We start from the raw sequence: 60,754 nt of genomic DNA on the forward strand, positions 1-60,754 counted from the left end.
AAGAGGCAACAGATCAATGCATCTCTCACACATTGGTATTTCTCTCCCTCTCTTTCTCCCTCCCTTCCCCTGTCTCTAAATAAATAAATAAATAAATAAACAAACAAACTAAAAAAAAAAAAAGACCACTTTGAGAAGCAACATCACTCTGAATAAAAGCCAGAGTTTTCCCAATAGTTCTACTCAGTCTGGCCTCATCTTCTGCCTCTGTTTCTCCTCACATAACCTGGCTCCAGCTACACTGTCCTCCCTGCTGTTTCACAAATACTCCAGGTACCCAAACATATCACTTCAGAACCTTTGTACTTCCTGTTCCCTCTGCTTCTCCCATATATCCACATGGCTTATTCCTTCACCTCCTTGAAATCTTTGCTCAAATATTACTTTCTTGCCTGGTGGCGCAGGGTGGCTCAGCTGGTTAGGGCACCGTCCTGATATGCCAAGGTTGTGGGTTTGACCCCCAGTCAGGGCACATGTAGGAATCAACTAATGATGCATAAATATGTGGAACAGTACATCGATGTCTTTCTCTCTCTGTCTCTCCTTCTCTCTCTCCAAAATCAATACATTAAAAAAATTAAAAAAAAAAATTACTTTCTCAGTGAAGTCTCCCTGACTACCCTATTTAAGATTGCAATTATTTAAGAATGCAGTCTAGGGGAAGGGGGGGAGGGGAAAAACGAAGTGGGTAAAGGGGGTCAAATACATGGTGACAGAAGGAGACTACACTTTGGATAGTGAGCACAAAATGGTGTGTTACAAAGTCGTATACCTGAAACTTGTATAATGTTATTAACCAATGAACTGCAGTCCACCACAGCACTTCCTGTCCCCCTTCCTCACTTCTCCATGGGTACCTACCGCCTTCAACATATTTGTTTATTTTTATTGTTTGTCTTCCCCAGTTAGACTGTCCCTGAGGACAAGAGTATACACTTGTTTGGTTCACTGGGCTTTAAAGTACATCTGGCATATAGTTAGTATTCAATAAATATTTGTTGAATGAATATAAGAATAAAGAAATTAATTCCCCCTATCAGGCAGTGAGACCATTAGGACTGCAGGGTTCCAACTTTCTTTCCAAGGAGAGAAGCAGCTGCAATAAAGGGTAGTCATGAAGCCAAAGTTTGCGCTGGCCAGTGTGACTCAGCTGGCTAGAGCATGGACCAGTAAACTGAAGGGGAGCAGGTTGATGCCCTGTCAGGGCATGTGCCTAGGTTGCAGGTTCAGTCCCATCTGGGGTACATGCCAGAGGCAAATGAATTGATGCCTTTCTCTTTGATATCGATGTTTCTCTTCCTGTCTCTCTCCCTTCCCCTCTCTCTAAAATCAATAAGCGTGTCCTTGGGTGAGGATAAAAAGCTAATTAATTAATTAAAAATTAAGTCAAAGTCCCCTCCAGCATCTCCCCCTACCTGCATGGGTCAGGGAGAGCACAATGAGAAGTGAAAACTCCCAGCCACAGAAGGGAAGTAGGTCGAGGGGAGAGAAGGAAAGGTGTTTTGATCAATGCTGGGGCAGAAGGGATGGAACTCTGGGCAGGGTGTTTGCACGAAAGGGTCTCAGTGACAGGGACACACTGTCCTTACCTTCCCTAGCAGTGACTAGTCAAATAGAGCAGCAAGGGAGATGAAGGTTTGCCTACAGAGGGCGTTGATCAGGGCTCTGTTGAACCCACAATGACCAGCACCCTTACCACCTACATAAACATGCACTAACCTAATGTTGACCTCGCCCCCAGAACTTTTTTTTAATCCTAACCCAATGACATTTTTAAAGATTTTATTTATTTACTTTTAGAGAGAGGGGAAGGGAGGGAAAAGGAGAAGGGGAGAAACACCAATGTGCAAGAGATATATCAAGTGGTTGCCCCCTCAAACACTCCTAACCCAACTGGCCCACAACCCAGGCATTTGCCCTGGCCAGGAATTGAACGGGTGACCTTTTGGTTCACAGGCCTGTGCTCAATCCACTGAGCCACACCAGCCAGGGCTGCTTATTGATTTTAGAGAGATGAGAAGGGAGGAAGAAAGGGAAAGAACATGGATATAAGAGATGCATTGATTGGTTGCCTCCTGCCTGCGCCCCAACTGGGAACCAAACCCGCAACCCAGGCATGTGCCCTGACCAGGAATCAAACCCATGACCTTTCAGTTTACAAGACAACATTCCAACCAACTGAGCTATACTAGCCAGGGCCACCCTGGCTCTCATGTCCATAAATGTAGTCTCTCTCAGCACCACTTTCAGTTCCTCCAAAGAATCTACTTCAATTCTCAAATTCCTGAGCTCTGCAGATTTTATAAAGAATTAAAGGGAGTAAGATGTACATCCTAAAGGGAGTACATTGTACATCCTAAAGCAAATAAACTAAAATGCCTTTATTAGACATTTCCCTATTTCCAAGTGCCTTTCTGGAGCTGCCGAACCAGGAATGAAGTTTCGCTCCTTTCCAGACCCTACACCCATTTGCCACCCTTTTGGACTTTAGATTCTTCTCCTAAGCACAGAAAAATCCAGTCAGCCCTTCCTCAGCCCCCTATCCCAAACTGTGTGCCCAGACTCATGAAACCTGAGGACATGCAAGGCCTAGTGTTACCTGAATCTCTGGACCTGTTCAAAGACCACTTGTTCCTGAGAATAAATACCCCTGGGGTTCGTCCTTCCCCCACACCTCCAGTAGCTCATCAAGAAATTTCTTTCATGCACACATAGGGCTTTCCTTAAAAGGAACCTGAGAGAATGTTATTTTCTCATCTCCATCTACACTTAGCTCCCCCTTCTGCCAGTGTCAGCAGAAGCTGATGGGGAAGTGATGCCTGGAGGTAGAGGAGGAGGGAATGAGGGGAAAGGGGAAGTTTGTGAGGGAGGCCTCCCAGGAGGCTGTGGGAGAGCAGAACCAGCAGGCAGAGAAACAGCAAGCTTGTCTGTCTCCACCAGCATCTGCTGAGCCATGAGCCAAACCAGGGATTTACAGGGTAGGAAAGGTGGGATAGGCAGAAGCCTCAAACATGAGCAAGGAGGCAACAGCATGGGCCAGGGGCTAGGAGGGCAGTTAGCTGGCCTAGGGAGGCAAAACTGCGATAGCCCTGGGCTGGTCTGGGGGTGAGGGTACATTAACCTTTGTGCCCCCTCAGGAGGAAAAACCTTTGGGCTGCTGAAGGCCAGGCAGGAAGAGAGCCTGAATGAAATCAACAAGGTGAAAGGAAGAACTAAGAGGGCAGGGCCTGGGGGAAGAGGCCCTGGGCTGGAATGCCTACCGTGTCTCTGGTTTTTTCCACAGCAATTCCTGGATGATCCTAAGTACAGCAGTGATGAGGATCTGCCCTCCAAACTGGAAGCCTTCAAGAGTGAGGGGAAAACTATAGGGGTGGATGGGAGGTGAGGGGGTAGGGTTTTCCCAAGAACAGAGGGTAGGGAGCAGAGACACAGTCTACTTTTGTGGTGGGATGAAGGAAGGCTGCTTCTATTGTTCCTCTGGTTGCAGTTCTCTTCCCTGGCCAGCCCCTCTCAGCAGCCCCTCTAAGTTCAGGATACCTTAACTGGGCCCTTCAACTCCTCAACCTCTACTTCCTCTGCCCACCCCACTTCCTCCTTCCATACCTTCTCCCCCACCTAGCATTAGGTAGTAACCTCTTTCTTAGTCCTCTGTCTTGCCCCTGCCCTTCCAGCGAGATCTTACCCTCTGCTTTTTCCCCTCACCCAGAGAAATACATGGAGTTTGACCTGAATGGAAACGGAGATATTGGTGAGAAAAGGGTGATTTGGGGACATGTGCAGACCTAGGAAGAGAGAGGTCTCTGCTATAGTGTTCTAGTACTGATGGTTTGGGAAAGGGCCCAGCCTCCAGGATAAGAGAAAGGGAATGGGAATGTGGAGGTACAAGGGAGACTTCCTATCTTGTCACCCGCATTCTTTCTCTCCAGATATCATGTCTCTGAAGCGAATGCTTGAGAAACTTGGGGTACCCAAGACCCATCTGGAACTAAAGAAATTAATCAAGGAGGTTTCCAGCGGCTCTGGAGAGACTTTCAACTACTCTGACTTTCTCAGGATGATGTTGGGCAAGAGATCTGCCATCCTAAAAATGTGAGGGAATTGCTGTGGGGGGGAAGGCAGAGCAAGCGTAGGCCCTCCGCATCCAGTTCCAACCTCTCCTATACTTACCTGTTTTGTCCCCACCACTACCCCCATCCCCAGGCTCACCTTCTACATATTACTCAGCATCTGTTTCTTCCATCCTTTGAGAAACCCTTCCAAGGTCCTATCCCCATCCACAGTTTGGTCCCTACAGCCCCCTGCATTCCTACTCCTGCTCTACACACCCGCCTCCTCCTTCCACCCTTGAAACCCCCATCTTCTTCTGGACTTTCATAGCAGCATAAGATTTATTCTCTTGAGAGGACTGTTCCCTGATCTTTGTGTCTCTTCCCATTTTGACCAGGATCCTGATGTATGAGGAGAAAGCAAGGGAGCAGGAGAAACCAACGGGTCCTCCAGCCAAGAAAGCCATCTCTGAGTTGCCCTGATTTGTGGTGGGATTGAAGGTGCTTCTAATAACCCAACACACAAAAAAAAAGACAAAATTGTGAGCCAAAGTCAAAATAAATTCTCCTTCTGCAGATCAAGTCAGCTTTGTCAGTGTTTGGAGGGATTTCCCCCCGCCCCCTGGGTTTGGAAAGGAGTGAAGCATCTTTGAGGGAAGGGGAGCAAGGATTTGCCAAGATAAGCAATGTCTGCTACAGGAGAGAATTTTGTATGCCAAGGGGGATTCCATATGTATAAGGTAACCTTTTTTTTATTGATGTTTGAATGCAGTTGTCTCCATTTTTCCACCACAACTTTCCCCCACACTACCCACCCCCATCTCCCACCCTCAGTCTTGCCCCACTTTGGCTTTGTCCATGGGTCCTTTATACATGTTCATTTATGACCCTTTCCCTTCTTTCCCACGTTATTCCCCTCCACACCCTTGTATAAGGTAACCTTGACCTCAAGGAAGTTAGAGGGGATGACAAGACATGTACTCAAAAAAGAAAAAAAAAAAGGAAGGAAAGAAAAAAGAAAAATCACCTAGGCCCATGGTGAAGACAAAGGATTACTTTGAACCAACATTCTCCATCACTATAAGCTTTGTGACCTTAACAAATTCCTCAAGCTCTCCGAGTCTTTCCCCTGAAAATAAGGATAATATGATCCATCCTGTAATGCCTGACATATCACAAACCCTCAATAATGCTTAAAATTGAATGGATGGATTGATGAATAAATGGATAGATGTATGGATGAAAGAACTGGTGTAACTGGATGGAGTAAAGGATTCACAACACTATAGAGCCTGACAATTTAAGTGTTAAGTGAGTCTTCGAGGTCTTTTTGGGGACAAGCTACAAAACAGCTATCTAATGAAGGGGGAAGGGGCTTGGATTAGGAGGATACTGAGGGCAAATGTTAGGGATACAGGATCCCTGGATGGCAAAAAGGGTTAAATAGCCAACCACAGGGAAGGCAGATGCCAAAGAACTCAGTGAGACTATTCTTGGACCTTTCCTCAAAGGAAAGTAGCAACCCCCAGTCACTGGCCACTATTTCAGATTTCCTGCCACCCTGGAAAGAGAGAATCCAATTGGCCCAAATTGTTTCATGTACTGAGGACAGAATGGGCTACTGAGATCACCCATGTTGGCCCCTCCCAGTAGTGAAGCCAGACTGGCATTCCAAAGAATGCTGCAGTGGCTGTATAGCACTTCAGATAAGGATAAAAATATTGAATTGAATAAAATACCTGAATATAACAAAATTAATAGCTAACCTCTATTGAGCACCTGCTATATATTGGATACCATTCCAAATGCTTTCTGTATTAATTCATTTAATCTTCACAACAACTCTGGTAACACCAAGAAGGAAAGAGAAGATCTGGGTATCTTTTTATAAACGTGGATTTGTTTGTTTTTTAAAGATTTTATTTATTTATTTTTAGAGAGAGGGGAAGGGAAGGAGAAACAAGGGACCTGGCCTGCAACATAGGCATATGTGCCCTGACCAGGAATAGAACCATCAACCCTTCGGTTTGCAGGCTGGTGCTCAATCCACTGAGCCACACCAGCCAGGGCAAGATAAATTGGGTTACATTCACATAATGGATTATTATTATACAACAATAAGAATAAACAAACTATAACTATATGCAACAATGAAGATGAAACTCATTAATATGTTGAACAGAATACAGACATAAAAGAGCCCTTACTGTACAATCCATTTGTATTAAGTACAAAAACAGGTAAAACTAATATATGTTGTTAGAAGTCAGGATAGTAGTTAGCTTTGGGGAAGGCTCAGAAGAGGCCAATTGGGCAGAGGGAAAAGGAGCAGAAGGGCCCCAAGTGGAAATATGCCTGATGTAGGTAAAGAGAGTAATAAAATCAGAGATATAAAAAGGGGCCAACTTATCTAGGATCTCATAATTCACTGTAAAAACTTAGGCTTCTTTCTGAGAGAAACAGAGAGGTATTGCAGGGCTTTAAGCAAAGAAGTCCTTTGAGGCCTCCTTTGGGGAAAAAAAAAGGCTGCAATGTAGAGAATACATAGACCGTAGAAACAGGTGTAAACTCAGGAAGACTAGTTAGGAAGTTGTTGCTGTAACCCCGGTGAGAGTTGAGGTCGGTTCAGATCAAGATGAAAGAAGTGGAAGTGAAGAGGCTGGGGAGTGAGATAAAAAGAGTGATGAGGATTCCAAGGTTTTTTACTTTACTGTAATTTTTAAGTTGCCTTTTGCTGAGATGGTGAAGGATGTGCATAGAGCAGGTTTTGAGGGGCTGTAGATCAAGTGCTAAGTTTTGGACATACTGAGTTTGAAATGATGTATTAGATACTTAAGAGGAAATGTCAAATACATAGCTATGTATACAAGCCTGGAACTGGAAAGTGAGGTCTCTGATGTATTTCATTTGGGAGTCATCAGCACGTAAGTGCGATTTCATACCATGAGACTGTAAAGAATGCAAATTACCAACAATATCAGATACACAAATATCTTCTTTTTTTAAAAAAGATATTATTTATTTATTTTTAGAGAGGGAAGGGAAGGAGAAAGAGAGAGAAACATCAATGTGCAGCTGCTGGGGGTTGTGGCCTGCAACCCAGGCATATACCCTGGCTGGGAATCGAACCTGCGACACTTTGGTTCTCAGCCTGCGCTCAATCCACTGAGCTACGCCAGCCAGGGCTCGGATACACAAATATCTTCTTGAAAATTACAGGTTATAAAGTTAAGTATCCGTCTTGTCATTGGTTGCCAATATTTTGATGAGTAGGTCATTCCTAGCCTAACTTTGTACAAATAATTTGTATATACTATGCAAATAAATAGAACTGCCTTAAGATTGCCTGAGCGGCGAGACGCCAATAATACACTCCCCTGGACCCTTCCATTGGCCTGTCTATTCACCTTATTTGCATTACGTGATTTAATAAATGAAGGCCCCGCCCCTCTGGTGCTTTCACTATCGCGAAAGGATGCTTGAGTTGACTCTTCCATGGTTACATGTGCTCCGCCCCCGGCAACTAATCCCTTCCGCCCCGTCCTCTCGCTCCACTCCGCCGCTGAAAGCACCACCAGCGCAGCATCGTTTCTTTTCATTCTCGGCGTCCATACGCCTCTCCGTTCCCATCTTTCCACGGACGCACGACGCACGCCCCGCCTCTTTCTCCCCGCATGTAAATAGTGAGCCCCAAATGCCGGGCCGACTGGCGCCACATTCCCTCCCCATCTACACGTCTCAACGGCCGACGCAAGAGGCCCGCCCCTTCAGCCAATCAGCGTCCTAGAACCTGTAAGTCCCTCCTCTTTATGCATATTTGCTTTTTTTTTTTAAATAAGAACAGCCCTGGAAGTAAAGTGGGATAGGAGAGCGCTCCGCCCTATATGCAAATAATGAGGCGTGTCTAGACGCGGAGGGAGGCGGGAGGTGGTGGGTACTCCCGGGGGTGGTGGTTGCCCGGATGGGCCGTTAGTCGGAGCCCTGCCGCGGAGGAACGAGGGACACCGGCGCAGCTGAACCCGGCGCCATCTGCCGCCATCCGCCCCCGCCCCACCGCCATCCCACCCCGGGGAGCCCCTGGGCCGGGTCCCGGACCCCCGCACACCCGGCCAGGTGAGTCTGGATGAGCCGCGGGCTTACGCCCTTCTCCAGCTGGGGAGCGGTGGTGGCGGCAGCAGTAGCGGCGGCGGCGGTGGCGCGCCGGGAAGGGAGGGAGGCGGGAGAGGAGGACAAGCTGCCATTAGCCGCCGCCATTTTGTCCTCGTACCGCCGGGGCCTGCCTTGCCCCTCCCCCTCCGATACCACCTACATTGGACGAGCACCTTCAGTTCCTCTCTCAGAGTCCGTAGCCTGCCCCTACCCACCCACCTTCATGATCTAATGGGGCGACCCTGTGTCCTGGACCGGTTACTCCCCACCCTCCGCTGTGCTGCTGACATCTCACCCCTCTCCGTGGGCCACCGTCGCCGCCGCCACCGCTCGGGGGTGGGCCGCGCCCGACGGTCCTCTTAGAAAGTCTCCTTCCCACTCCCATCACCTAGCTCAAGGGCCCCCTTCTTAACGCCCCTTTTTTCGTCGAGTCACTCCCACTCTGGAACCTTGCTTTTATAGCGCATATTTGTTGTCTACGTTCCTCCATCTTCCCTCTCGTTTCATTTTTCCTAGTCCTTATCTCTTTTACTATCCCAACGCCCCTTTTCTGGATCTCTTGACACTATCCCTTTAACTTTGCGCTGCATCCTTTTCCTAATTTCTGCTTACGTATGCTATATCTCACCTACTTTTGTCTTAAGTCTTTCATTAGTCTTTTCCCGACTTTTCTATTCTCTTTTCTTTTATATATGTATTTTCAAAGATTGTCCACCTTAACTAAAAAGTAAACCCCATCCTCTCATCTAACCCCTCTTAAAGTATTCTCCAATTTTAGTTTTCATCCTGATGCTGTCTGAATTTCCCACCACCATCTTCCATCTCTTTCCTTTACACTATACCCCCTTATAAATGAATGCCTGGTCACTCCCAAAACGACAGACCATGCAGAGTTTGGCCTACTTGGGGAGCAGGGGGTATTAGGAGAAGAAATGACTGCTGTTGGAATTTCTTACTGAGGGTAAGAAAATGAAGTTGGCTTTGACCTTGGCCTCATGGTTACAGGGTACTCTTGAAGTGGCTCCAATAATGCTTTGTTTTCCTCATATCTGCATAGCGTAAGCCAGAACTTGCCAGCTTGGCACCTGCTGACAAGATTTTTTTCCCCAAGAGCTGGGATTGGGACAAGAATAGGAAAAGATGGGGTGTCCTAAATACTTGGGGTTCTGTACCTTGGGAGTATGCAGAACCCCATTCCCATGAGGAATTCTCTGACACTAACCCCTAGTCTGGCTGAGCAAGCTCATAAAAATCCTTAAACTCCCGGCATACCTTCCTGCAGACCTCCTCCAGATGGGAGTGAGGTGCTGGGAATGGAACCTGGGGCACAGATAGTGTCTAGTAAGTCAGGAACCTAAAACTCTGTTCCTTGCATGATAGAGCTGTATGCTTCTTTCCAGTTTCTCCAGGGCTTGGACTTGCCCTGTTTTATTGTGGGTCTCTGAAGTGATTTTGAAGAGATGATTAGTTGTGGGGATAATGAAGAGGTTACTACCCTTTATCAATTGGTACAGAGGAGAGAATATTTATAGTATTTATATTAGGATGCTAGACTTTTTTAATCCTTGGCAGGATTTTCTTGCCAAGAGGTGTTTGGGCTCTGCGGGAGCTGAGTAGATAGATCATGGTTGCTTAAAGGGACTGGGGAGTTTTGAATAGGCTTGAGGAAAAGATACCAGAGGGCCATATATCTGGGCTCCTAATGAGAATGAAAGGGATTGTCAAGCTTCTGTTGGAGTCTGTAAAGAGCAGAAACTGAAACACTTGGTGTTTGGCCCACAGGCTCCGGCACGTTTTGGGGGAGGTGCCTGCAGGACCCAACATACTCAATGAGCTTCCAGCGCAATGTCCGATCGCTCGGGGCCGACTGCCAAGGCGAAGGATGGAAAGAAGTATTCCTCGCTCAACCTGTTTGATACGTATAAGGGCAAATCCTTAGAGATCCAGAAACCCGCTGGTGAGGGTCCTGCAAAGATGCTCCTAATTATTGGATGCTGAGCATGAATGGGGCCTATGTTTTAGAGTTCTTTGAAGGGAAATGGCTACAATACAGTTTACCAAAAAAGAAAAAAGTAACACTAGAGGCTCCCCAACTTTATCTTGGGTCCTGTAGGGGACATTGGGCTTCGGGTAAACACCAGTTACTCTCCTACAAAGGTGTGTCTATGGTTCCCTGTCTTTGGACATAAGAATTGGAGGTAAAGAAATGTGGACTTGGACAAGTCTGGGGCCAGCTTGCTCCCTGCAGGCTCAAGACCAACCATCTCGCATAGAAGCCTTGGATATGATGTTTCTCAGCCTTCCCAGTAGGATTTTGGAGATTGATAAGGCCAGAGGAAGGGATGTTTCTAAGAGAAGTTGGGCAGAAAGACACTGAGGATTTCCCATGTGAGGCATTTTTTACCCTCTTTCTACCTTTTCTCCAGTTGCCCCTCGCCATGGCCTGCAGAGTCTTGGGAAAGTTGCTATTGCCCGGCGTATGCCACCCCCAGCCAACCTTCCAAGCCTGAAAGCTGAGAACAAAGGCAATGACCCCAACGTCTCACTAGTGCCAAAAGACGGAACAGGATGGGCAAGCAAACAGGAGCAGTCCGACCCCAAGAGGTAGCAAGAGACTTGGGGGACCTAGAGTGATGAGTATTTTTACTTTGAACTTCAGGATAAATTGGGCTTGGTCTAGCCCAGCCACATAGCCAAAGTCAAAGAGGGAAGCCCCTTTCCTGCCTATTCCAGATTCCTGTTAGATGACTAAGGAATGGCACCTTTAGGTTTTTGTCAGACAGGAGCAGCATGAAGAAATATGACAGCTTATGCAGGGTGATGTGGTTATGGTATTTTTTAAAATTATTTATTTTTAGGAGAGGGGAAGGGAAGGAGAAAGAGGGAGAGACGTCAGTGTGTGGTTGCCTCTTGTGCTCCCCCTACTGGGGACCTAGCCTGCAACCCAGGCATGTGCCCTGACTGGGAATTGAACTGGCGACCCTTTGGTTTGCTGCCCGTGCTCAGTCCACTGAGCTGTACTAGCCAGGGCTATGGTATCTTGTCCTAACATTTGTAACTAGTAGCAAATAGTCCTGAGTTCAGTTCCTATCTTCCTGTGGAGAGGAAGATAGGAACTGTGGAGTGGAGAAGTAGGGGAGGCATTTCAGGCTCTGGATAACCTTCCCATTTTTCTATCCCCTCAGTTCCGATGCCTCAACTGCTCAGCCGCCGGAATCGCAGCCACTGCCGGTTTCACAGACGCCTGCCTCGAACCAGCCGAAACGACCCCCAGCAGCCCCCGAGGTATCTGAAAAACTGGACGTTATTGAAGAGATGGGGACAAGGATGGCTTATAGCTCCCCACTTATATCACCATTTATTGTATCTGCTTCCCCAGAACACTCCTTCGGTTCCAAGCGGGGTAAAGTCCTGGGCACAAACCAGCGCCACCCATGGAGCACATGGAGATGGTGAGAGCAGGGCTATTTGGAGAGGTCGCTCTGGGCACCGTGGTAGGCAGGAGCCTTGCACTGTGCCTTTCGTGAAACATCAGTCCTCTGGCTAAATTTTGGGGTCCGTATTTAGTTTCATGGGCACTTGAGCAAGTTTGTCTCAGTTTTATATGAGGGTGAGGAGGGTGTGCCAGAACTGCATTTCTTGGGGAATGAGCACTTAATGAGAAGGGAGTGGGTTTGAAGGCAGGAACCTGATGATCTGATACCTGTCAGAACCTTCTCTTTTCATGGTGCATCCTTAGTGTATGTACTTCTGTTTCCTGTTCTGTTCCCCAACCCCAACAGGTGGAAAGGCATCAAGCCTACTGTCGCGATTCTCTCGAGAGGAATTTCCGACCCTGCAGGCAGCTGGCGACCAGGACAAGGCTGCCAAGGAAAGGGAGTCTGCCGAACAGTCGTCTGGGCCCGGACCAAGCCTCCGCCCCCAAAGTGAGTGGCGACCATTTGGGAGGGAGGCTGTTGTTGGGTAGGTAAGGGGTTACCTACTGGCTGGGACATTACCTTATTCTGTCCCAGAGCTAAGTGCTCCCCATTATTGTCAGCTGTTTACTCTGTGCCTTTTCCAAAACAGATTCTACAACTTGGAGGGACGGAGGTGGGCGTGGCCCTGATGAACTGGAGGGCCCAGACTCCAAACATCATCATGGCCATGATCCCCGGGGGGGACTGCAGCCTTCCGGCCCGCCCCAGTTCCCTCCCTACCGAGGAATGATGCCGCCCTTCGTGAGTGTGGATATCTTATTTTGGAGTGGTTGCACTGGAAGCTAGAGAGTTAGAAATTAGGACTTTGTCTTTGGAAGGGATAGCTGGAAAGCAGGGACCTAAGACATAAAGAGCAGGGAGAACAATAGGTTTAGGGAGCTGGCAGGCTCTTTGACCACCCTTCTGAGCAGCTGCTATTGGGCCTTTTCGCAGATGTATCCCCCATATCTACCGTTCCCTCCACCCTATGGACCCCAGGGACCTTACCGATACCCTACTCCTGATGGGCCCGGGTGAGTAATGCCAGGTCTGGTTTTATGCTTGGGGATGGGGGAATCCTACTGGTGGAGGAATAGTATTCTAGCCAGGAGGCTCAGTGTTGTATGTGGTTATACTCCACACCATCTTTTACCTTCTCTCACATTTGCTTTTTTATACACAGCCGTTTTCCCCGTGTGGTAGGCCCCCGGGGCTCAGGGCCACCAATGCGCCTTATAGAGCCTGTGGGTCGGCCTTCCATTCTTAAAGAGGATAATCTGAAAGAGTTTGACCAGTTGGATCAGGAGAATGATGATGGTTGGGCAGGTAAGTGAGTATTAAGGATGAAGCATTTTGGTCTTAAAAGGTAAAATCTGATAAGGAAAAAAAAATGGGGTGTTGTAGGGGAGAAATGCAGATACATGGATGAAAGTCAATTCCTGGTAATGAATGAGAAGACTGAGAATGGCAAGACTCCAGTGGTTCCAGACTTCAGAGGATGGGGTTGGCGTTGGTAGTGCATTTCACAGCATGATTCCAGATTACTTCTTGTATCCTAAAAGGTACCTGAGATTTGAAAGCAGAATGATTGGTTACTACCTTTCATGTTTCCCCTCAGGGGCCCATGAGGAGGTCGACTACACTGAAAAGCTCAAGTTCAGTGATGAGGAAGACGGGCGAGACTCTGAAGAGGAGGGAACTGAGGGCCAGTGAGTTAGGGCCCTCTGGGGAGAGGAGGGGTCTCAGTTTCTGTCATGGCGGTATACTCTTAAGGAACTGGGTTACAGCTGATTTTAATTCCACTGTTGGTCTGCTTACAGCAAGGAGTCCCAGTCAACTGCTGGTGAGGAACGGCCCCCTGAAACAGATGGCAAAAAGGGCACCTACGCCAGCAGTGAACCTCCCCCTCCTAAGACGGCCTGGGCAGAGACCTCTCGGCCTCCAGAAACAGAGTCGGGGCCTCCTGCCCCAAAGCCTCCCCCACTCCCACCTCACAGAGGCCCCGCTGGGAACTGGGGGCCTCCTGGGGACCACCCAGTGAGTATCTACAATGAGGGGTTGAGGGGGGTCAGTTGTGGCTAATAGGGACAGCTGTGTGATTGAAGGAACAGCAATAGAGGAAGCTAGAGGGAGGGTCAAAAATGGGCTGTAGAAAGTTAGAGCTTGGGAGAATCAGACAAGGTTTGGAACATCCTTATTGTTAGGGGAGTCTGGATGAAATTAATATGCTAGAGAGTAAGAACAAGGTGGCCTTGATGTTGGATCTCTGGAAGGAGAAAAGAAATGAAAAGACTAGGATAATGAGTTTGTCCCTATTCAGAGAGGCCATCAACCCAAGTCCTGATCCTTGCACCCACAGGTAGAGACAGTTGATCATTCTATGAAAGAGATAAGAAACATAATGACTCACATCTCTGGCCCTGCTGGGTCTACCCATTGACAGGATCGTGTGGGCCCGCCCTGCAAGCCCCCAGCACCTGAAGATGAGGATGAGGCATGGCGGCAGCGGCGAAAGCAGTCTTCATCTGAGATTTCCCTGGCTGTGGAGCGGGCCCGGCGACGACGAGAAGAGGAGGAGCGCCGCATGCAGGAGGAGCGTCGGGCAGCCTGTGCAGAGAAGCTTAAGCGTCTTGATGAGAAATTTGGGGCACCTGACAAGCGGCTCAAAGCAGAGCCTGCTGCCCCCCCTGCTGCCCTCCCTGCTGCCCTTCCTGCCCCAGTGCCACCACCTGCTATACCCAAAGAACTCCCCACACCTCTAGCTCCTTCACCAGCACCAGCCCCAATACCAGAAAAAGAACCAGAAGAGTCAGCACAGGCTCCTCCTGCCCAGTCCACCCCCACTCCAGGTGTGGTTCCGTCCCCTGTCCTGGTGAGTGGTGGTGGCAGTACCAGTAACACCAGCAGTGGCAGCTTCGAAACCAGCCCAGGTATGGAGCCAGGAATAGGTGCTACCAAGTAGCAAATTTCTTCTCTGCTTGGGTGAAGGCTGTGTGTGTAGGAAGGATAGGAGGAAGTGAAATGGAAGGCAGTTGTTTGGACTTGTTGGACTGTCAGTGTGAGGAGGAGGAGGTTTTGCTACCTGAATTTCTTAATATGTAGTGATCTAAAAGCACTTTCTATATCCTTGCGTGGAGGAAGACTCAAAAGTGTTATTTTGTGGGCTTCATGGAAAGTTAATTCCACCACCATTGGCTCTTATGAGGCCAGGAAGTGTTTCATGTGTTCTAAGTGGGAAAGACTTAGCTTAGAGAGGGAACTAGAGATGAGAACTGAAATTGTGAAGGTATTCATGGAATGTCCGTGGTGGGCTAGGCTGCTCTGAGTGTTGTCATTTTCCATGCAGTGGAACCCCAGCTGCCCTCAAAAGAGGGTCCTGAACCACCAGAAGAGGTTCCTTCTCCTGCCATACCTCCAGCCCCAAAGGTGGAACCCAAGGGTGACGGGGCTGGTCCCACCCGGCAGGCCTCCAGCCAGGGCTTGGGCTACCCAAAATATCAAAAGTTGTTGCCACCTCGTTTCCAGCGGCAGCAGGTGAGATCAAATTACTTCTCTTACGGACTGCTTCTCTCCCTAGCTCCATTGTTTACACTATCCATTTGTTCTCTTCTGAGTCTTTCTACCAGTTCTGTCTCCATCTGGTGCAGGTACATGTCACATTTGTGTATTGACTTGTTTTTACGCCATTTCCTTTTTTTGTAGAGGGGTGGTGAACCTTGATGCCTGTCTCATCTTTCCACAGGAGCAGCTCTTAAAGCAGCAACAGCAGTGGCAGCAGCATCAACAGGGCTCCACCCCACCTGCACCAGTGCCCCCATCACCTCCACAGCCTGTAACCATGGGGGCTGTGCCAGCTCCACAGGCACCACCCCCCAAGGCCCTATATCCAGGTGCTCTGGGCCGGCCCCCACCCATGCCCCCAATGAACTTTGATCCCCGCTGGATGATGATTCCTCCTTATGTGGACCCCCGGCTCCTCCAGGGCCGGCCCCCTCTGGACTTCTACCCTCCTGGCGTCCATCCCTCTGGTAAGGGACCTTCAGTCCTGTGATGTGGGTACTCATATCTTGTTGTGGGATATAGGGCCACTGATAAGGGGGCGGGGCATGTGCTTATTAACACTACTGAGGTAGCTCTTTGTAACAAGGATGGACTTGGAGAAGAAAGAAACTAATCGCTTTTTGGCCAGAATTTACTTGGGGGGATTGATTAATTTACAGGGAAGCTGAGTGAATGACCTTGCTTTGGGAGAGTGGGCCAGGCCCAGACTTACTGAAAATAAGTAGTAGAGGAGCTGATATTGTGGACTTGACTGACTGGAAGGATTAGACTAGGGAGATCTTTTTTTGGATTGGAGAGCTTGTCACATGAGAAAGGGCTGTTGTTTCCTCAGGCCTAGTTCCTCGGGAGCGCTCAGACAGTGGAGGCTCAAGCTCTGAGCCATTCGAGTGCCATGCAGCCCCCCACTTAAGGGATCGGGGCACCCCACCAGTGGATCCAAAGTTGGCCTGGGTAGATGTCTTCACCACCCCATCAACTGATCCTCGGCCACTTACTTCACCACTGCGACAGGCTGCTGATGAGGATGACAAGGGGATAAGGTGAGTGAGCAGTGGGAGAGAAATGGGTGAGTTCCTAGTGAAAGGACCTAGGCTAGGAGAAAAGGGACTAGATTAATTAATTGGTGAGGTCATGGGGATGACCACAGAAGGAGTGCCTAGGTCATAGTAAAGTTCTGTTTCCCCACCTAGTTCCAGTTTTCCTTGTACTGAGATACTTATTTCTGTTCTTTTCTGTCTCCCTCTTCAGGAGCGAGACTCCTCCAGTACCTCCCCCACCACCCTATCTGGCCAGTTACCCCGGCTTCCCTGAGAATGGAGCCCCTGGGCCCCCACTCTCTCGCTTCACTCTGGAGGAGCCAACTCCCGCAGGGCCCCGTCAACTCCCCTGGCCTCCAGGCAGTGATGAGGCAGCCAAGATACAGGCTTCACCGCCCAAGAAGGAAATGCCCAACGAGGACACTCCACAGCTAACGGGGCCAGAACTCGCCCGAAAGCCTACCCGTGGAGTTGGAGGCCAAGGTCCCCCACCTCCCCGAAGAGAGAGTCGCACTGAGACCCGCTGGGGCCCTCGCCCAGGCAGCAGCCGTCGTGGAATCCCTCCGGAGGAGCCAGGGGCCCCTCCCCGCCGGGCTGGGCCTATAAAGAAACCCCCACCACCTACAAAAATTGAAGAGCTGCCTCCCAAGCCCCTTGAACAGGGGGATGAAACCCTTAAGGTCCCAAAGTCAGATCCACTCAAGACAGCAAAAGGGAAGATTGGGGGCGGAGGCCCCAAGGAGGCTCCACCAAGTGGGAGTCTTTCCCCTGCCCCAAGGCTTCGGAGGGACTATTCCTATGAAAGAGTGGGTCCTACCTCTTGTCGGGGTCGGGGCCGAGGCGAGTATTTTGCCAGAGGGAGAGGTTTTCGGGGAACCTATGGGGGACGAGGGCGGGGAACCCGAAGCCGAGAGTTCCGCAGTTACCGCGAGTTCCGTGGAGATGATGGACGTGCAGGTGGGGCAGAAGGACCAAACCATGCCCCTGCTCCCCGAGGTCGCACTGCCAGTGAGACTCGAAGTGAGGGTTCTGAGTATGAAGAAATTCCCAAGCGCCGCCGGCAGAGGGGCTCAGAAACAGGCAGTGAGACCCATGAGAGTGACCTGGCCCCTTCAGATAAGGAGGTCCCTTCACTTAAGGAAGGAATACTCACCCAGGTCCCTCTTGCTCCCCCTCCATCAGGAGCTCCTCCTTCACCAGCCCCAGCTCGTTTTTCTACTGCCCGCGGTGGGCGAGTCTTTACTCCCAGAGGAGTACCTTCACGCCGTGGCCGAGGGGGAGGACGGCCCCCTCCACCAGTTTGCCCAGGCTGGAACCCTCCAGCCAAGTCTCTGGCCCCCAAGAAGCCTCCAGCAGGTCCTTTGCCAAGTAAGGAACCTCTGAAAGAGAAGCTAATCCCAGGGCCTCTGTCCCCCATGGCCCACAGAGGCAACAGTGCAGGCAGTAACCTGGGCATGGGTGTGGAAGATGGGGAGCGGCCCCGAAGGAGGCGACATGGGAGGGCTCAGCAGCAGGACAAACCACCTCGTTTTCGGAGGCTGAAACAGGAACGGGAGAGTGCTGCCCGAGGGGCAGAGAACAAGCTCTCTTCCCCAGTCCTTCCAGCCTCTACCCCTGGACCAGAGGGGATCCTCACAACAGTAGCAGTGCCCCCACTGCCTCGCCAGGCAGCTGCCAAGTCTCCTGATCTATCAAATCAGAACTCAGACCAGGCCAATGAGGAGTGGGAGACTGCATCTGAAAGTAGTGACTTTGCCGGTGAACGAAGAGGGGACAAGGAGGCTCCCCCACCAGTACTGCTGACTCCCAAAGTTGTGGGAACTCCTGGGGGTGGGGGCAGTGGAGCTGGACCAGGCATTTCAACCATGTCTTGTGGAGACCTCAGTCAGAGAGCAAAGGATCTAAGTAAGCGGAGCTTCTCAAGTCAGCGTCCAGGCATGGAAAGGCAGAACCGGCGCCCAGGCCCCAGCAGCAAAGCTGGCAGTGGAGGAGGAGGTGGTGGGGGTCCTGGAGGGAGGACCGGCCCAGGGCGAGGGGACAAGAGGAGCTGGCCCTCTCCCAAGAATCGAAGGTGGGTAGGGACAAGCTAAGTTTGTTCTTAGGAAATTGGGGGAGGAGAGGAAACACTCGAGTTAAACTAAGTCTGGGTGTGGTGGAGTTGGGAGACCTGAGGGTTATAAAAGCACTGGGGTATCCATGTTTGGGTGAAGGGGCCAACAAGCAGTTGATAGAGACACCCACCTAGTCCCTGCTCTCCACTCGATACCCCCACACACACAGAATTTCTTAAGAAATACTTGGATTTATATAGGGAAGAGCAGAAATTGAAAGGTTTTTGTAGGGAAAGTAACAATTTTGGGAATACTGGCATTGATGATCTGTTCTCTTTAGCCGCCCTCCAGAGGAGCGAGCCCCAGGGCTTCCACTGCCTCCCCCTCCCCCCAGCAGTTCTGCTGTCTTCCGTCTGGACCAAGTGATCCACAGCAACCCTGCTGGCATCCAACAGGCTCTGGCCCAGCTCAGCAGCCGCCAGGGGAGTGCAGCTGCACCAGGGGGGCACCCAAGGCCCAAGCCTAGTACTCCCCAAGGCCCCTCTTCTCGGCCCCCATCTTGCTATGACTCTCAGAGAGCTAACAACAGTGTTGGTGTCAGTTTAGGTAAGCTGGAGGGGCTGAGTGTGAGACTGTCTTTAGAGGTCAGGTGTTGAAGGGGGAAAAGTGTCTGGCTTGGAGATCTTGCAAGGTGTCTATGGTTGGAGGGATTGGGGTGTTGGGTAAGGAGGAAATGCTCGAGTCCGTGATAGAGCAAGGCTGACGCTGACAGATTTCCCCTTTTCCTCAGACCTCCACTTTGAGGAGCCAGGGCCGATGGTGAGGGGGGTGGGTGAGACTCCTCAGGATTCTACAGGGGTTAATCCCTTCCCCCCCAAGCGGCGGGAGCGGCCTCCCAGAAAATCGGAGCTGCTGCAGGAGGTGAGGAATGGGGGTTCAGATTGTGCTTCACTGCTCTTTCGAAGCTTCTCATTTTCTTCACTTTCCTCTCCTATTCATATTATTGTTCTTGCTCCAAATTCTCAGTGTTGGTAACTGCATGCTTACAAGTTCCTCTTTGCCAAACACCTTGCTCTGTCCCATTTCTTAACATTCCCCAGTGCCCAGCTCATTCATGTTTAGCCTCTGGCCTTTCTCACCTTTAGGAATCTTTGCCACCTTCTCATAGCTCTGGGTTCTTGGGCCCAAAATCCAAGGGCCCAGGCCCTCAGGGAGAGTCCAGAGATGCAGGAACGGAGGCCCTGACTCCTCACATCTGGAATCGTGTACCTGCTGGTGAGTAAGGCTGAGCAGAAGACGACTGTTGAGAGCTAGAAGGGCCTCATAACTGTCCTCACGTCCTTTGCTCTGTCGGTGCTCTTCCCAGCCACTAGTCGAAAGAGTTTCCGGCCTGGCCCCATGGAGCCCTGGATGGAACCCCTGAGTCCTTTTGAGGATGTGGCTGGCACTGAGGTGAATGAGGGTAGGAGGGAGTGTCTGAACTGGGATTATATCAAGCACTGCCATACTTCTTCCCCGCTTGTTCTGGATTGGGTCTGGGGTTGTTACCTTACATAGTTGTCTCTTTTCTTTAGTTTGTCCATTTGTGTACATTCAAGTATTAGAGTGCTTTCTACCCCACTTAACTAACTTCTTTTCTGTTCCTCTCAGATGAGTCAGTCTGACAGTGGGGTAGACCTCAGCGGGGATTCTCAGGTATCATCAGGTCCCTGCAGCCAGAGAAGTTCCCCAGATGGAGGACTCAAAGGGGCAGCAGAGGGGGCCCCCAAGCGGCCTGGAGGTCCCTCACCCCTGAATGCTGTTCCTGGTGAGGGTCCACCTGGCTCTGAATCCACTGAACCTCCTAGGAGACGGCCACTTCCTCCCTCTAATGGAGACAGAAAGGTAAAAAGAATGTTTCTGGGACTCCGGCTGTAGCCTTTCCTTTGTTTTCTCTTTCTGTGCATTTTGGGTATTCCTTTATTTGGGCTTCTGTTTCCTTCCCCTGACTCTACTTTACTGTGTTCCCCAACCCAGGAGCTGCCCCGGGAGCAGCCTCTGTCACCTGGTCCCATTGGCACAGAACGATTGCAACGTACTGCAGACCGAGGTCCACAGCCTGGCTCCCTTCGGCCATCCCATCGACCCAGTCCCCCAGTCCAGTTTGGCACCAGTGATAAGGTTTGCATGGGCTCTGGGCATATTGGGTTGGGTGGAGGGAAGGGAAGGACTGGAGATGGTACACGGAGGACACATCTGAATCATGGGACAATGTTCCCCTACCTCGTGATCACAGGACTCAGACTTGCACCTAGTGGTAGGAGACAGTTTAAAAGCAGAGAAGGAGCTAACGGCATCAGTCACTGAGGTACGTGGGAGAGTGAAAGTTTGGTAGAAAGGTCTCATTTCTGGAGAAGATGGCTGGGAGTAGCTTGGGCATCCAGAGAGCTCTCTTGACAAGTCTTCTCCTTCCAAGGCCATTCCCATATCCCGAGACTGGGAGCTGCTCCCTAGTGCTTCTGCCTCCACTGAGCTACAACCACAATCCAAGAACCTAGGTTCTGGGCACTGTGGCCCAGAGCTCAGCTCCTCAAGCCAGCGCTTGTACCCTGAGATCTTCTATGGCAGCCCTGGGCCTCCCAGTTCTCAGGTAGGTCCCACTTCCTGTCTCGTGATCCTTTTCTGCCTGCTGTCCCTTAAAATACAGTAAAGTTTTTCCAGTTTATATAGTTTTAAAACCTTTTTCTTCTCCATTTCATCTTTTTCCTTGCTATTATTATAGGTGATGGGGTGGGTGAGCTTTTTATTGACCAGAAAAACTGGAGCTAGTCCAGCTTTGCTCTTCTGTAGGTCTCAGGGGGAGCCATAGACTCTCAGTTACATGCCAACAGTGGAGGCTTCCGCCCTGGGACACCCTCAGTGCACCCTTACAGGTAAGACTAAGATGCCTGTGAATGTCAAAAGGAATGGAGCCATGTTTCGGGGAAGACATTTCTAGGTACCAAAGTCTAATAGTAGACTTACGGCAGTGCTCAGGCTAAAGGAATAAATGACACTGACTCCTTCATGCCTTTCTTCCACCTTGCCCCAATTTCTTTCCAGGTCACAGCCCCTGTATCTCCCTCCGGGCCCGGCACCCCCTTCAGCACTGCTCTCTGGGGTAGCTGTCAAAGGCCAGTTCCTGGATTTCTCAGCACTGCAGGCAACAGAGCTGGGGAAGTTGCCAGCTGGAGTTCTCTACCCTCCACCCTCCTTCCTTTACTCTCCAGCCTTCTGCCCCAGTCCTCTGTCTGACCAACCCTTGCTTCAGGTAAGAGGCTTAGGGAGCTAGGGGTGGAGGAGAATGCTTTTGGGGGAGTTGACATAAATTCTTCCCATTCCCCAACAGGTGCGCCAGGATCTGCCATCCCCTTCAGATTTTTATTCGCCTCTGCAACCTGGTGGCCAAAGTGGCTTCCTCCCCTCTGGGGCCCCTGCCCAGCAGGTGCTTTTTATCCTTCCTCTTTCACTTCAGTCTCTTTCTCTGTCCATCCTCTGGCTTTTTAGATTTGACTCTGTCTCTGGTTTTCTGACGTTTCTTCCTACCCTCAACACAGACCCACATTTCTTGTTACAGATGCTTCTGCCTGTGGTGGACTCCCAGCTGCCTGTGGTGAACTTTGGCTCCCTGCCACCAGCACCGCCTCCTGCCCCACCCCCTCTTTCTCTGTTACCTGTGGGCCCTGCTCTGCAGCCCCCCAGTTTGGCTGTGCGGCCCCCACCTGCTCCTCGGGTGCTGCCTTCATCTGCCAGGCCCTTCCCCCCTAGCTTGGGGCAAGCAGAGGTAAAGTACAGGAACTGTGCTAGTCAACTCCAAGTTAGGGGTAGGGGTTCATTATCTCAAGATGAAGGAGTTGAGAGGCAGGAGGTTCATGAGTTTTTTCCCTTCAGTTGCACCCAGTAGAACTAAAGCCGTTCCAGGATTATCGAAAACTGAGCAGCAACCTTGGAGGACCCGGGTCATCACGTACTTCTCCAGCTGGAAGGCAAGAGAAGGGACTGAGGACTTTAACTGCCCAGCCCCAAGGCCTTTCTTACTTTGGGGATGAGGGGGCAGGTTTTCAGCTCTCCTTAAATGTTCTTCTTCTGTTAGGTCTTTCTCTGGCCTCAGTTCCCGTCTGAAAGCTCCACCCTCCACCTATAGCGGAGTCTTCCGCACCCAGCACATTGACCTTTACCAGCAGGTAAGGGAGAAACTCCCTTGTATCCAAATCTGAATTCTAGAGTTACCACCCAAGTTCTGGTCTCTCATTCCTGACCTCCCAGTATGAATGTAGCCTGCTTGCTTTTCTACATGTACCTACCGCCCCCCCCCCAGGCCTCCCCACCTGATGCCCTTCGCTGGATACCGAAGCCTTGGGAGCGGACAGGCCCACCTTCCCGAGAAGGGTCTTCCCAACGCGCAGAAGAGCCTGGGTCCCGAGGGGACAAGGAGCCTAGGCTGCCCTCACCCCACTGAGGGAATTCCCCTTGCCCCCTACCCCCTGGGCCTTGTATATAGATTATAAATATATAAGGGGGAAACGGGTGGGGGGGGAGGGGTTGTGAGGCTGGGGCCTCACTTGCCCTCCTCCCAGCTCCCCTGGTCCCCTATCCCTGGGGCCGTTTGTTTAAAAAATAGTAATAAAAGAATTTAAAAAATATTTTCAAAATGATTTTGGGGGTAGGTTGGTTGTTTGCATTTTCTTGTGTCACATATAACACTGCCAAGTAGTCTGTAGAGTGCGTTCAGTAAGGGAACTATTTGTTTCTCAACCTCAGTGATCGTTTCTAACAAAGTGCCTCACAACGTAAGTGTTTTATTGTATCTTAAAAGTTTTGTGTACCAGGAGTCAGAGCTGGGCTCTGCTAGGCAAATGTGCTACGTGTGCCAGCAAGAGAAGTTGATCCTCATTCTGCAGCTGATAGCTGGGGTGTTCCCATAGAGCTTCCCTCATGTGTCTGGGGCCTTGGTGGGGCAGCTGAACTTTGTCAACCAGTTCAGCTACATGGTTGCTCCAACAAGATGTTCTCAGTGTCTCCAGATGGCTTAGGCCCATGAGCCAAAGTTCCAAAAACTTCTGACCTGGTCTTTGAATGTGTTTTCCATTGGCCCAGTGGAGTAGGGGACAGCAACTGCATGTCCAAAGGGAGGAATAGTTTGTAGCCCTGTCATTTTGATCCCATCCACAAATGGTGCCATACACACACATTTCTTTTTTTCCTTTATTGGAAGAGGGAAACACGGATCATTGGTTGCCTCTTGCACAACCCAAGCATGTGCCCTGACTAGGAATCAAACCTGCAACCTTTTGGTTCACAGGCCGTCAGTCAAACCACTGAGTCCCACCAGCCACCAAATGGTGCCTTCAGCTGTCAGACTCTGTTGAATGACATGAACAGTGGGGCTCCTTGAATGGGGTAGATCAGTTCTAGCACTGATCAATCTTGGTTGAGTTGCAATATGGTACCACTGCATGATAGTCACAGACCTATACCTTATGGCTCCTGCTGCTTAGGAATTAAATTTTTTTTTTTTTTTAAAACTGGACAGTCTGAGAACCCAATCCTAGCGTGCACCTGGAACAGATTCCTTGTTTTAGAACTTGGGTCCTATGTATGTGGAAAATGCCTCTGCATGAAAAATTTTAAATGGGCAACTGTCCAAAATTGTCTGTTATAGCGAGGCATTACTCAATTTTAAGTCAAATTCAGAGGTTAAAGAGCTTAAACTACTTAATGAAGGCAATTTAGAGACAAAAGGGCCAGGAAAATCTGACTTTTATTTCTTAAATACTGTAAAGGAAGAGGGGGGAAATGGTCCCCTGATGAAAGTGGGGCAAGGAGCTAGGGATCCTCAGCAAAGGCCCGGTGGGCATTAGGGAAGCGCTGGGGGCTATAGTTGGGATCTTCCTGCAGTCGCTTCTGTATATCAGCCCGGAGCTAGAAAGAGAGCAAGCAGGTTGGAAGGGCATTGGCTAAGACCCTAGGATCCCAGCAAGCACACAAGGTTTATCCCTCAGGAGCTAACACTCTCCCCACCAGCCAGTCAGTAGCCCAATAAGGCATCAAAGAGCTTTCCCAGATGCCACTAGGGAAAAACATTTAAAAATACAAGTGGTAGCCCCAGACTAACCAATTCATCTCTGAAGGAATCTGGGGTAGAGGGTCCCTAGCCCAACCCCTCCCACTAGACCATCCCTATTCTGCTTTAAGGTGGGGACACCTGCTGCCTGTAGCTCTCCTGAACCTCTGGTGCCTCCAGGTCCTGGCTCAGGCTCTCAGGGCTTGTCAGGGGCCGAGCTCCGGCTGCCTTAGCTGCCCGGCTCACGGCCTCTGAAAGAAGCAGCTGGGGGCCCTCACCCTGCATCGTCTGGGAGACGGGGTTGAGAGGAAAAAAAGGACCAACGTCAGATCCAGTGCCACCACCCAGCTCACCCTTTCAATGAGTCAACCAGTCTCCACACTAGGGGAAAGAAGGCATATAGTCCTTGTTTGGTTTTAACAGCAAGAATGCCTTTGTAATTTTGTTTGGCTCTGGCCAAAAACAGCATTTGAATGTGCTGGAGTTGGTCTTCAAAACAAGAGGGGCAGGACAGGTCAGGCCATCAGCATTCAAAACTAGCTGGTCCACAAGAAGCAGCCCACTATAAGCAAACAGCCCCAGTTACATGGGGATTAGGCAGCTGAGGGATGACAGTACTGCTGGTCAAGAGACTAATGGGATATCTGAGAAATTCTGAGTCTCAGGTTTCTTCAATTAAGTGAGGGGGCTAAGCTAGGAAAAATTCCATCCAGCTCAATTTGTTTGATTCTTAGTATGATGGGAATTTGGATAAAGTGGGATCCTCAGAGGTGAGGAAAACCAACCTTGCGTCTCTTGGCAGGCATACCACTGAGGTAGGCGTCGCTTAGGGGAGGCTGCGGTTTCACCTTCCTCTGGCTCTGAATGTCCTGCTGGATGATAGGGACCCATTCCTGGGGAAGAAATTATTAGAAAGTAATGGCCACAACTTGCAGTTGCCTTAGCCCACTGGTCACCTGACACTTACTGGGGGGACTGCAGCTGCCCAAGGTTCTGTCTCAGCAGAAGCTCCATCCTGTTCATCTCGGGAGCCCCCCTCAGGGGCAGGAGGTGGACGTCGTGACATAGCCTCTTCTGCTGTTGTTCCAGGTGCTGGAGAAGCATTCTCCCGCTGGGAGTCAAACAGCAGGCAGATGCAGAATCTCTGCCACTAGAACCCTCCACCCCTACCCTTCCACTCCAACTTATCTGGCCCCTCAACCTCTCCCTGGTACCTGAGGCTCAGGGGAAGTTCTCTCTGATCCCTGAACTTCCATCGGCTCCTCAGAAAGGGGCTGTGGAATTGGACAGGGGAGAACACAAAATCCCTTTCAAATCACTCCAGTTCCCTCAAGTCCCCTGATCCCACAGCCCATCATCAGGTCCTTTACCTGTGGGGGATCACCAACCCTGCGAACATATCTGAGGATGGCATCAGGGCCTACAGGCATGTGCTCCAGGACCACCTGAAGCCTCAGTCCCATCATAGTGGTCAGCCAGCTCACCAAGGAGGGGTTTACCCCACGAGACATGCGACGCTGAGGGGCAGAGAGCAGACTCAAACACAACACCCTCAACCAGCTTTTAAAAGGTTTCAAAGGGTAAAGAAGTTTGGAAAAGAAAAAAACTGCAGGACACCAGAGAATGGAAACCTGAGGAAACGAAAGCCTGGGGATCTGGGGCTGGGTGGTGCTTACAATCCGGCCATTGATGACAGCAGCTAGCTCCATCTGCTGGCCCCCCAAGCAGTGCAAGTTCAGAGCAAGGCATTCAAACAGGCCCTGGTTACACAACTCCAGCAAACGGGCCCCAAATCCACTGTCTGTGGGCAAGACAACAGGGAAGGAGTGGTGGCATCCCTCAGCCCCGCACACCCAACACTCCCCACTCACCCTGACCCAGCCGGCCCTGACCTGTGCAGTGCAGCACATGAGCAGCAATGCTATTAAACTGCTCTTGGAGAAATTCCAGATTTGTCCGGATGATGTCCACACCTGGCTGAACCTGCACCAAAGACTGAGAAAACACACAGAGACCCAAAAATCAGGAACCCCAAGACACTGGGAGTCAAGGAGGAGGCAGTAGGAACAGAAGCTCCCCTACCAGACCCAGGAGAGGATAACACAATGGGAAAGTGTTACTCACAAAACTCTCCCGAACATATTCTTCAAGCCCAGTGATCAATGTGTGGGTTGCCATCTACAGAGGGAGAGGGAGGGGACAGCACAGGTTTAGATTCAAATCCCAGCCCTCAAGGCACTTCCCCCTCCACCCCCAGGTAAGTCCAGGGACAATCATAGGTCCAGGTGACAGATAGAGTCAGGAATAAGAAATTAAAAGCGAAGAGGAGAAGAGCTCTGGAGCCCAGCTCTTCATTTACCCGGATGTTACCAGGTGTGGGTTCCTGGCCACCCAGGTAGTGCTGGTGGAAGAAGGATCGCAGCTGGGGCTGGAGCCGCTGCAGTGGCTGGAAATGCCCGTGGAGAAGCATGACCACATCCACCATAGAAAAGTTCTGGCACAGGAGTGAGAGCAGGGCCCCAAAGAATCCTGTGGACCGGGACAGAAGTTAGCAGTGATCTTTACTCGCTGGCCCACCCACCCACCCCTAGCCCATCACCCTCATCCCACCTTGGCAATACCCCTCAACATAGGTCATCTACCTTCCCCTGGCTGCCCTTTTCCTGGAGAAGGCCAAGGCACCCCCACTGCTCACCAAGAGCGCCGTCAGCCCCAGGCTCAAAGATGTTGCTGGACCCGCTGAGGCGCTGTATGAAAGCGGCAATGCTCTCACTGCTGCCAGCCCGAGCCCCCAGGGAGCCCAGCAGAGAGCTCAGCACGCCCTGCACCACTGAGGTAAAAAACTCTGGTGACAGACTTTCAGGACCCAGGCCTCCAGGACTCCCTGTGCCACCAGAAGGGGACCCTGGTGGGGGTGTGGTCTGCTGTTCTGAGGCCAGAGGTGGAGGTGGCGGGGGTGGAGGAGGTGGAGGGGCTGTCTGAGTCGCCTGGCAAACAGGAAAAAAAAGTACAGAAGATGAGGAGCTCTATTCTGTCTAGACTCCTTACAGCAGAATGCACATGAGAAGTTACTTAATGGCAGCGTTAAGCCAAGCAGCCACCTTTCTCCCTCTTAATGAGTTAGGTCAGGAAGCAGTGACACAAATGCTCCCTAAACCCCATTTTACTCATCTCCAAAATGTAAGGTTTATAGTCAATGGGTTCCCATGATTCCTTCCTACTGACATGTCACCAGGCACTGCAGCGGTGGCAGAATAATGGCAACAAGGCAACAGTACCTGGCTGGGCAAGGATAGGAAGGGCAAAGAGTAAACCACTCACTCACCTGCAAAAAGTCAGTCATGCCCTGAAGAAATGCAGGGACTCCAGGCATCGCCACAGTGATGGTGGGAGAAGCCACACCAGGCCCTCCATTGCCTGGCCCTGCAGGCCCCAGTAAGTTCCCCAGCAGCTGAGAGAACTGCAGATCAGAGGTGGAGGGTTGAGGGGGAGGAGGCTGGGTGGGCCCCCCGGGAGCAGGGCCAGCTGTGGTAGCTGTGTTGGTGGTGCCAGCACTGGCTGATGCAGTGGCAGGAGCTGGAGGTGGAGCCATTCCTGGGGTCCCCTGAGCTATAGGGACCAAAAGCAACAAGTTGAAATCCCCACTCCAGTCTTCGAGCAGGAAGGCCGGAACAAAGGGACTGAGTGAGAACTGGGAAACACCCATGAGGACGTCAGGGAGGGAGGGTAAGCCTTCAGAGCTATGGAAATCTAAGTTTGAGACAGGGAAAAACAAGGACTCACCCACAAGGACAGGCTGCATAAGAAGCTGCCCCACAAGGCCGCTCACCATCTGGGCCAAAGATGTATTGGTACCCAGACCAGCACCCTGCTGAGAGTGGGAGGCTTTCAGCCCTGCCCTTTCCATGCTCCACCACAGGACTCCCTCCCTAGACACCACCCCACCAAAGCTCTCCCACCCTTACTCACCAGAGTCCCCAAGACTGGGGGCCCCCCAGGATGGGAAGGCCGAGCCTGCGGAGGGGTGGGCCGGGCAATCACCACCCGGGTCGGAGCTGCCTGGAAACCTGGCATCTGCTGTCCTGCGCGTGGCACAGGGGAGAGACCAAAGGGGGCTGAGGCCTGGGTTCATGCCCACCAGCCGACAGCACCCGCCACCATGGACCTTGGCCCCCCTCCCAGGCCTCCCTTTCCAGGTCATTACCTGTGGCCGCGGAGGCAACAGCTGCCACCATGGCCTGATGAGTGATCTGGTGGGCGACGGCGTGCATGAACTCAGGGGACAGGGAGGGCAGCTGGATGAGGGTGGAGCCTGAGGGGCGGGTCTGATGTAACCTTGAATCTGGACCCCTTCAACCCACCCAATCGGCCCTACCCCTTCTCTACCTACAGTTCAGCCTAATCTGACACCCTCACTCTTACCCAGGGTCTGGCCATGACCAGGGGGTCCTAGGGGGCCAGTGGGGGCACTCGGAACTCCACCAGGCTGTGCACCAGAATCTGGGTAGGGAGACAGAGAGAGTGGCTCTGAGATGGGTGGGGCCAAGGCCTGACTGTCATCTCCTGAGATCAGTATGCTTCAGGCCCCCATTCCCCACCCAGAATGCCTACCTTCCTTTCCCTCCATCTAGACAGGGAGGAGGTGCTCCCTTCCTTATGTAAACAATCTCCAAGAACAAGCAGTCCTGCTGCCCCCAGCCACACACACACACACACACACACACACACACACACACACAAACTAAAGCTCCTGCTCTGGTCCCTCTGATACCACCAGCAGCCTTTCCCCTTCCCACCCTCACACTCCCTCACACCTCAGCATCAACCCCTCCTCTCACTGTGCTGCCCTTCCCTATTGACCCTAACTCACCTTGAATGTTCATGTGCATCATGACCACAGGTTCCACGCTCTGGTGGGAAATCCGGATGACCCTCGGGTGGCTGGTGGTTGGTAGGGGCGCTGGCCCTGGGGGAGGTGCCCCCTCAGTTGAGTCGACAGCAGCAGAAGAGGGAGCCAAGGATGAGGCCTGTCCAGGACCAGCAGGAGGTGCCTCTGCGCCATGAGTCGGCGGGGGTCGAGTCCCATTCCCAGTCATGGTCACAGTGGTCCCCACATTGATCTGGAGAAGACAAGACAGGTGGAGCAGAAATAAGAATAACACGAGAACCTAATCCAGAGTACTGTCCCATGACCTGCCTAAAGTCTCCCCCATCCTTCGTCTCTACATGTTTCCAAAGACTCCTCCTGATTTAACCTCCTTCAAGCGCAACAGGCACCCTGGGTCATCCTAACAACAGAGTTCCTCCATTCTTCCACAGGCCAGGCTTGCCCCAACCCACCTGGATGGGGATGGCTGCCTGCTGAAGCACCATGGGGGTGGTGTAGTGAGACATAGGTCGGACCACATGCAGGTGTCGTGGGGGCGCACAGGCCAGATTGCAGCGCAGATCAGACAGTGCCACAAAGGTGTTGCCTAGCAGCCGCAGGCTCTCCCCCACCAGGTTGATCAAGCGCTGGTCCTCTTCTCGACCCTCTTGCTGTAGCCCCAGGCCAAATACAGAAAGCCAAGGGAGAAAAAGAAAAATACAAAAAGGCAAAAAGTATCAGGCTGGAATCCATCTCACCAACCAAAGCAATACCACCTTCTGAAAATATCACATCCTCTAACCCTTTAGATGTAGCCTTGGAAGCTCCTGCACAGACCAAATCTTTGCAAAATCCTATTGTATACACATAAAGAATTTCCCACTAAAACAGACCCTATGGTGAGTCAATAAGTCATTGTCAACTAATCTCTCTTTACAAACTTGCTAAATAACTCAAGAAACTAAGGGGTGCAAAGACAGTGAATATTGCAAAGATTATCACCTGTCCTGAAGGAAGGAAAAGATCACTTATTTACAACTCTAGGGAGAGAGCACCACCTTGCAAGAAATCTTTTTTGCAGGGAAAGGGGGATGTGTATGTCAGCCTGTTCCACTTGGGGAGATCTGGGGTAAGGGGGTGGGCAGGCTCACATTGTTGTTGTAGTCTGTGTTGGCAGCGGCACCCAGAACCTCATAGTAGCGCTGCAGGAAGGGATGAAGGCGGCTTTCAAGCCGCTGGAGCTCCTGGAGCACCTCGACATACTCCGCAGGGGAAGGATGGCTGTAGGCAAACCCAAGAGACAGTGAGCCAAGGCCTTCCTCAGCTTCCCAACCTCACAGGTGCCAGGGACCACATCTGCCATCTCTCCCTGGCCTCCCAGAACCCTAGCCCAATCCCTTCCTGGACTGGCAGAGCCTGTTCTTTACCCCCAACCTATGGGAAGATGGGGCCTCTGTGAACTCAGGGGCAAGAATCTTGATAAGGAAGCACCATTTGGTTTTCCTTGCCCCGGAGAGAGCAGTGCGGCTCAGCTGCTAGTCCCAACTAGCAGGGGACTTTACCTACTCTAGGGTCCCTCCATGCTCCCAACACTAACCGTCCACATAAGACCTCCAAACAATCCTTCCTTCCCCACCACACCTCTCCCCGTCCTCATCCTTCACTTGAGATCCCAATCCCCCTCCCAAAAATGCCCTCCATCTCTCACTTGGGAGCATTTGTCTCTGGGGCAGGTGTTGGGCCCGCTGGGGCTGGGCCAGCAGGGGTGAGCTCCGGGCTCTGGGCTGGGGCACGCTCCTCCACTTCTTCTGCCTCCATGGGCTCCCGAGAAGACACTACGTTTTCGACTGGTTCTGATGTCTGAGAGCTCAAGGCTACTGGCTCTGGGGCAACAGTTGGTGTCTGTGCAGGCGGCTGATTGTGCTGTGCTTGGGACCCACCTCGACACTGAAGGTAGGGGAGAGTCAGGGTACCAAAGGCAGGATGAGACTGCTGCAGAGGACTAACCAGGTCAAAGGAGAATGAAGGGACAAGGTGCTCTAACTAGGTTCCCTGAAGGCAAGGCTTTGCATTTGTATCTTTGACTCCCTAGCAACCAATAAGAAACTTATGCAAATTAGGTGCACAATAAATATCTGAAACTCTTACAAATGAATTATTAACAAAAAGTGGGGACTGTGGCTTCCTAACCTCCACAAGAGAAGGAAAGGCCATTGGTCACAGACATAGCACAAACTAATAAAATCAGGACATACCAGTACCAAGTATCATAATTAAGAAAAATTTTTAAAAAGATTTTACTTATTTATTTTTAGAGAGGTGAGGGGAAGAAGAAAGAGAAGGAGAAAAACATCAATGTGTGGTTGCCTCCCACATACCCCCTACTGGGGATGTGGCCTGCAACCCAAGCCTGTGCCCTCACTGAGAATCAAACCAACCAGTGACCCTTTGGTTTGCAGGTCACACTCAAACCACTGAGCCACTGCAGCCAGGATATAATTAAGAAACTTAAAAAAGTATCAAGCTCTGGCCTGGTAGCTCAGGTGGCTAGAGCATTGTTCCAATACACTAAAGTTGTGGGTTCAATCCAGGGTCAGGATACATACAAGAATCAACCAATGAATGCATAGATAAGTACAACAATCGATGTTTCTCTCTCTCTCAAATCAATTAAAAAAAAAAAAAAAAGACACGAAAGCCTTCTTTAATTGAAATGAAATGCCACAAGCCCTAACTGGTGTGGCTCAGTTGGCTGGGCATCATCCCACAAAGCGAAACGTCACTGATTTGATTCCGCTCAGGGCACATGATTGGGTTGGGGGTTCAGTCCCCAGTCGGGGCGTGTACAAGAGGCAACAGATCAATGTCTGTCTGTCTGTCTCTCTTATTCTCTCTCTCATCAATGTCTCTCTCCCTTCCTTACCCTCTCTATAAAAATAAGTAAATGAAATCTTAAAAAAGAAAAGAGAAGCCATGAGAGTTATCTGACGGATCAGAAACAAACTTCCCAGATACTGGACACCAAAAGGATTAGCAGGGACAGGACAGCCTCACATAGATACTATAGGTACTTTTTCTGCCCAAAGAATGAGGACTGCAAAGAAGAAACCAGATTAGGAAGGAAACATCCAGTGAATGTGGCCAGTCATGCCTTCCCCGCCCTAGGCTGAGACAATGGGTAGGGAGGATGGAAAAACAGAGAAAGACCACTTACTTCCATCCGGGATAGTAAGGTCTGTATATCCCTGATCATGTGCTGAGCCATCACCAGCCGTACTCGGGGTTCACTCTATAATAAGAGAAGGAATATCACAGTAGGTCTGAAATGAAGGCACAAGCTGCAGAGCCTACTGAACCAGGTCCCAGCATCTCCTCAGCCAAGTCCAATCCGACCTCATGGACTCCTTCTCCTTCTCCCAGATCCCCTTCCCTGACCTTCCCAGGCTCCATGATACCTGAATTGGGGCCTGTTCCATGTTGATGTGAACATCCACAGCAGAGCCGTCACTCTGGGGAAAGGGTAAGGGAAGTTGCTCTGGGAGAAGCCAAATACTAAGGCCCCCACATTTCCAACTCATTCTCTGGAGACCCAATCCTTTCCTTCTCAAGACTGAGACCATTAGTAAACCACAGGGCCTTCCAAACCCAATCTAAACACTGAGGTCTCTCAGCTACTACCACAATCAAAATTTTACTTCCCCACAAAAACCATCCCACATGAAACACCGGCTTACAGGAAGGTTGAAGGTTCCAACCATGACATAGCTGTTGGCATTCCGGTCATGAACAGAGGCCCCAGGCCCCCGAGTACCAAGTGTGGGTCCCCCGCCATGGGTGGCTGAGGCAGATCCTGTCCCAGAAGATGCCCCCGAGGGGAGCTGAGTCTGAGGAGGAGCACGTTCTACCAGGTGAATAACCTTTCCCCCAACATCTGCAAAAATAAAAAAGATACACACCAAAACATTTTGTGATCAGTTAAACCTATGATTTCAGCTCATCCTTCTGGGCAGCTGCCTCAAACTCAGAACAGGCCCCCCCTACCCTCTTACTGTATTCCTGGAGCTTCTTATCATCCTGCAGAACCCGTCCCTGGTAGATAAGCCGTTGTTTCTCAGAGGGGATGCTGACAGAGGCAGCAATATGCTCCTTAAATTCCTTTACATTCATCTGTAAAGAAAGGGCACAAACAGGTAACAGCAAACGTAGGAAAGAGGAAGGACAAAAGAGGGACAACTGACTCGTGGAGATGAGGGGTAAAAACCATCCCATCATAAAATCACTTGTCTTGATTGTGAAGTAATTACTGCACAAACCCCCAAACTAAGACAACTCTTGTCAAAATACAATAAATATAATAAAGTTCAATTCTAGGCCTAAGAGAAAATTACATGGCTGAGAAACAGAAAAGTCAACTGATGGTCCCTTCACTCCTCTGCCTAGCTCCCAAGGGAATGTGTATCTAAAGGTATGAGTGACTGCTCCCCAAACACAAAATGATACAACTCTAGTTCCAAAGATAAAAGCAATGACAAGAAAGATGGGGTGGACAATATGATTGGTTCAGGAAGGAAGACTAAACAAAGAAAACACAAAAGAGAAAAATATTCCCTCTAACTAAACAACTCTTAGGAAGATTCAGGCTGTTTACACACACCTAATCACAAAAGCCTATATGGTTTCCTGAAATATATCTAATGTCACACTTTAAAAACCATGGGCCAACCCCTCACAATTTTGTCTCCCAGTATTAGAGTAGTAATGACATAGCTGTGCCCACATTTTCAAGCTAAAAAGATTCATAATATGCCACAAAACTTAGTAACTCAACTCAATGGTCTATTAAGCCTCTACCTACATTACCAGCCCTAATTTCTCACCTTTAAAAACAAAGTATAGCCCTGGCTGGTGTAGCTCAGTGGACTGAGTGCAGGCCTGTGAACCAAAGGGTCAAGGGTTCCATTCCCAGTCAGGGCACATGCCTGGGTTGCATGCCAGGTCCCCAGTAGGGGGTGTGTGAGAGGCAACCACACACTGTTGTTTCTCTCCCTCTCTCTCTTTCCCTCCCCCACTCTAAAAATAAACAAATAAAATCTTAAAAACAAAGACAGTATAGCCTTGACAAATTTTTATCTTTAAGTCATGCTTGTGTTTGGGGTCTGTGTGTTGTTTTCCCTTCCCAAAGGCAGAAAACATGCCTATCTCTTTGAGCTGGGGTTCACTTATGCAATCATGATAGCATCAAGATTCCCTCCTTCCTCCATATTTCCCTCTACACTGAGTTCTGCTGAGGTGGAGGAAGGAAGAACAAAATCTACTTCATTCAATAGAAGCCAATACCTTATTGCTCAGCAGTATCAGAAAATGTTTTGCCTAGAACATGAACAAAAGAATTAATGAAAGAAAATTGAGGACCAGAAAACCTTCTCCCAGGCTAAGGGGCACACAAGAGAAAGAGTTAATGGGTGCCTTCCAGAAGCACTGGGGTCTCACCTGGGCCCCCACAATAAAGGTCCGAGTTTGAGAGTCCAGGGTCTTCACCAGCACCTCCAGGCTGTCAGGCTCCTCCACTGTGGTACTGGCACTATTATTGGGTTCCATGGCCAACAGCTTTCTAAGGGAGAATAGAGAGAGGCCCACTGTCGCCCAAAGCTGATTTTATATACCCAGAAGCCTCCCCGGCCCGAGTCTCCGCCCCAATACCTAAAGAGTTTCTCCCACACAAGCACAAGCACAAGCACACCCCCACCCCTCTTCTGATTCCGGGGCACATGGAAATAAACGCAAAGTGCAGGAGACCGACGGGAAAGGAAGTTGGGCGACAGGAGGTGGGAGGGGCTCCAAGATGCCCATCACAAGCGAGAGCCAGTGGGGCTAGGAAGCAGGGAAGAAAGCACAATTCCAGTGTCATCAGCGGTCGCGATAGAAAGGTCCCAGAAACCCTGGGATGCTAGAAGCGGGGGGCTGGGGAGGGGGGGTCGCACTACATTCTGCGAAGAAAATGGTTTCGCGCACGCGCGTCACACCACAACCATTGAGCCCGCCTGTCACCACAGACCCAAACTGACGGACACTCACGGGGGGCCAGACCGGCTAGCTGACTGCCCCCCTCTTCTGCCTTCTTCCAGGGCTCCAGCAGAACGTCGCAATCAACACACACCAAATACACACACCACCACCCTGCGGCTCCACCCACGACTTCCCCACGGTGCCATCACTTCCGGTCACCTCCAACTTGCCACCGACGGTCACTTCCGTTTCCCCGACAGTATTTGGAGATCGCGAGGCGGAACTTCCGGCTCCCCCCAGGTTCCCAAGCCTCACTTTCGTGGGGCACGACTGAAAAGTCCGCGGCCCCAAACAGTGAGTTCCGGAGGACGAGACGGGCCGGGGCCGGCCTAGATGGGAGGGAGCCGAGCACCCCGAGGAGCCGCCACTGCTGCCGTCGCCCGGGGGACCGTACTGCGTCTGCGTGCGTCGCATTACGCATGCGTACACACTTAGACACTGCCCCGCCCTCCCTGGCGCGATTTATTTCCCCTGTGCGTGAGCTTGTACAGTAAGAGGTTGAGGTGGCCATTATAAACGCCTGAAAAAAATTACCAGGTGAGACTCTGTAACTGCCTTAGGAGGCTTTGGACAGTTGTTATGGATCTTGGAGTCTCGGGACTGGGGATTGTGCCTCGTTAATCTGCATTTAAGTCTTGGCCTGCAGAGACTTTGAGGCGGTACAGTCCTAGCCACCTAAAATGCCGTCTTCCTCGCACTCTTGCCCTCGGTGCTTCAGTACTTCGGCGCCTCCGGAAGTCGCCCTTTCCTACGGTTGGGGCTGGTTCGCGAGCTGTCCTGCGTGCGGTCGCGTGGTTGGGCCTACTCGGGTTTTGTCCGGCGGGCCTTTTGCGTAGTGTGGGCGCCATGTTCTTCACAACGCATTGCCCAGCCGAATCGACACGCCATGTTTTTGAGAAGCTAAGGATTTGCTACCTATCAGGACTTTTGTCCCCCCGCCCCCCAAAAAAAGTTTGCCTCCAAGTTTGGGAATTGGGAGCAAATGAAGTATGACCTGACCGAAACACTAGACTCTGTGGGAAATTGAATGGGCCGCCAAAGGGCTTCTGCAGACTGGGGTCCTGGGGTTACTGCCTCATTGCCCTCTTCCACCCCCACCCTGGGCCCCGCAATGCTGTTACTCTTTTACCCAGACACGTCACTGCTCTGGTGTCCAGCCTTTTGGGGATCCTTTGTACCCAGGCCCAGGAGTCTTTCAGTTAGGAGACCTAATACGCACCCATTTCGTGAGCACTTAGTTTGTACCAGCCAGTTTCCTAAAGTTTGTAACAGCCAGTTTCCTAAAGGTTGTACGTACCGTCACATTTAAAAGCCTTTCAGCATCTGGGGTAGTTACATCCACTTTATGAGTACATCTAGCAAACTAACAAATCCAGGCCTACCAGACTCATCTGGCTCAAGCGCTTCTACCTTACTGCCCCAGTACATTTTTTAGTGTGTGTTTTTTTTTTTTATAAAAAGTGTCAAAACATCACCCCAGAATGGAACAGTATAATGAAACCTCATATACCCTAAGTCCTAAGTCTCACTTCTCAGGGCAAAAAAAAAATTTTGGCAATCTGAGTTACATTACAAATAATTAAAAGGAAGCCCCCACCTTCACTGCATTAACTCCGCCGCCCCCGCCCCCCGCCACTTGGCACTATCTAGTGACTATCTTGACAATTTTTTCCTTACCTCCTATTATTTGAGAACGTATTGGCCACTGGAAACTAAGTGCTTTACAAACATTAATTTCAGCAAATGTTTAGGCTTGATGTGTAGGCTTTTGCAAAGAGCTTTATATGCATTATCTCTTAATTCTGAGATTATGATTTACTCACAGGTGAAAGAAATAGACATACAGATTGTCTAATAAGTAGTAGAGTGAGGGTTTGAACCCATTGCCAGACACCAAAATCGATCCTCTTTAATAGTCTCTTACTCCTAGTAATAAACATTGAGTGAATGGACTGTGTGTCAGTGAGCTTTTCTTCCTAGTGTACATAGTTTGCCCAGTTATAAACTTCAGAGAAAAAGCTACCTATCAGCCATGTCCCAGCACTTGGTTCATACTGTTCTAATGCACTTAATCAAATTGTATTACAATGATTTGTTTACACAGCTAGTTTTCCATAGATTGCCTTCAAGGTCAGGGACTGTATCTTAATCATTTTTATGTCCCAAGTCTTAGCCAGTTCCTGGCAAACAGCTGGGACTCAAAAACCATTTGGTAAGTGAGTGAATGAATCAATCCACCTCTCTTCAGTGCTGCACAACACAGCAGATGTCCAGCTCAGATCAACATCACAGGCTCTACCTGGAGAGCCCAGCTTTTCTGATAATTCCCAAGAGACCCTGGACATGCCAGGGTGTATTGTGGAATGGCTGCATCTAGAAGAGGGGGAGAGAGGGTCAAATACTGTAAGTAATCTATGTTTGGAAAACAAGGTTGAAGTTACTCATTAGCAGGTGAAAGGGTCAAGGATCAAGGCAAGGGGGCTGGAAGCAGAGTGGACTCAGCAGCCAGCAGGGGAGAACAGTTAAGGCACCAGCCACTCCACAAAGAACACCAGCTCTGAGTTGCATGAAGATGTTCCACCAAATTTGGGCAGCTCTGCTTTATCTCTATGGCATTCTCCTTAACTCTGTCTACCAGTGCCCTGAGCACAGTCAACTGACAACTCAGGGAGTGGATGGAAAAGAGGTATGTATGGACTAAGAATGGGAGTAGCTTCCAGTGGGGGTTCTGAGGGACTTGAGTGGGGGGCCTAGAATGAAAAAAAGGCCTAGAATAACCAGAAGCCACATTGGGAAAGGAAGAGAGTGTAAGTACTATGAAGATGAAAGCAAGGATAAGTAAAAATATGTAAGTACTTATGGCCATCAATGTGGAGACATGGTAGAATTGGGGGCAGGGGTTACTCAGGTTACTGAGCATAGGCAAAAAGGAAAAGTCATTTAATGACTCCCTGTCATGGATCTAAGCCCCAGTTGGAAAAAGGCAGCCAATACCTCCACCCCTAAGTCTTGCTGTTATGACAAAGACGTTGCATGAATCCTGCAGTGGGACCAACCCTCTTATGTTCCCCTTGTCTCTCCAGTTCCCAGAGCCCCACCTGGGCCAGTGGTACTTTATTGCAGGGGCAGCTCGCACCAAAGAGGAGTTGGCGACTTTTGACTCTGTCGACAACATTGTCTTCAACATGGCTGTGGGCTCTGCCCCGACGCAGCTCCAGCTTCGTGCTACTATTCGCACGTGAGTGGTAAGGGGGCAGAGGCACCAGTAGGTACAGTCTCTGCTCAAGGTGTGAGCACCTACCTGTAAAGAGCTGGGTTCTTTTGCATGTCCACTGTTCTCAGCCCACCTGAGTTCATAGACTCTATTAGTTTTCCTTTGCAGAGAGAGGGGCCTAACCATCCCTTGGCAGCCTGAAACCCAAGGCAACCTGGGCTTCAAGGAATAAGAGGGAATAACTGTTGGTACTGTGTGACTGAGGTGTCACTCAGTCTTTCCTCCTTGCCATCACCACCTCTTCAGGAAAAATGGGTCCTGTGTGCCCCGGGAATGGATCTACCACCTGACCGAGGGAAGCACAGATCTCAGAACTGAAGGTTGGTTCTCTCCAACCCTCCGTCTCCCCAAACCCCCTGGTTTGCTTGATCTTGCATCTCTGTCCTCATTCTTCCCCCCACCGACCCATGCTGACAGGCCGCCCTGACATGAAGACCAAACTCTTCTCCAGTTCATGCCCAGGTGGAATCATGCTGAAGGAGATGGGCCAGGGTTACCAGCGCTTCCTCCTCTACAGTGAGTGAGGCAAAAGGCAGGATGGGTTGGAAGGAAACACAGGAGAGGGAGGAAAACCCCTTACTCTAGGTCCTGTAACATCATTCCAGGGAGGTCTGGGTGCTTCCCAGGAGGTCCTCACCAGGGTGGGGAGCTAAGTAGAGGTTTTGATGGGCCTGGCCCTGCTGTGCCCTTCCAGATCGCTCACCACATCCTCCTGAGAAGTGCGTGGAGGAATTCCAGTCCCTGACCTCCTGCCTGGATTTCAAGGCCTTCTTACTGACTCCTAGGAAACAAGGTGAGGGGGTAAAGTCCCACAGAAGAGAAATGACTCACCAAGTCTTCTGTGGGTGCTGGTTGAAAGGGACTCAAGTGATGTCACCAGAGGGCAAGACCAAAGGCTGGTATCATCAGATTGGCAGTGCTCACACCTCCATTTGTGTCATAGGTGGAGATGGCCCCAGAGGGGCTATGGGGTACTCAAGAGAGGTTTCTGGGTTTGCAGTGGATAAAGGGGGCAGAGTCAGACACAGGAAGGAAAATAGGCCTCAGAGACCCCTTTGACAGGGGAGGAATGAGGGAATGCATTCTCTCCCACCCATTACTAGCAACCTTGCTTCTCTTCCTGAATTTCCTTCCTTTCCATCCTTTTCTTCCTCCTCCCACCAGGAGTCTGTAACCAATCCAGTAACTGACCTGTGGCTACATATGTGCCCCCAGATGGATTCATTGGGAGCTAAGGTAGTGGTGGGGGAGAAGAGAGCCGAAGAATCCCTCTCAATAGCAATAAAGATTATTTTTCCATCCTCATCTCATGTTGGGGTTTTTCTCCAGACATCAATCCCACTCCAATTTCAAAACTCCCCCTGAAACTTCTACCACCTAAACCCGCAGCTGGATGGTGTCAGGATGGACACTGAGTGGCACTAACTCACTTTGTAGTGGTATATTTAGGATTTGGTGTGACACATTGACTTATTGCTGAGTTAGCAACCCCTAACCTCTGTCTGGGGACTGCAGTGCTTCCCCACACTGCTGCCTGGGCTGTCAGTTCCTAAGCCAGTCCTCCTGCCAGTACCGCCTGCACCATCCCCACTCCTTCTGGTTCCCAGGAACACCACATTCCTGCAAGCTCCCTGTCACTTGTGTACCCCATCCAGGCCCCAAGTCCAACCACCTAAGAGCTCCTCTCTTCCCTAGATGTCCCAAGATCCAAGGGACCCCTTGGTCTCCCAACCACCCTCTTACCCCAGCCAGAGTTCTGCCTGTCCCTGGGGAGTCTTGAGAGGTAGAAAGGACCCTTTAGTCTTTATTTTCCACCACCACACTCTTTGTTTTTTTGCTTTTACAAAGTGAAGGTAAAAAAAAAAAAAAAAGAACGGAAGGTGGGAGAAATATAAAATCAAAAAATAACAACAGCTGGTGAATACAAGGGCCATGCCCCCACTGTCCATAAACCTGAACAGCTCTTCTTTCCTATGGGTGAGGTGGAGGCCTGTGCCCTCATACTCTAGGGCTTCTTTCCTATCCCTGAGGTCCCTGTGCTTACAATCTGGGTCATGCCCCTCACTCTCCTCCTAAAGGCCACACTGTCTTCACTTTTGCTCCCGGTCCACTGAGTGGGGAGCCCTGGGTCACACCCTACTCTGAGGTCACAGCCCCTTTCCTGGGTCTCCCCTCTGCTCCTCACCCTCCCTCCCCAACTTCTCACCCTCCAAGTCAGTGTCTTCCTCATTCCCGCTGGACTCCCGGAGGCTAACAGCCAGCACCAGGGCCTGTAGGAGACCAAAGAGGCAGGCAAAGTGCAGGGGGTGAGCAGTAAGTAGGCTCAGCACAGCGTGGAGCCCATGCAGGGCAGCCAGGAAGGACAGCAGCCCATGAAGCCAGAGGCCCAGGGGCCCACTCAGGCCCAATGCGTCCAAGGCTGCCCGCAGTGGCCGTGAACACAACCCCAGCAGGGCTGAGGCCAGTAGCTCCAGCAAGTGCAGGGTCAGGTTGGTAGAGATCTGCAGGCACTCCTCTGGGCCCCCCAGGTATTGCAAGGGAGCCCCTGCTCCCCCACCTGGTTCCCCCCGCAGCCAGCCCAGCAGCTTCTGACGCCGCTGCCAGCTGGGCTTCTCCACTGGCGCTTCAGGCCCAGGGGGGTCCAGTCCCCCTTCAGGGGACACTCCAGATTTCCTGGTGCCACCTGAGTCCACAGGATCCCATCCCAGTTTGGAAATAGTCTCTGCAGCCTCCAGTCTTCCAGCTTCTTGAGTGCTGGTGCTAGTCTTGACCCTCTTGAAGGAATCCATTCTTCTGCTCCCCAGTTGCTCAACTTGCGTCCCCCTGCTTGGTCCTGGAGCAGCTCCAGAACTCCAGGCCCCTGAGTCCTTCGTCTTGGGAGGCCCCACCTCTCCCATGGTTTCTGGTGCGCTGTCCCAGTCACTCCCTGAATTCTCAGAGGAACTGTTCACCTGACTGGGTTCTGTGGTGGGCAGGTCAGGCCTGGGTTTCCTGTGGCCCCAAGGGCGAGGCAGCCAGCCACCAAGCCGTCGGAGGAACATAACTGGAGTGCGTAATGAGCCCCCAAATTCTGGGGCCCTCACTGCTCAGGCTTGGGGATTGAGGGGCTCCTCAGAAGACAGAGTCTATTCAGGCTCAGAAGAGCAGGTATCTGTTTGGAGAATCGTATTCTGAATTCAGAAGTGGCTACCCACTTCCCTGAATAGTCGTGAAGCCTCCAGTGGGGCAGGCGGCTTGTTTCCTTTTCAGTTGTAAGATAAAGGAAGGAGGCACATTCAAATTCATTCACCACCACCACCACCCCACACACGAGTCCAAGACTCAGGATCTGATAAGGTCCAGGTCACCCCGACAGTGTCCTCCCTGTTTCCGGATTTCCTTCCCAGCAAGCAGTACACTGAGTTTCACTCACCAAGGCCACGCCCCAAGGTGTCCCCAAAACTGGGGACGCGGTACTCCATCATGAAGGAAGGTAGCTGGAGGATCACCCCGGTCCTAGATGCTCCCGAAGTGGGGGTTCCTGAATGGCTGGCTTAAAGGATCTTGGTAATAGGAATCCTCCTATTGAAAGGAGGAGGGAAGAGTTCAGGGAACTCCAGCCAGCAGGTTCGTCCCTTGAACTAGATGGCCATGACTCCTACAAAGCGGCTGGATGTGCCCCAAGCACGCAGCTGAGACGCAACCTCCGAAAGGTCAGGCCAGAGGCGTCCTCAGAGATCTCAGTGGCGAGGCAAAGCGCCGGACCCAGGCGTTGGGGTGCTGCAGGCTGCTGTTGCCCCTCCTCCTAGGCCCAGCATCGGTGCTGCGGCCTCACCAAGCCGTCCGGAGCACCCAAGTCCGGAAGCAGCTGCACTGGGGCTGAAGGACCGTAGGGGCGGAGCCAGCAACTCGCAGGAAGGACTCTGCGGAAGGCCCGCCCGTCGCGTCATTAGTGCGTAATCAGCCGACCTCAGCGGCCCCCAGAGCCAATGTATCAACCTAGCCCTCCATTTTCATCACTCAGAACCCCCCCGGGAGTCGCCCATGTCTCCCCAACTCGCCTCCCCCCCTTGGCCCCCTGCCTTGGAGTCTTTTCCCCCAACCCCCACCACTGGTCTTCGTACCCATGAATTTACCAAGAGCCCTTCCGGAAATAGCTGAGATTTGGTACTTGAGAAGCTGCCCCTGCTTCTCCCTGCAGATTTTACTTCCAGTTTGTCAAGTGAGCTCACTTGCCTGGCATCAGGTGTGAGCATTAAGAGAGGGGAGTGTGGGAAATACAAGTGCAGACTTATAGGATGTGCTTCCTGCCTCCAGTTTTCAGGTAGTGAAATATAAGAATCCTGGCTTAAAGTTTAGATTTGCGACGCCAGAGTTCCGGTGCCAGTTTAGCTAACAATACAGGCTGGATCTTATGCTTTCCCACCACACTGGCCTCTTCCTACAAGACCTTATCCATCTCATTACCCCTTGTGAGCCTGCTGTACCTCCCGTCACTATGCACTATTTTACCACATGGCTTTGTCCTCCTGCAGCTGGGAGCAACTTGAAGGTTGGGGATGTCTCTTAGTCCTAGTCTTAGCACACAGTATACATCTTTTGATTGAATGAGCTGAAGTGATCAGGGAGACAATCCCTTGGGGAGGTGAGACTTGCGTACAGCTGGGCAGTTTCTGGCTAGAGGATGAAATAGGTGAGGTGCTCTCAGCAGAGGGTAGGACCTAGCAGTGTACCAGACTAGCAGGGAGGTGACCTCATCATGTTACCTGGAGGGGCTGCCCTTTCTGGCTCAGGTGGGACTTGCATGTCTTCCCAGACTTGTTTGGCTTCCCCACAAAAGCTTCCAGAAAAGTGAATAAACAAAAAGTAAAGTTGATTTATTTCTCAATTCTCAGCTCCACTCCCAAAGGTAGGGCCTACTGACCAAAATCCAAGTGTCTGGGACCTGGGCAGACTCCAGGAAGTAGAAGCTAAGTGCCCAGCTCAGACTTCAGCAGACCAGGGTCAGACCTTGCCAAGCTCAGAACTCAAGGTTCATGTACGTCCTCAGATCCCGCTCCCAGGCCTTGTCCTTCTCCTTCTGCCTTCTCTCCTCCTTCCTGCTCAGTGTGGTCACCTGTGGGGCTCTCTCCCTCCCAGCCACTGCCCGGGTATCCCGAGCCAGGAAGTGTGTGATTCGGGATTGGGGTGCTGACCTGTACCCTAATCCTTCCTGGTCTCTCTTGAGGACAGTGGGGATGGGGTTGACACGGCCCTTGCCCCGGGGTCCCAGCCCCATTCCAGGCTCCCACCCCCCCTTCAGCAGCAGCTTGAAGCCTGGGCTGGAGATGGGCACCCCGAGGTGCAGACTGGGGGTCTGGAGGTCCCGGGACAGTGACAGCAGGTGAGCAGTAGATGTGCGGTGGTTAGAGTCCTGGAAGTGGGCATCACAGGTCTCACAGTACTGGGGGGAGGGGGCTTGGGACCTGTAGAGGAAGAAGAAAGGACTGAAGGCAGGGGAAGGGTTGAGGTGGGTGGAGGTGGCAGGGTGGGTGGGACAGGGCTCTCCCAGTATTTCTGCTGAGGAACAAATTACCTTCCTCCCCACTTAGCAATGAAGGACCATAGGGTAATAGCTGGGAGAAGAAATGGTAACCAGGACTTATAAGGCTCTTGGGAAAAGAAGGAATAACAATGGCTATGGCTATAACTAATATTTATATAGTGCTTACTTTGAAGGAAACACTGTTCTAGCACTTGATATATACTAACCCATTTAATCCTAACAATCCTATGAGAAAGGTGTTCTTATTACCATCTCTCAGATAAGAAAACTCAGGTATGTAAACATTAGGTTGCTTGCCCAAGTTAGCATTGAGATCCACAGAGATCAGGTTCATAACTACTCTAGCACACTGCCTTATCAACCTACACTGGGAGATGAGGAAAAGAACCCTTCAGCTGTTTGCTGGTCTGCAGTGGCTAGGAAGAGCAGAACACACTGAAAGGTGGGCATGGGCGAAGGCTTCCTCTCACCGGTTCTCTGGACTCCTCTTCTCTCCATGGCTCTCTCTGACCATGCGGGCCACCTCAGGGAAGCCTGCTTCTTCAGCCAGCTGAGCAGCATCCCTGCCACCCAGCTCACAGACCCCGACCCAGGCAGCACCCTGGCCCAGGAGATAGCGCACAGCTGCCCCCTGGCCTGCTCGGGCAGCACACATCAGGGGGGTCCACCAGAAGGCATCCCGAGCATTGATATTCCCCCCAGCTCCCCCTGCCTCATGGGGATCCAGCAGCCTTTTTAGTTCTGCCAAGTCCCCCTCCTGGGCTGCCCTCAGTATCCAATGAGTCATCTTGTCCTCAGCCTCAAGGGATCTCCTTTGTCCATGTCCTCTTGATGGTCCTGTTGCAGCTTCTCTCGTCATTCTTCTCTTCTTCCTTTTTCTCTCACTGGCAGGCTCAGGTTGCAATCTCTGAGGTTCAGGGGTGCTGCTCTCATCTCCAATCAAGGCCTCATAGAAAGCCCGGGCTGCTGCCCCATCCAGAGTAGGCTCCAGCTCTTCAGGCTGTGACTGCTGCTGCCCATCTTTCCAGAGGTCGCTGGGGTCACTGGCTGGGGTAAAGGTGATGACAGAGGGCCTAGACATGGCTTTGGGAGAGCTGAGAAAATGAGACTAGGCAAGAGGAAGATGAAGCCAGTGAGCCAAAATCCTGGCGGCCCTGCAGTGACCAAAGCCACCTCCAGAAACCTGCTGGGATAAAGAGAAGTAGCCTTAGAGTAAAAAAAAAAAAAATCCTGCCCCAAAAGTGACCCCACAACTTTACAGGGCCTAAGGACAACAGATCACATAGAAAAACAGGGAACCCTATAATAAAAGACCATGCCCTTTAGTAAAGGTTAACAAAGATTCTATGAGGCAGTTGCCTAGACATCCTGCTTTGTGCCCCTACTCCCAGCCTCATCAACAATTAATAGTAATAGCCTCCGAGCACTTGAGACCTTACTCCCAGGCATATGTTGTCAATTTGGCTCAAATAAATTTATAAAAATTCTCTAAAAAAAGTAGAAAGTAGAAAGTAGGCTTTCTCTGAAACTGCCACTCTGTAAGACATAACGATTATCAAAAGCAGTCAGCCTTGCCCTTTATATCTTCCTCGATCCTATTTCAGGTGTCTTCTCAAACAAAAACATTTGATACTTCTCCAGAAGTAGAAAGCGTACTGGGGAGAGGCTGCAGTCCGCATAGCCTTGTGGCTTCAGTAATGCAAAACGGCGCTGTTGTAAGCAAAGGAATCTGCATAATCAAACATCCAGAATACTCCAAGATACATGCGTAGCTGAAAGACAAACAAACAAATATTATTTCAGAGTGCAGGCGTACAGAAAGCACCTGGTTGTTGCCCATCCTAAACCTTTCCAATATTATTTATGCAAAGAGTCACGTGCCTCGATAGCGCGAGGACAAAAGAGGATGTCAGTTGGGATCTTGCTTTTACATAACGCCCCACAATGCCCTTCGCCTCCCTGAATGCGGCCCCTCGCTCTGATCTCATTTTCTGGAGCTAGGAAACAAACCACTGTCGGTGTTAAGAAAGGCCCTGGGTAGGCGGAGGGAAACCTATGGCATGCCTACAACTGTGAAATTAAATAACGTCACGCTGCCCCTCACCATTACTCCAACCAGAGTTCGAAGGTCGCACTTAGCGCCCGCAACAAAAGTCTCCATTGAAGCCCTAAAAAGAAATGGAAAAGTGCAAGGGGACGAGAAGCAGAATGACTGGCACCACCTCAGGTTAGCCACTGGGCCACCCCGGTTCTCACACCGCTCTGCCAAGCACATCCTACCCAGGTCTCTAGGCACAAAGCGAGACCTCAACTCCCGTCTCAGGAGTCCGGACCCCAGGGTGCAACAGGGGCCCCGTTGGGAGTCTCCGGTAGCGGGCCTGGCTCGACCAAGGGGTTGGAGAGACGATAGAACTCGGTGGGTTGATTGGGGATGAGGTCAGTCCCCTAGGCAAGGGCGCGCCGGGGCCGCAGCCTCGCTGTGTGAGGGGAGCAGCAAGAAACAACCCAGCCAGCTTCGCCCCTTACCCCAACTCTTCCCGAAGCCCCCGGTCCCGAGATCACACAACTACTTCCCAGGCTCCCCTGCCCAGAACCCGGTACTGGGCTTCCGCTTCCGGTGGCTCCTCGTTGCGTTCCGCCCTCAGAGTCTTCCTCAGCGGCCTCGCGACACTAGTGTCGCGCCCGGTTTACCCTGGAATTCGTAGTTCGTCTTCCCCTGGTTTCGCCAGTTTCTCCCTAGCAGGAACTCTATCTCCCGGCGTCCACCGCGGCGGTGCCGGACCCTTGGCGCTTGCGCATTGTTGTCTTCCCACCCTCCCTTTTCTATTCACCCTGCCCACCCCCCGCCAACTTCGCCTCCCGCGATCCGGTCCGTGGCCTACGCTTTAGCCGTAGCTGCCGTTCCTTGGAAGTAGCAACTCCCCTCCCCCACCCCGGTCCCGGCCCCCGTCCAGACGGTGAGTGTGAAGTTGTCACCGCGCTGAGTGTTCTGTCTCTGGGTGCGGCACATGGAGGTCTCCGCGCTTTAATGTGCGGGTGGGGAAAGAAGTGATCTGGTCCGCCACCGAAGGAGGAAGGGAAGGGTGGCCTGAGGGGTGGAGGCGGGGTGTGGGTTCTCCCTCGAAAGGGACCTTCGGGCCACCCCAGGCCATGAGGAAAGGAAGGGCCCAGCTCTTGCTTGAAAAAGATAAACTTCTAAACCCTTGGGAAAGGCGCCGGGACGGGCAGAGACCTGCGGTTGCTGAGAGCCCAGGGAGCCCTGGCTGCCCTTCGGGAGCGTCAGGGATGTGGGTAAAACTGGTGGGCCAAGACCTGTCAGTTCCTCGCAAGTGACGGGTCCCCAAAGAATTCTTAACCTTGGAGAAAGGAAGCTGAGGTGTAAATAAGAGGAGCTGGAGAGAAGTGCTTCAGAGTCTAGGATCCTTTAACAAAAAGTGGCCCCAAATTCTTTTGTGGTTGGAGGGCAGAGTGTGGAAGGAGGGAGGATACCAAAGGCAGGGAAGGAGAGCTTGGGTTACTCTTTCTCCAGCTGACGTGAAGATGAGCAGTTCAGAGGAGGTGTCCTGGATTTCCTGGTTCTGTGGGCTCCGTGGGAATGAATTCTTCTGTGAAGTGAGTTCTCGGCCTCCCTACTGATCTCCACGTACAGCCTGGCCAGATATTCTCCCACATATTCAGCTTCCACACTCTCTCACATGCTTCTCTAGAAACCTGTTCCTGTCAAGGAAAAGTCCCCTCAGTAACCCACCATTAATTTGTGGTGAAGTGGCAAGACTGGGGTCCAACTTCCTTGCCACCCCCCAGCAGTGTAATGTTGGGCAAGTAAAGTTGTTGTTTTTAATTAGTAGAGTGGTATTGGTATCTACAGCGACTGTTAGGAGAATTAAAATATTGCATGTTAAAATGTTTTGTAACATGCAAAACTGTGTGTCAATGTGCGAGATGTAACTTCCTTCAGAACCCACGCTTTTCAGCCTCCACCTTTTTCAAGACAGTCAGCTGCCCCTTAGGAGGAGACAAAACTGGTTCCTAGAGATGGGGGCAGGGGTAGGGACAGGGATCTTGAAAGGAATGTTTGCCTAAGTAGGGGATTGCTGTGCCTGCTTATTTGGAAAGAAAAAAAAAGCCAAAGCTTTTATGGAAAGGCAGTGCATGTGAATTGGGGAAAGAAACCTGGGTACTTGTGCTGAGTTGGGAATGAGGAATAGAAGCAGTTGTGCTGAGGATAAGGCATCAGTTAGAGCAACTTGCTCAGGTCGAAGCTAAGAATTCTGCTGTGGGTTCCCTCTTCATCTCCACACCCTGACAGGTGGATGAAGATTACATCCAGGACAAATTCAACCTCACTGGACTCAATGAGCAGGTGCCTCACTATCGACAAGCTCTAGACATGATCTTGGACCTGGAGCCTGGTGAGGCACCCTCAGGGTTGTTTTGTGTGTGTATGCTCCCCCCACCCGCTCCCCGCAACCAAATCACTCACTGTTCACCTCTTTCTTGGTTTTCTAAATTTCCTTTTGATTTCTGACTCCTTTAACCCAAAACCCCCTACTTCATTTTGGTCCACTGCCTAGCTCTTGCCTGATTTAGTGACATACGCCACTTGTGCCCATCAGAGTGACTCTGATTCTATAATTCAGTTCTATTTTGTAATGATAGTTTTCCCAGGGGTTCTCATTTTCAAACTCTTTCTCCTGCCTTGCACTTTCTGGGCTAGAGTTTTGTCTTCTGCATTGATACTTTGCATTTATGAGTTGCAGAGGCAGTTAGGAGGGAGAGAAGAGGGCAGAGGCTGGAGAGGTGTGTAGAGAAGGTAGAGCCTTGGGTTGGTGGAAGGGTCAGAGACCCAAGTTTCTGGGTCAGATGCCCACATGAAGGGTGGGGTGAGGCTCAAAGGTGGGTGCTAAGCAAACTAAGTAACCAGCCATCCCTGGGGATGGGCAGAGCACCAAAGAAAGCTGTAAGACAAGTGGTTGCATTCGGCTGGGGCCATGTTTCAGATGAAGAGCTGGAAGACAACCCAAACCAGAGTGACCTGATTGAGCAGGCAGCTGAGATGCTTTATGGATTGATCCACGCCCGCTATATCCTCACCAACCGTGGCATCGCCCAGATGGTGAGGTTTCTCTGCCCCCACTACTCCTTCTGAGGCAATAAGGGAAATGGAGGTTTCTACAGCAAAAAGTCACATGTTTTGACCCTGTCAAGGAGTATAGCTGAGATGAGGAGAACCTCAGAACCAGATCCTAGGAAACCAGTCTTGATTGGGGATTGTGCTGAAGGGGGTGTTTTCTGGGGGGACGTGACCTTGGACCGGAAGTTGTTATAGAGTCTTCAGGGAATAAACACTGAATGGCTCTGATGGTCTATAGCCTCCCTCACTAGAAGAAAGGAAGCAGAGGAGTCAGAGAGCCTGGCTGAGTCAGAGAGAGACAGGAGAAATGGGGGACACTGGTATGGGGTGGGTAGAAGAAGGGATTGCCTCTTCTCTTCATGCCTCCCCCCCAACACTTTCCATTTTGTTTACTTCAGTTGGAAAAATACCAGCAGGGAGACTTTGGTTACTGTCCGCGTGTGTACTGTGAGAACCAGCCAATGCTTCCCATTGGTGAGTGTTGGAGACAGAGAGGCAGGGCAGCATATGGTAGGTCCTCTGGGAAGGAGTTGGGGCCCACGTTCGGGTAGGTGTTGGGCGGGGGGTCCAGGGGAGCCTGGAATGCTGAGTCTGGCTATCTCCCAGGCCTTTCGGACATCCCAGGTGAGGCCATGGTGAAGCTCTACTGCCCCAAGTGCATGGACGTGTACACACCCAAGTCATCAAGGCACCACCACACGGACGGCGCCTACTTCGGCACTGGTTTCCCTCACATGCTGTTCATGGTGCACCCTGAGTACCGACCCAAGCGGCCTGCCAACCAGTTTGTGCCCAGGTGGGAAGCAAGGACCGAGTCACCAGGGATCAAAGGAAAGACCTCTGGAGAGAAAGGAGAACAGGGCATGGTCCATTTTTGAGATTTGCTTCTCCCAAAGCTAGGGCTGTCCATGCTGAGGGACCTTGGGAAAGTTCTTTGTCTACGTCTCAGTTCCTTTATCCATACAATAGGGATAGTACCTGCCTGACAGAATATTTTTAAATATGTGAAGTGCTTAGAATAATGTTTGGTACTTGAAGCACCATTTAAACAACAGCTCTTGCTGTATCAACTTGGGTGTTCATCTTTTGCCAGGAGCTCCTCAGAGCCATGGTTCACATGTGGTTTAGCTTCTTAGAGAATTACTTTTACTCTGGTGTGGGGAAGAAAAGTTGTTTTATGTTTAAACAAGTAGTGATAACAGACATCTCTATATGTACATAACCTTGAATTTGAGTGTTAGTGGATATTTAAGATATATCCCCAAATATTCTTGAGGGGAGGAGGTTGGGAACCACAACCTTAAGCACTGAGCAGGCCCATGGAGGAGCCGGGGTAGGGCGGTAAGAATAGGAGCTACTGGCAGGGCTGCATGGGCTCACCCTGCTGCCTCTCTGACCTCTGCCCTGGCCCAGGCTCTACGGTTTCAAGATCCATCCGATGGCCTACCAGCTGCAGCTCCAAGCCGCAAGCAACTTCAAGAGCCCAGTCAAGACGATTCGCTGATTACCCACCCCCTGCCCCTCAGTCCTTGACACCTCCATTCCTTTGCTGCCACCCTTTCAGGAACCCTCTATGGTTTTTAGTTTAAATTAAAGGAGTCATTATTGTGGTGGGAATATGAAATAAAGTGGAAGAAAAGGCCATGAGCTGGTCTGCTGGTGCTTCGGGTTGGGAAAGGGAGGGTAGTAACGTGCTGGACACCAGGGGCTCTCATGGGCCGGCTCGCCCTCCCTGAGTTGAAAGTCAGCATAGATTTATGCCCAGTTGATTTAGGTGATGGTTTTATTAGCAGAGCAGAATTCCTAGGATTAGGTATGGAGGTGTGCAAAGTCCCAAGGAAAAAACCCAAAGGAAAGTCAAATTTCAAAGCCTGGAAAAATACTTGTTTTTGGAGGGCCTACCTATGGCTGTCTGTTTATATGTACCATACATAACACTATCGGTTTTGGTTTTACTGGGAAAGGGGTTCAAAAGTAACTTAAGGGGTGGAGAGAAGAGGGGCAGACCCAGAATTGCTGCTGGATGAGACCTGTGTGCCCCCTGCTGGGGACATGGAGACACATTTCAGAAGGATGGGGACGCTGAGCTCCTGGCTAGAGTTCTAGCACAATAGGGACTGGCTCTCTTGTGTAGGAAGGACAGCAGTTGGTGCCAGAGACAGAAGCTAATTCATAGACTCTTAAGGGGTGGAAATAGATCTTTGGGAAGCACACTGAGCAAAGGCCCAGGTATTACCCCTGTCTTGGCTACCTTGACACATTCTCCCACATTCAGGAACCAGACCTCGTGGGTGAGAACACACTGTGCCTCCTGCCAAGTTAATAACTTCCTCACCCAGCCTGGATCCTGCCCCAGGCAGGAATATAGCTCTGAACCTACGGCGGCTCCTGCTACGACTGTCAAAATCAGCCTGCAGCTCAGGATCAAGGAGCATGGTCATGGGAAAGTGGGATTTCAGGGCAGCCCTCAGGGACTGCCCCTCTCCTCAGAATTCCATAATGAAAGCCCATGTGGTTGTAGGCATGCTCGTCATGGTGGGCTTCACAATGGGAAAGGGTAAGTGGGGCCCAGGGCAGGAAGAAAGGGGTGACAGTCCAGGAAGCGGGTGGAACTGTGACCCTAGATACATGGGCTCCCTATAGATACATGGGTTCCCTACAGGACAGGGACCTTGGAATAAGCTAGCGCTCCCATCCCTTCTGTTTTCTGCTCCCTTAGCTCCTGTTCCTGAAGTCCGGACCTGCCACCTCTGTCTCTTAGAAGACCCTTCTGTAGGTTGCATTTCAGGCTCGGAGAAGTGCACCATCAGTAGCTCATCCCCATGTATGGTGATCTCGATCTATTATGGTGAGTTCAAGACCCAGGAAGGGGCTACTGGTGGGACAGCCCATTGCTTGGTCTCCTCTCTTGATGATGGCTGCTTGGGGCCTAGGGCACAAGGAGATAGGAGGATCCTGGAAGGCATGGTCTGGGGTTCCAGGGGGTGCCAGCTAAGCTAATTTTCTGAGCCTTCCTGAAGGGATCTGGGATGGAAGTCAGGTCTGATGAAGGATGGGGAGAGTTTGTTGTAGGAATGCCAAGTTTGGGGACTATGGGAGGCAACAGGTTATTAGTTGTCCTCTCTCCTCCAGAAACCAAGATTCGCTTTTTCATCCGAGGCTGTGGACAGTACAGTTCTTACCAATGCCAAGAAAAACGCAACACCTACTTGTCAGAGTACTGGTACCACGCCCAGTGCTGTCAGTATGATTACTGCAACTCCTGGTCCAGCCCTCAGCTCCAGAGCCCACAGCCTAAGCCCCTCAATAAGGCCCTGGGCCTGCCTCTGCTCAAGTCACAGGTCCAGCGATTCTACCAGGCCCTGAACCTCTCGCTGCCCCTCCCCAGCTTCCATGCTGAGAAGGAGCCTGAAGGCCTGGCTGAAGGCCTGAACCCCCTGGCTTCCCTGCCCTCGAACCTGGGCTTGTCCATTGCTAACTTGCGCAACATATACTTATTCCTCAACAATTCAGGACTTCTGGTTCTTCCCCGGGCTGGACCCTGAGCCCTTACCCTTCCCAGATTGCAGTCTGTTCCAGCATCTCTCCCAGTACTAGCACTCGCACTGCCCTCTCAGAACACCCACATTCTTTGGTCTGTACTTACTCAGATCTTCTCTTCCTTTGTATTGGGTTGGCCAAAAAGCTGGTTTGGTCTTTTTCTGTACAATGGCCCTAGTAGTGTTTAGTTGTCTTTAACTTCATTCAAAACAATTTTGTTAGATTATGTTGTGACAGCTGTCATATTAGCATGCATTTAAAAAAAAAAACACCAAAACATTAAAATTGGTAGATTTTTTTGCAGCCATTTTAATACTGAAAATGGAAGGAAATTTGACATTATGCTTTATTCAAGAGAAGTAAAAATGCAACTGAAACAAAAAGATTTGTGCAGTGTATGGAGAAGGTACTGTGACTGATCAAATGTGTTAGAAGTGGTTTACAAAGTTTCTTGGCACTATTGACATTTTGGCCAAATAATTCTTTGCTGTGGGGGCTGTCTTATGCATTGAAAGATGTTTATAGCACCCCTGGCCTCTACCCACTGGAGGCCACTAGCAGGAGATAGTTGACATACTCAAAATATTCAAGTCAAAGATATTGGTGAAAATGAAAAATGTGTTTTTTATTTTATGAGAAGAACTAAACAGACTTTTTGACCAACCCATTACTTTGTGTCTAAATGGCTTTGGTTGCCATTTCTCCCCAGAAACCAGTGCTCTTCTTCCTCCTAGAAAATAATATCAAGTGCAGATTTCTGCCCAGACTAACCTGGGGAAGGCAGTGGTTCCCTCCTCCCTTTCCCATCTGAGGTTCATCACCGCTCCCCATCTTTCCAGACTCCTCTCAGTGTGGTCATCTGCCACCTCCACTTAATTCTAGCTGTATTTCCCATCCTGTGCCTATCTATAAGACCCAGGCCAGACTGGATATGCAGTGTGAAGGATGAGGGATAGACTTCCGTGCAGATCTCATGGCTTGGCATCCTGATGTCCATGCCTCACTGTCTCCACCACCCCATTCCCACACTGGTCTTCTGCTGCCTTCTAATCTCTTGTCCCAGTCTCTGGCCTCCTCAGCCCCACTTCATGTCACTGAGTCCTGACATCTCCTTCCATGGGTGCCCAGGGAGGGGAGAGGGTCTCTCCCGCTCTGCTCCATAACTCCTGATTTCCCTCCACAATAAATGGACAGGGTTAAGTCTGTGTCCCATTGTTTGTTGGGTCAGGCTCACGTGTGGGCAGGTGGTAGACAGGTTAAAGAAAATTAATTGGGCATGGGGTTCAAACATTTGCTGAATCCTGCCCACTCCACTTGGCCTTTGTGGCCTTCTTATGGCCTGTCCCAAAGGGCTGACACCCACCCTCCCCTCTGCTCCACCAGAGATCAAAGCTAGAGGATTATGACTCTCGCCCCCACCCTCAGCCTTAAACATACCCTTCAAAACCTAGAAAGTTAAACCCAGGTGATATCAGGTTTTTACACCTAAGAGAAGAGGAAAATCTTTTCAAACCGGGAAAGCTCAGGAGCAAACCAAAGGGCCCAGGTTTGCATTTCAGAGTCACCTGGTATGAGCGACCCATATTCCTTCCTGTCCATTCATTTTAGGTTCCTGATACCCAGGATACCATAAGTGGGGGCCTTTTATATTTTATTTTTTGGAAACTGCAAGCATCCTGAAAGCAATAATTAATAGCCATAACTCCCTTTCACATATACTAAATAAACACTAGAACCACACTGCTTTGTGCCAAGACTTGCAGACAGTATAGCCAGTGTCTGCCCTTCCAGATCTCAACCCAGTGCTGGGGTTATGAAACCTTTTCTGAAAAGTAGTACAGTGTTGTGGCGGGGAGACCCATTCTCAGCTCCTCCACCACTTTTGGTAAGTTGGCCTTTCTGCTTTGCTTTGGTCACTGGTCAAGTAGGGTGATGTTTCAGGGTTGAAAGAATGCAAGTGGACATGTGTACAGAGTGGAGGTTGGAGCCTCAAAAATAGACATACCTTAGAGACAAACACAGATTTTGGCCTATTTATTTTTAAACTTCTTTGGCAAAACATATAGTATGGGCTTTTGTAAACTATCCACCTGTGTTACCAGTTCCCAAGTCCCTTAAAGCTGTCGCTGCACCCTCCATGCACTCCCCTCGACTCAGAGGTAGCCACTGTCCTAAGTTGGAGCAACTCAGCCAGATTCTGTCTGTGTGCTTGGTGACATCGTACAGCATATATTCATCTACAAAACACTGGCACGTGTTAACACCTCCATGGACTCGTTAATGGCCTGTGCTCTGGCGGGAGACACCAGCGTTAATTTTTAGGTCAGAAGGTAGTTGGAGGTGCAAACCTGTGTATTGCCCCTCTTACTGGCCCACTATTCCCCATGACCCCTGGCTTCTGTAGAAGACAGAATGTCCCAGGTTCATACAAACTGGAAGACAACTGCAGAGGCTGAAGAACCCAAGGCCCAAAATGTAAGAGTAATTTACCATGGTCCTTGAAGAGGGAAGCTGAACCTGGGATTGGAGAGCCCAGGGCTCCACTAGGCCTAGCATGTCTCCCACAGAGTATCCCTTTTCCCTGGGCCTGGGCCTTACACAGCCCCACTCCCACCGACACCTTCCCGCCAAGGACCTCCCCTGAAGTTCCCACACAACTGTGGATCTGATAGCACTAACAGGTACCCACTGTCCTTTTGGCCTTTATGGTATCCCGTCCCAATTTCTCTTCACCTTTTCATGCTAGAGCTGAATCAGACGCCAAGGCAGAGCAAGAGCAGAGCTCGATAGAGCTGGGAGCCCCTTGTCCCCACAAGGGGCAGTCAGGCAGGACCACCTCCCTCAGCCTCCACCTCTACCAGAAGAGAGAAAAAAACAGTTTGTACACCAATTTATTCTGAAGGAGCACCTGGAGAGAGACTCCTGTAGTGGGAGAAAGGGAGGCCAGAGCAAAGCAGAGGCACCTTAGAGGTGGGAGAAGACAGGAGAGAAAATGTCAGACAGCAAGGACTTGATGGGAAAACTCCAGAGAGGTCTGGGGAGGGGCAGAGTGGGAATGGGGTTGTTGAGGGGCATCAAGCAACAGGTAGCTAGGGCTGGGGTCAGTTAACCTGAGACAGGAGGGCTAGTGGAAAGGATCAGAAGTTGTACCCACTGTGCCCAGGTGGGAACAGGAGGCTAGCTGGAAACTGGCAGCATTTTACTGCAAAGGTCTCTGCAGACGTTCTATGGAGCGTAGGACACTCTGTTCTGTGGGTTATTGCAGAAATTCTGGAAACAGCATCGAGAGAATACCCAAAAACCAAACACTGAAGTACGGGTATACGAGCAATCACGCATCTGCTCCTTGCGGCGACAGTCACTCACCATGATGTCAGAACCACTGCCTGGGGAGGGAGAACAGCAACCAGTGAAGCAGAGGTCCCAGCAAAGCACCAAACCCTCCCATCCCTTCACTTCACACAAACATCATCACTGCCCCATACCCTTCCCTGCATCCCCAAAATGCAAAGATTCCTGTAACTGGGCAGGGGCAAGGAGTGCCAAGGAGTCACCAGCCATGAACTCTGCAGAAGTTCCCCATGGGAGATTGGTGGGAAACGGCCATTTGAAGTATAGTAAGGGCGCTGAGCTGGTACTTGTGGAGTGAAGTAGGGAGAACCAGTATTTTTTAGGTGGGACCACATAAAAAAATAGTTGGGAGATGTATTGGGAGTCAGATTGCAAAGAGGAGGTGTTTATTTTATGGATTAAAAGAAGATATGTTTCTATTATATACAGGGGTGCACAAAAGTAGGTCTACAGTTGTAAGTACATGAAACAGTTTATTCTTGTATTACTTACTGATTATTATTATTATTAGCCTACATTTGCCCACCTTTATATATGAGAGGGTGAAAAATCTTCATGCCCATGTGCAGGAATTCCACTGCTGCCCTGCTTGCGAGAGTGAAAGAGTGGAAGTAACCCCCAGTCGGCCCATCAGCACTGCAATGGACTGCGGGCTCTGTCATGCTCACACCATGGAGCACTATGCAGCAGGTCAATGAAGCAAGAAAGCTGTTTACAAACTGATATGGAAACATTAAGTTCCCATAACTGTTAAGTTTAAAAAGCAAGTGCAGAACAGGTTTATGGGAGTATGCTACTGTTTGTGGGGGAAAGAGGTAAAGATAGAGAATAAATGTATAGGATGGAGTGTCCACTAAAGATCACAGGAAGGGTCCTGGCTGGCATGGCTCAGTGGATTGAATGCCAGCCTGTGAACCGAGAGGTCACTGGTTTGATTCCCTGTCAGGGCATGTGCCTGGGTTGCGGGCCAGGACCCCATTTGGGAGCATGCGGGAGGCAACCGATTGATGTATCTTTCGCACATTGCTGTTTCCCTCTCTCCCTCCCTTCCCCTCTCTCTAAAAGTAAATAAAAAATTTTTAAAGAAGTAAATAAAATCTTTTTAATAAATAAATAAATAAGTGAAGGGCCAGGTAGAAGAGCAAGCTTGAAGAACAATGGGATGGAGTCAATTTTGGCCAGTTGAAAGTGAGGTGGAGGTGTCTGGGGGCAGACTGGTGTCCAGGGGGCAAGTTGACATGACAGTGTGGCCAAACACTCAGATTCAGAAGGAAGCAGCATGTGGTTGTTGGTAGAAGCCAAGGAAGCAGAGAAATTCCTCTGGGAGAGTGAAGCAGGGAGTTAACTAAGGCTCGAATTTCGATGAACATGTATCCTTAAGGGTCAAGGAGAATGAAGGAAAACTCAGTGAAGGAGTCTGGGAACAGGTTGGGAGAGGTAGGAGAAGAGAGATGCTGGCAGGAACTACCACTGACATGGGGAGAAAACAGCCTGAGGAAAGGCTGGTGGATCTGGTGATTTCAGAGACCCTACAAGGCTGGTGCTGTGCAGAGGGAGGAAGTGAGTCAGCTGTGAGCTAAGGAGAGCCAGGCAGTGGGCGTGGAAACAGGAATAGCTCTGAAGGAAAGAAAGGGGGGGCAGTGTCTGCGAGTCTTAGCTTAGGAGATGTAGAGACTCAGCTCTGGTCCCAAGTCAGACAGAAGGCACCTTACCATTCCTGATGAGGAGAGTAATACAACTGCCACCAGGAAAGGTCAGACAAATGTCAGATCCCAGAAGGCACCCCAGCTCCTTGGTCTCCAAGAGGCACCGATAGCAGCGCAAGTATTGGGGGAACCGAGCTGGATAAGGGGGCTCTTGATTGGCAGGATCAAATTGACCTAGAACATAGAGAAACACTGACTCCATACCTCTGCCTGCCTATTTTTCAGGTCAGTTCCACTGTTCCCCCCCCATCTCCGAAAACCATAAAATCAATTCATTAAAACCATCTGGCTTAATCTTTCACCAGAAGCTTTAGTCCTTATTAAAAACCTCCATTCTCTGCTCTTATACCTCCTGAAATGAGGCATGCATTCATTCACTCATGTACTTATTCATTCAACATGTTTTTGAGGGGCTAGTATGTGCCAGCACTATGGAAGCCTCTAAGTTCAAAGGCGAGGCAAAGGCAGCCCATTTCAGCTTTGGACAGCCCTGTTAGGACAGTTCTTCCTCTGGGACTTGGTTTTACAGTCCTCACCGTCCCTAGATTCTCTTTTAAATATACTTTCTTAATCTGTAACGTTCAGAAGTAAAAAAGAGAATGCATCATCACAGAACTGGAAGAACCTGTTCTTCTTGTAGACAGGAGACTTCAAACAGCCCAGGGCCACATTCTTTGTGTAGTGGTCCTATCACAGGACAGATTCATTAAACTTTGTCCACCAAAGCCTTCCCAACTAGATGCATGTATGGTTATAGTTGTTCCTTGGTATCTACAGGGGATTGGATCCAAATTGATACCAATCTGAGAATACTCAAGTCTCTTATATAAAATGATGGAATATTTGCAAATAACCTACACACATCCTCCCATATACTTTAAATCATCCATATATTACTTATAATAATACAATGTAAATACTATATAAATAGTTGTACTGTATTGTTTAGGACATAATGACATGGGGAAAAGGTTTGCACAATGTTCGGTACAGACACAACCAGCATAGGTCTAACTATACAGTACACGTTAGCAACAACATCATTTTTTAAAAATAATTTCCCATCTTCAGTTGGTTAAATTCAGGGATGTGGAACCTGTGTGTATGGAGGGCCGACTGTATGCCTCCCCCTTTTTCTGGTCCCAGGCTGAGACCACAGGTTAATGAGTCACCAGACTCAGCAGAGCACTTTGTCTGAGGCAGATGCTGAACATTTTGAATCTTGTTTCTATGCAAATGGTGCTCTGCAGCCAAGTGAGGAGGTTTTCAGGCTGCATCCAGCCTTGTTGTACCCTGTGGAACCTGCTTTCTTCTAGCATATTCTCCAAACCCTCCTTAATCTGTGTTGCCTTCAAACTTGAATAGGTTCCCTTCAGTATCTCCACTCAGGTCATTACTGTTGAGACAACCCTGGGGTGTCACTAGACATCTCCCTCAGAATGAACATCAAATTAGTCCAGTATCAGCTCCCAGGCATTATCCCAGCAAGCCCACTCATCCCATCTTTCCTCCTGCCTGGGTTTACTTGAGCATCTTGGGCAGATGTACCCAGACACCCTGTATCTATGGGTTTCTGCCTCTAGCAGGCAGAGACCCTTCTGATTTCTTAGTACCACTTACCAAACACCAAGCTCATCATGACCAACACTAATAAGAGGACCATGTACAGAGTGTGGGGGATGCTGTAGAGGCTCAAGGGTCCCAGACTCCGGCTACTAGCAGGGCCTGCCATAAAATGCATGACTGCCCACCAGCCTCCAGTATGGGCTTATATTGGTGAAAGAGAAGTCGGCCAAGAGGAAGGAAAGGGGCAACACCGATTGTGGGTGGAAATTTGTGCCAAAACAGCCAGAGGAACAGAATGTCCTCACCCACAGCCACTCTGGAACCTAACATCCTGGCTTGGGAACAGGAGCCCAGCAACAGGGGAATGAAAAGGGGACCTTCTCTTATAATCATTCAGTGACATTTGAATCCTGGCATCAGGTGTTGGGGATGCAACGTTGCCCCAAGTCCCTCCTGTCAACCTAAAAATAAAGGCTTTCGAAGTAAGTGATGACAAATGTTTATGTGAGATCAGTAAGAGCAGCTATTTTGAGTAGCTGCTTCAGGCAGAAGCCAAATAGTTTTCTGATTAGGAGACAAAGGCAATGGTATTTATGAGAAGGGAAGGGGAACAATTACATCCATAGAAGGAAGGTATTTCTGTTGGTGCAGAAAACACAGTGATACTAATTCTAAACAAAATTTTTAATTTTCAGTCTAGTAGTCATAACTGCTTTCTTGTTATTTTTGCAAACATTTCAAACCTTGGGACACAAGGTTACTTAGGCCCAGGCCAAAAGTTAGTTTGCCCTGTTTTAATATTCCAAAGGTTTGAGGCATAAGATGTACAAGGCAGTTTCAGTTCCATTTATTTTTAGAGAGAGGGGAAGGGAGGGAGAAAGAGAAGGAGAGGAAAGTCGGGATCTGCTGTCTCACATGCCCCCAACTGGGATCACTCACAGCCTGGGCTTGTGCCAGACCAAAATCAAACCAGCGACATTTCACTTCGCAGGCCAGTGCTCAGTCCACTGAGCCACACCAGTCAGGACCCAGATCTATTTCTAAATTGGTTCTTTTGATATTGTTTACATTGCCTTAGGAGAGCACAGGAGCTTAGGAGTCTTAATGGAGGAGACAAATCAACAAACAATGGTGGAGGGTGGGGGTGGGGACAAAAGTGCTTCCTGGGAGCACCTGGGCAGTGGAAAGCACTGACCAAGGGACTTCAACAGAGTAATATATTCAGGTTTTTGTTTATAAGATTACTGAGGCGGGGAACCAGTTAAGAAGCTATTCTTGAGTCCAGTCACTAGATGGGGGCCTGGTCAAGGAGAGGAAAAGCAGGGAAGCAAGAAGTAACAAT

General features: G+C 50.4%; 9 protein-coding genes and 1 non-coding gene across 41 annotated transcripts; 6 read left to right on the plus strand and 4 right to left on the minus strand.

Annotated features, from left to right (window-relative positions):
* The first annotated feature begins 2,830 nt into the window (after window positions 1-2,830).
* Window positions 2,831-4,628, plus strand: AIF1 (allograft inflammatory factor 1). 2 transcript variants are annotated; one of them, XM_045826114.1, is made up of 6 exons: window positions 2,833-2,978; window positions 3,138-3,199; window positions 3,284-3,350; window positions 3,707-3,748; window positions 3,927-4,089; window positions 4,445-4,628. In XM_045826114.1, exons 1-6 carry the CDS (start codon window positions 2,954-2,956, stop codon window positions 4,527-4,529), a joined length of 444 nt encoding a protein of 147 aa, XP_045682070.1. In that variant the 5' UTR covers window positions 2,833-2,953; the 3' UTR covers window positions 4,530-4,628. The 2 variants fall into 2 exon arrangements, with proteins under 2 accessions (XP_045682071.1, XP_045682070.1); XM_045826115.1 differs by lacking the exon at window positions 3,707-3,748 and having other exon boundaries at window positions 2,831-2,978.
* Window positions 4,629-7,970: 3,342 nt separating this feature from the next.
* PRRC2A (proline rich coiled-coil 2A) lies at window positions 7,971-22,963 on the plus strand. Of its 2 annotated transcripts, XM_045825935.1 has the most exons (31): window positions 7,971-8,159; window positions 9,978-10,152; window positions 10,622-10,799; window positions 11,381-11,480; window positions 11,575-11,647; window positions 11,978-12,121; window positions 12,264-12,415; window positions 12,608-12,687; window positions 12,837-12,979; window positions 13,272-13,362; window positions 13,474-13,690; window positions 14,097-14,583; window positions 15,000-15,187; window positions 15,396-15,681; window positions 16,047-16,254; window positions 16,463-18,322; window positions 18,643-18,908; window positions 19,093-19,223; window positions 19,448-19,577; window positions 19,669-19,754; window positions 19,953-20,186; window positions 20,319-20,462; window positions 20,578-20,649; window positions 20,758-20,931; window positions 21,132-21,214; window positions 21,384-21,591; window positions 21,670-21,765; window positions 21,898-22,104; window positions 22,212-22,306; window positions 22,414-22,504; window positions 22,639-22,963. In XM_045825935.1, the coding sequence occupies exons 2-31, from the start codon at window positions 10,041-10,043 to the stop codon at window positions 22,777-22,779; spliced, it is 6,477 nt and encodes a 2,158-aa protein (XP_045681891.1). In that variant the 5' UTR covers window positions 7,971-8,159; window positions 9,978-10,040; the 3' UTR covers window positions 22,780-22,963. The 2 variants fall into 2 exon arrangements, with proteins under 2 accessions (XP_045681891.1, XP_045681892.1); XM_045825936.1 differs by lacking the exon at window positions 20,578-20,649.
* Window positions 10,340-10,468, plus strand: LOC123810543. The gene has a single exon (XR_006784270.1). It is a non-coding gene; the product is annotated as a small nucleolar RNA SNORA38 (small nucleolar RNA).
* A 1,099-nt stretch (window positions 22,964-24,062) lies between the features above and the next one.
* Window positions 24,063-35,732, minus strand: BAG6 (BAG cochaperone 6). 26 transcript variants are annotated; one of them, XM_045826286.1, is made up of 27 exons: window positions 35,477-35,731; window positions 34,742-34,862; window positions 34,589-34,621; window positions 33,301-33,418; window positions 32,986-33,182; window positions 32,707-32,760; window positions 32,466-32,540; window positions 30,960-31,198; window positions 30,403-30,532; window positions 29,725-29,922; window positions 29,255-29,504; window positions 28,807-28,884; window positions 28,589-28,696; window positions 28,354-28,466; window positions 28,168-28,252; window positions 27,710-27,993; window positions 27,080-27,371; window positions 26,744-26,913; window positions 26,509-26,562; window positions 26,277-26,379; window positions 26,061-26,185; window positions 25,755-25,901; window positions 25,599-25,658; window positions 25,352-25,495; window positions 25,170-25,277; window positions 24,526-24,672; window positions 24,063-24,242 (listed from the first exon to the last, which is right to left on the minus strand). In XM_045826286.1, exons 2-27 carry the CDS (start codon window positions 34,847-34,849, stop codon window positions 24,147-24,149), a joined length of 3,516 nt encoding a protein of 1,171 aa, XP_045682242.1. In that variant the 5' UTR covers window positions 34,850-34,862; window positions 35,477-35,731; the 3' UTR covers window positions 24,063-24,146. The 26 variants fall into 26 exon arrangements, with proteins under 26 accessions (XP_045682242.1, XP_045682259.1, XP_045682239.1 ...); XM_045826303.1 differs by having other exon boundaries at window positions 24,663-24,672; window positions 28,168-28,255; XM_045826283.1 differs by having other exon boundaries at window positions 28,168-28,255.
* Window positions 35,733-37,791: 2,059 nt separating this feature from the next.
* Window positions 37,792-39,896, plus strand: APOM (apolipoprotein M). Its single transcript, XM_045826312.1, has 6 exons — window positions 37,792-38,003; window positions 38,401-38,555; window positions 38,838-38,911; window positions 39,009-39,107; window positions 39,286-39,384; window positions 39,756-39,896. The coding sequence occupies exons 1-6, from the start codon at window positions 37,884-37,886 to the stop codon at window positions 39,779-39,781; spliced, it is 573 nt and encodes a 190-aa protein (XP_045682268.1). The 5' UTR covers window positions 37,792-37,883; the 3' UTR covers window positions 39,782-39,896.
* A 471-nt stretch (window positions 39,897-40,367) lies between these two features.
* On the minus strand, window positions 40,368-42,455 carry CUNH6orf47 (chromosome unknown C6orf47 homolog). Its single transcript, XM_045826311.1, has one exon. The coding sequence runs from the start codon at window positions 41,630-41,632 to the stop codon at window positions 40,739-40,741; it is 894 nt and encodes a 297-aa protein (XP_045682267.1). The 5' UTR covers window positions 41,633-42,455; the 3' UTR covers window positions 40,368-40,738.
* A 971-nt stretch (window positions 42,456-43,426) lies between these two features.
* Window positions 43,427-46,787, minus strand: GPANK1 (G-patch domain and ankyrin repeats 1). 5 transcript variants are annotated; one of them, XM_045826026.1, is made up of 5 exons: window positions 46,642-46,787; window positions 46,220-46,283; window positions 45,772-45,887; window positions 44,586-45,298; window positions 43,427-44,035 (listed from the first exon to the last, which is right to left on the minus strand). In XM_045826026.1, the coding sequence occupies exons 4-5, from the start codon at window positions 45,194-45,196 to the stop codon at window positions 43,591-43,593; spliced, it is 1,056 nt and encodes a 351-aa protein (XP_045681982.1). In that variant the 5' UTR covers window positions 45,197-45,298; window positions 45,772-45,887; window positions 46,220-46,283; window positions 46,642-46,787; the 3' UTR covers window positions 43,427-43,590. The 5 variants fall into 5 exon arrangements, with proteins under 5 accessions (XP_045681982.1, XP_045681981.1, XP_045681984.1 ...); XM_045826025.1 differs by having other exon boundaries at window positions 44,586-45,301; XM_045826028.1 differs by having other exon boundaries at window positions 45,691-45,887.
* Window positions 46,788-46,923: 136 nt separating this feature from the next.
* Window positions 46,924-50,893, plus strand: CSNK2B (casein kinase 2 beta). The gene is made up of 7 exons (XM_045826032.1): window positions 46,924-47,072; window positions 47,645-47,727; window positions 48,425-48,527; window positions 49,116-49,231; window positions 49,648-49,723; window positions 49,856-50,045; window positions 50,663-50,893. The coding sequence occupies exons 2-7, from the start codon at window positions 47,656-47,658 to the stop codon at window positions 50,751-50,753; spliced, it is 648 nt and encodes a 215-aa protein (XP_045681988.1). The 5' UTR covers window positions 46,924-47,072; window positions 47,645-47,655; the 3' UTR covers window positions 50,754-50,893.
* Window positions 50,894-51,042: 149 nt separating this feature from the next.
* LY6G5B (lymphocyte antigen 6 family member G5B) lies at window positions 51,043-53,254 on the plus strand. Its single transcript, XM_045826030.1, has 3 exons — window positions 51,043-51,806; window positions 51,969-52,097; window positions 52,382-53,254. Exons 1-3 carry the CDS (start codon window positions 51,683-51,685, stop codon window positions 52,792-52,794), a joined length of 666 nt encoding a protein of 221 aa, XP_045681986.1. The 5' UTR covers window positions 51,043-51,682; the 3' UTR covers window positions 52,795-53,254.
* A 2,490-nt stretch (window positions 53,255-55,744) lies between these two features.
* Window positions 55,745-59,587, minus strand: LY6G5C (lymphocyte antigen 6 family member G5C). Its single transcript, XM_045826033.1, has 3 exons — window positions 59,467-59,587; window positions 57,853-58,020; window positions 55,745-56,175 (listed from the first exon to the last, which is right to left on the minus strand). The coding sequence occupies exons 1-3, from the start codon at window positions 59,585-59,587 to the stop codon at window positions 56,015-56,017; spliced, it is 450 nt and encodes a 149-aa protein (XP_045681989.1). The 3' UTR covers window positions 55,745-56,014.
* Window positions 59,588-60,754: the final 1,167 nt, after the last annotated feature.

This window comes from Phyllostomus hastatus, unplaced genomic scaffold, assembly GCF_019186645.2.
Source record: "Phyllostomus hastatus isolate PE091 unplaced genomic scaffold, TTU_PhHast_1.1 phas_scaffold_60, whole genome shotgun sequence".
Taxonomy (NCBI): Eukaryota; Metazoa; Chordata; class Mammalia; order Chiroptera; family Phyllostomidae; genus Phyllostomus; species Phyllostomus hastatus.

Excerpts from the sequence above, each read along its gene's own strand:
- CSNK2B (XM_045826032.1), top strand. The coding sequence starts at position 47,656 with ATGAGCAGTTCAGAGGAGGTGTCCTGGATTTCCTGGTTCTGTGGGCTC. Across the intron at positions 48,528-49,115 it reads GATCTTGGACCTGGAGCCTG|ATGAAGAGCTGGAAGACAAC; the intron begins GTGAGGCACCCT and ends GCCATGTTTCAG. Across the intron at positions 50,046-50,662 it reads GCCAACCAGTTTGTGCCCAG|GCTCTACGGTTTCAAGATCC; the intron begins GTGGGAAGCAAG and ends GCCCTGGCCCAG.
- LY6G5B (XM_045826030.1), top strand. The coding sequence starts at position 51,683 with ATGGTCATGGGAAAGTGGGATTTCAGGGCAGCCCTCAGGGACTGCCCC. Across the intron at positions 51,807-51,968 it reads GGGCTTCACAATGGGAAAGG|CTCCTGTTCCTGAAGTCCGG; the intron begins GTAAGTGGGGCC and ends CTGCTCCCTTAG. Across the intron at positions 52,098-52,381 it reads GGTGATCTCGATCTATTATG|AAACCAAGATTCGCTTTTTC; the intron begins GTGAGTTCAAGA and ends TCTCTCCTCCAG.
- GPANK1 (XM_045826029.1), bottom strand. The coding sequence starts at position 45,196 with ATGTCTAGGCCCTCTGTCATCACCTTTACCCCAGCCAGTGACCCCAGC. Across the intron at positions 44,036-44,585 it reads AAGAGGAGTCCAGAGAACCG|GTCCCAAGCCCCCTCCCCCC; the intron begins GTGAGAGGAAGC and ends CTTCCTCTACAG.
- BAG6 (XM_045826283.1), bottom strand. The coding sequence starts at position 34,849 with ATGGAACCCAATAATAGTGCCAGTACCACAGTGGAGGAGCCTGACAGC. Across the intron at positions 28,885-29,254 it reads GATGCACATGAACATTCAAG|ATTCTGGTGCACAGCCTGGT; the intron begins GTGAGTTAGGGT and ends CTCCCTACCCAG. Across the intron at positions 28,467-28,588 it reads TGTTGCCTCCGCGGCCACAG|GACAGCAGATGCCAGGTTTC; the intron begins GTAATGACCTGG and ends TGCCACGCGCAG.
- CUNH6orf47 (XM_045826311.1), bottom strand. The coding sequence starts at position 41,632 with ATGTTCCTCCGACGGCTTGGTGGCTGGCTGCCTCGCCCTTGGGGCCAC.
- PRRC2A (XM_045825935.1), top strand. The coding sequence starts at position 10,041 with ATGTCCGATCGCTCGGGGCCGACTGCCAAGGCGAAGGATGGAAAGAAG. Across the intron at positions 19,224-19,447 it reads AATCGGAGCTGCTGCAGGAG|GAATCTTTGCCACCTTCTCA; the intron begins GTGAGGAATGGG and ends TCTCACCTTTAG. Across the intron at positions 21,592-21,669 it reads CTGACCAACCCTTGCTTCAG|GTGCGCCAGGATCTGCCATC; the intron begins GTAAGAGGCTTA and ends ATTCCCCAACAG.
- APOM (XM_045826312.1), top strand. The coding sequence starts at position 37,884 with ATGAAGATGTTCCACCAAATTTGGGCAGCTCTGCTTTATCTCTATGGC. Across the intron at positions 38,004-38,400 it reads AGGGAGTGGATGGAAAAGAG|TTCCCAGAGCCCCACCTGGG; the intron begins GTATGTATGGAC and ends TTGTCTCTCCAG. Across the intron at positions 39,385-39,755 it reads ACTGACTCCTAGGAAACAAG|GAGTCTGTAACCAATCCAGT; the intron begins GTGAGGGGGTAA and ends TCCTCCCACCAG.
- LY6G5C (XM_045826033.1), bottom strand. The coding sequence starts at position 59,587 with ATGCATTTTATGGCAGGCCCTGCTAGTAGCCGGAGTCTGGGACCCTTG. Across the intron at positions 58,021-59,466 it reads CATGATGAGCTTGGTGTTTG|GTCAATTTGATCCTGCCAAT; the intron begins GTAAGTGGTACT and ends TCTATGTTCTAG. Across the intron at positions 56,176-57,852 it reads TACTCTCCTCATCAGGAATG|GCAGTGGTTCTGACATCATG; the intron begins GTAAGGTGCCTT and ends CTCCCTCCCCAG.
- AIF1 (XM_045826114.1), top strand. The coding sequence starts at position 2,954 with ATGAGCCAAACCAGGGATTTACAGG. Across the intron at positions 3,749-3,926 it reads GAATGGAAACGGAGATATTG|ATATCATGTCTCTGAAGCGA; the intron begins GTGAGAAAAGGG and ends CTTTCTCTCCAG. Across the intron at positions 4,090-4,444 it reads AGATCTGCCATCCTAAAAAT|GATCCTGATGTATGAGGAGA; the intron begins GTGAGGGAATTG and ends CATTTTGACCAG.